The 72,089-nt window shown below is 46.2% G+C and overlaps 1 long non-coding RNA gene across 1 annotated transcript; it reads left to right on the top strand.

The window, feature by feature from the left end:
• Positions 1-34,078: 34,078 nt before the first annotated feature.
• On the top strand, positions 34,079-34,469 carry LOC143768929 (uncharacterized). Its single transcript, XR_013214126.1, has 3 exons — positions 34,079-34,099; positions 34,223-34,266; positions 34,416-34,469. It is a non-coding gene; the product is annotated as an uncharacterized LOC143768929 (long non-coding RNA).
• Positions 34,470-72,089: the final 37,620 nt, after the last annotated feature.

Genomic DNA, 72,089 nt, shown 5'->3' with positions numbered 1-72,089 from the left:
CTGCTTTAGGCTGTAAGATGAACTGCCCTAGCTTGAGGGGAGGAGTTGAGCCTGGACTGCGTGGGAGATAGGAAGTCTCCAGGGAGAAGAGAGAGAAGTTTCTAGAGGGAACTGTGTGAACTGTGTGAACTGTGTGCTGGCCTGTCTTCTGGCCTGTCTGCAAGGAAGAGCCGTAGGCTGCAAGGAAGATTTCACATCTTGAGACGAACTGCGTTTGGTAGAGAGACTTTCCCGGATACAGCAAAGGGTGGCTGTTCTGCGCTGGTTTGTGAAGCCACGAAGATACTTGGAAGGGGACTTACGGTTTCCAGGAGCAAGGAGAAGACCACGCTTAGCAGAGCTGATAGGAATCCGTGCGCACCACCGTTGTGGACTTTTGGGGCCCCCTGGGACTGGACCTGTGTCCCCAACATCACCGTGAGTCTGTTCCTGCCTGGTGCACCAGCTAGGGTCTAGTGCAGACTTCAGTAGCTAGAGCACGGTATCCGTGTGGCCTGAGTAGTAAAGGCCAGGGAGGCTATGTACAGTGTAGCATCGATATATGTTTCATTGTGTACAGTGGCTGGTGAGATAGATTCTGAGTTTGTAATTGTTGAAGTACCGTGCTGTTATACAGACAAGTTGACTCATGTGCATTATCTTTTGCTATTGTAAATTCCTGTTTGCATCTTCCATGTCCCCTCCATTCCCTGTCTCCCAATAAATCTATCCTTTGTTGATTGCACCTCGTCTTGTGTACAGTAGTCTCCTGCACCGTGGTGGTCCCTCGGGCCATCGCTTCAAGTGGCGCTGCGAGCAGGGTACTGTCACCAAGATGGAGGCAGCAGACAGCAATGGCGGGAATGCTAATGTTAATGGAGATGCTGTGGGCATTGGTGGAACCCCTGCAAGGACACTCCCTATGGGCACCATATTTAGTGTGCTCCCAAAATTTGACGGCAAGAATATGCCACTGTCCGACTGGGTGTCCCGGCTGCAATGCACCCTGAAGATTTATAACATAAGCCCAGTCCTTGAAGTGGACATTGCTTTAACTGCCCTAGAGGGGGAAGCCCGCAAAAACGTCTGCCTACAACCAGAACTCACCCGCAGTACCCTGAAGGAGCTAGTGAAGTTCCTGGAAGAGATCTACGGTGAGACCGCTAGCGCGGGACATCTTCGCGCCAAATTTTTCTCTAGGCTGCAGCGGGAAGAGGAAGGAATTTCTCAGTATGCAACGGTACTGCAGGAAGTGTTTGAAGAGGTGCAGAGAAAGGAGGCAGATGGACTTGGCGGCATGGGCTCTAAAGACCGGATACTCCGGGAGCAGTTCATTCTGGGACTACACAGCACATCCTTGAGGCAGGCACTGTCAGAACGGGTCCGGGCAGATCCAGCCCTTACGTTTCGTCAAGTCCTGGCAGAAACAGTGGCCCGAAGTAAAGAAGAAAGCTACGCGTCTGGAGTGATGCGTGTCCAGGACGCCAATTCCAGAGGGGAAACAGTGGCCCGAAGTAAAGAAGGAAGCTATGCGTCTGGAGTGATACGTGTCCAGGGCGCCAATTCCAGAGGGGACCCAAACCATCAAGATGTGCTGGTCCAGGTAGTGCAAGATTTGCAGCGGTCCCTTGTTAACGTGCAAGAGAAACTGACCCAGATGGAGCGGAGAGTGGGGGAACTACAAGGAACTGACCCACCATACTCATACAACCATTCTTCGGCCCGATCGACAAGGGATCAGTGGGAACAGGCCCCCTCCCGTCAGGTATCGGCGGCACGAGGACAGGCTCGAAGTACCCCTCGGCGAGGAGGAGGCATGCAATGCTGGGAGTGTGGAGGATGGTGGCACCTTGCCAGAGACTGTCGGAACTATACTCAAGGCCAGTGGAAGCCGCCGTTAAACTACCAACCCCCGCAGTAGTGCGGCACTCTGCGGGGGAGGCGAGAAGAGAGGCCGCTCCATATCATAATGAACACTTGATCGCTGGGAGCCCCATCCTACGTGCTGAATTTGAAGGAGTTCTGGTGGATTGCCTGGTAGATACCGGGTCACAAGTGACAATGATGTCAGAAGCGTGCTTCAAGCAGCATTTCCAGAACCTGGCCAAGCCAGAAAAGGAGACATTGATTCGCTTGTTTGCTGCCAACCAACAACCGATTCCGGTCACAGGGGTCGTGTGGATGAATATTCGAATCTGTGGACAAGTAGTTGGAAGAAAAGGGATCCTACTAGTCCCTGAGCCTGTCAAGAAAGATGTGCCTGTAGTACTGGGAATGAATATCCTACGTGAACTCGATCAGATTATGTTTACCAAACGGTGGATGGCTCGCCTGTCCAAGTTCGACTTTACCATCCGCTATCGCTCTGCTACTCAAAACGCAAATGCGGATGGGCTGTCAAGAGTGCCAGTGGAGACCCCAGTGGGGGTTCTTGATGAGCAACTCGAAGAGGAGGAGACCCCAGACTTCAATAAGTTCAAGACTCCAATGGTTGCGGCCCAGTCAAGAAGGGAGGCCTGCACATTACCTCGGTCCCTGGGGAGAACCAATGAAGAATGGGGGCACGTTCAGGATGAAGACGAAGGGCTGAGACTGATGAAGTGGTGGGTAACGCAAAAACAGAAGCCTGGCAAACAAGAGAGAGAAAATCTGGACTCTGAAACGAGGAGTGTGTTGCACCAGTGGGAAAGACTGGAAGTGCGAGAGTCAGTACTATATCGTAAGAGGCAACAGCCAAAGGATATGGAAGTAAGGTGGCAAGTGGTCATCCCAGGAAGAATGGCTCAAGAAGTAGCTAAAGAAGCCCATGAATTCGGAGCGCACTTCGGCCCCACAAAGACCTACCAATGGTTGCAGCGGTATGTGTATTGCCCCCGGTTGGAGCTTGTGGTGGAAGAGGTTTGCCGGCAGTGTCGAGTGTGTGACCTCATTAAGAGTACTGAACAGAGGGCACCCTTCCAGACCATACAAACTACGGAGCTGATGGAGCGAAATGTCACCTCATGGGTGAAAGAGCGTCGGCAACGTTTGCAAACGATACGGCGGTTGGCGGGTCAGCAACTGCAAGAAAAGGAACATGCGGCCCGCAAACCGACTCAAGAGTTACCGCTCCAACCTGGAGACCGAGTGTTGGTCAGAGAGAAACGCCCCAAGGGAAAACTAAGTGAGAGATGGGAAGTACAGCCGTACAAGGTTATCGAGAGAGTGTATGCTAACGGCCCTGTCTACAAGGTACAGATTGAGAATGGGGCATCCGCCCCTAGAGTACTTCACAGAAATATGCTGCAGCCTTGCCGGTCTGAGGTCTGTTCTACGCCATTGTCGCCTGAAGGCGCCACTCCACCTCCTGAATCTGTCATGCTTGATGGCCAAATCGATGAGGAGTGGTGGACCGTCCCTGACACAGTAAGGGGTCCTCAGCCGCCCAGAAACGGTAAGAGCTCACAATGTCCCCTGCAACAAGTGTTCCTCTGGAAGATAGTCAAGCCTTGCCTGACAGCCAAGAGCTTCGGAGATCCCAGAGGTCTAATGCAGGGGTTCCACCAGTCCGATATGTAGAACAGTGTGCTCTGTCTGTCTGTATACCCTTGTTGTCTCCTCAATTATACTTTTATCCTGAAGCTGTGATGGCCGAGGACGACCATCATTAAGAAGGGAGGCATGTAAGAGGGTGGTGCTGTTATGCACAGTAAGGAACACCCTGTCACTTTAAGAGACTGCACCCCCTTGTCTGGTGTGAGATGGATTGTTCTGCTTTTTCCCCTGCTTTAGGCTGTAAGATGAACTGCCCTAGCTTGAGGGGAGGAGTTGAGCCTGGACTGCGTGGGAGATAGGAAGTCTCCAGGGAGAAGAGAGAGAAGTTTCTAGAGGGAACTGTGTGAACTGTGTGAACTGTGTGCTGGCCTGTCTTCTGGCCTGTCTGCAAGGAAGAGCCGTAGGCTGCAAGGAAGATTTCACAGCTTGAGACGAACTGCGTTTGGTAGAGAGACTTTCCCGGATACAGCAAAGGGTGGCTGTTCTGCGCTGGTTTGTGAAGCCACGAAGATACTTGGAAGGGGACTTACGGTTTCCAGGAGCAAGGAGAAGACCACGCTTAGCAGAGCTGATAGGAATCCGTGCGCACCACCGTTGTGGACTTTTGGGGCCCCCTGGGACTGGACCTGTGTCCCCAACATCACCGTGAGTCTGTTCCTGCCTGGTGCACCAGCTAGGGTCTAGTGCAGACTTCAGTAGCTAGAGCACGGTATCCATGTGGCCTGAGTAGTAAAGGCCAGGGAGGCTATGTACAGTGTAGCATCGATATATGTTTCATTGTGTACAGTGGCTGGTGAGATAGATTCTGAGTTTGTAATTGTTGAAGTACCGTGCTGTTATACAGACAAGTTGACTCATGTGCATTATCTTTTGCTATTGTAAATTCCTGTTTGCATCTTCCATGTCCCCTCCATTCCCTGTCTCCCAATAAATCTATCCTTTGTTGATTGCACCTCGTCTTGTGTACAGTAGTCTCCTGCACCGTGGTGGTCCCTCGGGCCATCGCTTCATGAGAATCATGCTTCCTTAGTCTGCCCTCTCCCCCCAACCTCGTACAACAGAAATATGATCAAGGTCTCCCTCATCTGATGAGTCTTCCATGCCCAGCGCCAGTTCATCCTCCACTTCTTCCTCGCCTACTGCACCTTCCTCAACAGTTTGGCTGCTACCATGCGCCCTCGGTAATCCCTCTCCCCCAGCCTCCAATGCCATCCGCCTTGGTGCTGCCAACCTTCTTGACCTTGGAGATATGATCCCTTTTGCATACGACTCCTCCTGTCCCTCCTCCTCCTCCTCTTGTTCTACCACCTGACTCCGGACACTGTGTAAGGTGTGCTCCAGCATGTAAATCACCGGAATGGTCATGCTGATAATGGCATCGTCAGCACTAAACATGTTCGTTGCTATTTCAAAACTGTGCAGAAGGGTGCATAGGTCCCTGATCTGAGACCACTCCTGCAGCATGATTTGCCCCACCTCTTGATCTCGTTGGCCCAGGCTATACGTCATAACGTATTGCACCAGGGCTCGTCGGTGCTGCCACTGTCGCTGCAACATGTGCAGAGTTGAATTCCACCATGTGGGCACATCGCATTTCAGCCGATGAACTGGCAGGCCCACTGACTTGTGTAGAGATGCAAGTCGTCGAGCTGCGGGATGCGAATGGCGGAAGTGAGCAACCAGGTACAAAACATGAGCCATACAAGGCACGTGTGTGACATTGCCCCGGCAAAGGGCCGCACCCAGGTTTGCAGCATTGTCGCACACAGCCTTCCCTGACTGCAGGTTGAGTGGAGACAACCATTGATGGAACTCGGTCTCCAGAGCTGACCACAACTCCTCAGCTGTGTTACTCACATTTCCCAGACATTTCAATGTAAACACTGCCTGATGCCATTGAGCCCTGGTGACAGCATAGTGAGGAGGTGTGCAGGATTCCTTCTGCGCAGTTACAACGCGGGTGGCATTACCAGACAGGTTTTGGGTGCAGGTGGAGGACCGAGAGGAGGTTGAGGAGGCAGAAGCAGTGGAGGAACTTCTAGATGCAGAGGATCGACGAGCAAATCATGGGGATGGCAAGACTTGGACAGCAGCCCCTTCTCCTGATGTCGCCATAGTTACCCAGTGCCCAGTCACCGACATGTAACGCCCCTGTCCATGTCTACTCGTCCAAGTGTCTGTGGTGAAATGCACCCTGTCACACACAGAGTTTCTCAAGGAAGCGGTGATGTTGTGTGAGACATGCTGGTGTAGCGCAGGCACAGCTTTCTTTGAGAAGTAGTGGTAACTGGGCATCTGGTACTGGGGCACTGCGACGGACATAAGGTCTCAAAAATACCCTGTGTCTACCAGGTGGAAAGGCAGCATTTCTGTAGTCAACAGCTTGCAGATGGAGAAATTCAACCTTTTAGTTTTGTTATGGCTAGGAGGAAATGATCTTTTACTTGTCCACATCTGAGGGACGGAGGGCTGGCTGCCGTGCTTAGACTGAGTTGATAAGTAACCAGAAACACAACAAACAAAAACATAGCTCTGACGGGTCCTAATATAATAATAACCATAAGACTAATGAACCGACAGGGCTATGAATAGCCCTAAAAAAAGGGAAGGGACTATAACAGAGGACAAGTCGCTAATCAGAAGACCAGGGGAATATGGGTCACAGGGGACCCAAAGCAACAACGACCAATAAGTCCAAATACAATAATGCATATAAAAAGTATAAACTTTTATTTAGATCATAAATTCAATAATATGATACATAAATATACAAAATGTTTATAAAGAAAAAAAGAAGAAAAACGAAAAAGTGAGGTTCAGTGCTACAGAGTGCCAAGGCACCGCATGGGTTAAAAAGAACATATTAAGGGCGCATGGAACCTAGGACAAACCCACCCATATTGCTCAGTGTATATGCTGACCAAAAAGAAATAGATAAAGAACGTATGTTCATGACTGGATACCCATAATTGGACCTAGGAAGAGTCCATCTAATATAAACAAAGTCAAAAACATCCGATAGCAAATACTTATTAAGGGCATAGCAGATAAGTATGACGTATTTTACCTTTATAGTAGGAGACTGGGTGGGGTGTACACAGGATCCGTGCGCCCTCCCCGACGCACGTTTCGGATTATAACACCTTCCTCAGGGGGCATTAAAAGTAGGAATAAGTGTGATGTTATATAGCAGCGTATACCAGAAGTGACCGGGATTAACCCGGAACTGGCAGGCCATTACTATGGCAACCACTATGTGTTCCCCTTAGCGGTTAGTAGATAGCTAAAAGCCACATCATGCTGGTATAAGTCTCACACCACAGACTGCCATCCGCCGGACAATCACAGGGCCCTGTGAAGCCCAGCGGTGGACGCACATACGGAGCGAGCACAAACCGGAACAGGAAGCTAAACTGTGCATGCGCGGAATGTCCGCAAAACCGGAGCCGCCATCATAAAGAAGGGAGAAGAGTGCCCAAACCTTGGTAAGTATCAAAACAGAAAAAAATAGAAAACAAAAAGAAAATAGAAAATCTAAACATGGAGATGGGTGCCATCAATATTATATTATACACGGTAATACGGATTTTCACAAATATCACAAATATCCATTCATATAGAGTTCAATGGCTGGACAAGAGATGAAACTATTGAAAAGGAGCTTAGTAAACAGTCTCAAATCTTCATGGATAAAGATCAGGCTCCACAGGTCCTCAGCAAACGTCACCAAATTGTAATACGAATATCGATGATTACGGGATTTAATGCTTCATCTGGCCCCATGGACGTCATCAGCCAACCAAATAATGAGTGGCACCCACATCACTGTCCATAGAACTTGCAGAAAACACCAAGGGCAATAACAACACAACTTAACCTAAATATGAAAATACATATATTACTGACACAATAAAAACAACTTAAAAGCATAATAAAAGAGAATCAACAACAAAAAACCACAGCGGGTTGCCGCCAAGATGAAAAAAAATTATTATTATTATTCCTACTTTTCATGCCCCCTGAGGAAGGTGTTATAATCCGAAACGTGCGTCGGGGAGGGCGCACGGATCCTGTGTACACCCCACCCAGTCTCCTACTATAAAGGTAAAATACGTCATACTTATCTGCTATGCCCTTAGTAAGTATTTGCTATCGGATGTTTTTGACTTTGTTTATATTAGATGGACTCTTCCTAGGTCCAATTATGGGTATCCAGTCATGAACATACGTTCTTTATCTATTTCTTTTTGGTCGGCATATACACTGAGCAATATGGGTGGGTTTGTCCTAGGTTCCATGCGCCCTTAGTATGTTCTTTTTAACCCATGCGGTGCCTTGGCACTCTGTAGCACTGAACCTCACTTTTTCGTTTTTCTTCTTTTTTTCTTTATAAACATTTTGTATATTTATGTATCATATTATTGAATTTATGATCTAAATAAAAGTTTATACTTTTTATATACATTATTGTATTTGGACTTATTGGTCGTTGTTGCTTTGGGTCCCCTGTGACCCATATTCCCCTGTTAGACTGAGTTGAGTAGGGTGTCCCCGGCAAACTGCTGGTCTGTGAGGAAGGTGCAGGCGGAGATGTTATGTTGCCTTGATCAAAATGTGGTGTCGATGTCAGAGAGCGCTCAACACCAGCAGGTGTTTCCACTTGCAAATGTCCTGATGACCTGCCAATCACATTGGCTGTTGCGGGTAAAGAGGTGGAAGGTCTGCATCCAAAACCAAGTGCGACTGCTGTCCCCACAGTCACAGAGGATGAAGAGGACGCGGATGCACTTGATGGGGCAGATGGTGGTTGACCCGGCCCACTAGGCCGCATTGTAGCACAGTGAGCTTCCCACTGCAACTTATGCCTCATATCCATGTGACGGTTCGTGCATGAAGTACTCAAGCTAGTGATTTTTTGGCCTCTACTGAGATTTTGTTGACAAATCTTACAGACAACATGAGTTGGGTCATCCTTTGCGATGTCAAAAAATGCCCAGGCTATGCAAGGCTTAGAGCCGGTGCGACCTGAAGAGCCACCACGACTTCTGGTCTGAGACACAGTTGGGGTTGAGGATGCAGTTGCCGATGTGCTTCCAGTACTCCATCTCTGTCCAGGAAGGCGCACTGTTACCTCGTCGTCAGACTCATCACTAGCATCCTCCTCCACCTCCTCTGCTGACCTCATGGACTGGCGGACTGGGGGTTGACAGTAAGTGGGGTCTACAACCTCGTCATCATCATCCTGTGTGTTCTCACACCCATCGTCCTCAGAGCCAACCTCTTTTCCTGCCCCGACCGAAAAGTCAAGTTTTCGTTCCAATCAGGTATCTCAGTCTCATCATCATCTTCCTCATTGTCTCCACCAACAGGAGTTACAGTTTGGGAATGAGGGTCTACATTATGCTCAGAACCTTCTTCATCTGGGCCTGGATCCGACTCCAAAGATTCTGGGCATCAATGCAGATCATTTCGTCCTCTGGATTCACAGAAGCTCTGGACCTCTGATTCCCTGGCTATAGTATGCGTAAACAGCTCTACAGACTCAACCATGTGTGTTACCCCATGCTCAGATGGGCAGCTGGAGACTTGGGAGCTGTGAGGAAGCAAGTGCGATTGGGGTGACAACTCTGAGGACTGGAGTAGTTTTGATGTTGAAGTTGACATGGAGGAGAGTCCACTTGAATGAGCACTTGATATCCGTTCAAGCACCTGCTGTTTTTGTGCCTCATCTGGAATTTTTGGCGATGCTCGTAGCGATGGTCGTAAGAAAGGGATCATATCAGATTGTCCACGAAAAGAAGTAGACATCTTACTTTGGTTGGAAGATGGTCTTTCTTCTGCAGATGTTACTGTTGCTTTACCACCTACCCCACAAACACAACCTTTTTTTCCCTTTCCAACACGCCTATTCCCCTTTCCACAAGCAGCAGGCCTTTTGCCACTCATTTTGGTGCTTAATTAATTGGCAACTCTGTATCTGTAGTTGTTGGCACAAAAAACGAAGGATGAAAACGGAGCAGAGCTGAATGGCCAAACTGTGGTACTAGGCCCAAAAGGATTTACTGGGTTAGATACAGTAAAAATTTAAAAACACAGGCGGTGTAGTTAGCTTCACAGGCAGGCTACTCCGCTGACGTGCAGACACTGCTCCTAGGCCCAAAACAATTAACTGGATTAGATGCAGTAAAAATTGAGATACACAGGCGGTATAGTTTGTTTCACAGGCGGCCTACTCTGCTGACGTGCAGACACTGCTCCTAGGCCCAAAACCCCAAAACTATTAACTGGATTAGATGCAGTAAAAATTGAGATACACAGGCGGTATAGTTTGTTTCACAGGCGGGCTACTCTGCTGACGTGCAGACACTGTTCCTAGGCCCAAAACAATTAACTGGATTAGATGCAGTAAAAATTGAGATACACAGGCGGTATAGTTGGTTTCACAGGCGGGCTATTCTGCTGACGTGCAGACACTGCTCCTAGGCCCAAACCCCCAAAACTATTAACTGGATTAGATGCAGTAAAAATTGAGATACACAGGCGGTATAGTTTGTTTCACAGGCTGGCTAATCTTCTGACATGCAGACACTGCTCCTAGGCCCTAAACTATTAACTGGATTAGATGCAGTAAAAATTGAGATACACAGGCGGTATAGTTTGTTTCACAGGCGGGCTACTCTGCTGACATGCAGACACTGCTCCTAGGCCCAAAACCCCAAAACTATTAACTGGATTAGATGCAGAAAAACTAGAGATACACAGGCGGTATAGTTTGTTTTACATGCGGCCTACTCTGCTGACGTGCAGATACTGCTCCTAGGCCCAAACCCCCAAAACTATTAACTGGATTAGATGCAGTAAAAATTGAGATACACAGGCGGTATAGATAGTTTCACAGGCTGGCTACTCTGCTGATGTGCAGACACTGCTAATAGGCCCAAAACTATTAACTGGATTAGATGCAGTAAAAATTGAGATACACAGGCGGTGTAGCTAGCTTCACAGGCGGGCTACTCTGCTGATGTGCAGACACTGCTACTAAGCCCAAAACCCCAAATCGATTTACTGGGTTTTATTTGCAGTAAAAATTGAGATACACAGGCAGTGTAGCTAGCTTCACAGGCGGGCTACTCTGCTGACGTGCAGACACTGCTACTAAGCCCAAAACCCCAAAATGATTTACTGGGTTAGATGCAGTAAAAATTGAGATACACAGGCGGTGTAGCTAGCTTCACAGGCGGGCTACTTTGCTGACGTGCAGACACTGCTACTCAGCCCCAAACCCCAAAACGATTTACTGGATTAGATGCAGTAAAAATTGAGATACACAGGCGGTATAGTTAGTTTCACAAGCGGGCTACTCTGCTGACGTGCAGACACTGCTCTTAGGCCCAAAACTTTTAACTGGATTAGACGCAGTAAAAATTGAGATACACAGGCGGTATAGTTTGTTTCACAGGCGGGCTACTCTGCTGACGTGCAGACACTGCTACTAAGCCCAAAACCCCAAAATGATTTACTGGGTTAGCTGCAGTAAAAATTGAGATACACAGGAGGTGTAGCTAGCTTCACAGGTGGGCTACTCTGCTGACGTACCAAGAGCCTTTAAATCCCAAAACATAATAAAGCATAAGAAGAAATATATGACTAGTGTAAGGCCACCAAGTATAGAAAATATAACTTTATTAGTATATAAATATATAGGCCAGACACACAAGTACACTACATAAAAACAAGAAAACAAAACAAATTTGACAGGTCTACTGAAAGATGATGCAAACTGGCAGGGGCCGGTAATCCATAGCAAGAGAGGGCGCTCACAAATGTATAACAAACACACATACCTAATACATAATAAATTACCGACCAAGTGTCATATATAGTGTTGAGCATTCCGATACCGCAAGTATCGGGTATCGGCCGATACTTGCGGTATCGGAATTTCGATACCGAGATCCGATACTTTTGTGGTTTCGGGAATCGGAATCGGAAGTTCCCAGTGTATGGTTCCCAGGGTCTGAAGGAGAGGAAACTCTCCTTCAGGCCCTGGGATCCATATCCATGTAAAAAATAAAGAATTAAAATAAAAAATATTGATATACTCGCCTCTCCGGAGGCCCCTGGACATCACCACTGGTAACCGGCAGCCTGCTTTGCTTAAAATGAGCGCGTTCAGCACCTTCCATGACGTCACGGCTTCTGATTGGTCGCGTGCCACTCATGTGACCGCCACGCGACCAATCACAAGCCGTGACGTAATTCTCAGGTCCTAAATTCCTAGAATTCGGAATTTAGGACCTGAGAATGACGTCACGGCTTGTGATTGGTCGCGTGGCGGTCACATGAGCGGCACTCAACCAATCAGAAACCGTGACGTCATGGAATGCCCTAAACGCGCTCATTTTAAGCAAAGAAGGCTGCCGGTTGCCAGCGGTGATGTCCAGGGGCCTCCAGAGAGGTGAGTATATCAATATTTTTTATTTTAATTCTTTATTTTACACAGTAATATGGATCCCAGGGCCTGAAGGAGAGTTTCCTCTCCTTCAGACCCTGGGAACCATCAGGATACCTTCCGATACTTGGTGTCCCATTGACTTATATTGGTATCGGGTATCGGTATCGGCGATATCCAATACTTTTCGGGTATCGGCCGATACTATCCGATACCGATACTTTCAAGTATCAGACAGTATCGCTCAACACTAGTCATATAGCGTAGTATGTGTGAATAACAGAGCAGCCAGATAAAGGTGCCCTGAGTTAAACAGGGGTAAGATATACCATGTGTCACAACGAGTAACAAGCCAGAGATATAACTTATAACAAGCTAGCCATGTGCCCATAAGAACAGCAATGCAATGTCAAATATACATAAATGTAAAGTTACGGGTATATCTCACCTATGGACGCCGTAGCCCGCTGTGCACGTACCCCAACGCGCGTTTCGCTGCTGCTTTTTCAAGGGGCAGTGTGACATTGTGCCAAAAGCGAAGCTTTATATGGTCCCATGTGCAATCTCACAAACGAACACCTGTGTGGAGCCAGGAAGGCCTCCAACGCATCTGACGAGCGCATGTGGGCGGAGCCTGTGCCATCCAATCATCCAGGCTGACGTCAAGAAGCGGAGAGTGCTGGGAAGGATTCCCATGGTGACTGAACACTCACCGCATCATGGAGACGCCGCCATGGATGAGAGGGGGAGGAAGCACCAGGGCGCATGCGTTACCCGCGGCGGATAAAAGTACGAGAATGGTAACAGGGATTCCCCATATCACCATTGCGATATAAACTGCAACATACAACAGGAAAAGGTAAAGAAGAAGGGAACGAATGTGAATGGGGACCATATGCCTGGGAGGCCACAGCAAATGGTATCTGTACCGTATAAACAATGCACATTCGGCGTGTCCGAATATGGACCGGACTCGGCTTTTTTCTGACTCTAGTGGTGAAAAAATATTCGATATTAAAAAGACAATAAATTGCACAACACGTTGTGTTATTTATTATGCCACATGCCCGTGCGGCTTAATATATGTAGGATTACATCACGTCAGTTTAAGATCCGTATACGTGAGCATGTACGTGGAATCGAGGCGGTCGCGGATCCCACACTAGATACTGCAAAATTAAAAACACTTCCCAGACATTTCAGGGAACATCACGGATGTGATGCTAAATTAATTAGATTTAGGGGAATTGATAGCCTTGATATTGGCATTAGAGGTGGCAAAGTAACTACTAGGCTTGCACGCCTTGAAGCGAAATGGATTTGGACTTTACAGACAAACCATCCCCTTGGTCTTAACGAAAATTTAAGTTTCGTTCCCTTTTTGTGATCATCTGACTGCTGAGCTCTCTTTTTTGATAACATTCTCGCTCTCTATCTTTTTAATGCTTTTACCTGTTTTTTCTAGTTTTAGAGCATCTAGGATATATTAGGCTATATCCTTGAGATTCCTTTCATCTATGCCGTATACTTCCGTGAAGAATACCTATGAAGATGTTTGAAGAGAGAGATAGGAAGAGTTAAAAGAGAAAAAGACTTTGAATACCTGAAGAAAAGTCATCTCTCTACTACCATCTAGTGGTTATTCTCCGTATTACATGTAACATCAATAATGACTATTTGAGGGTTTTAACCTATTGTATTTATGTTTTGATATATGTATTCCTTATTAATTATTGAAGAGAAAATTAAGCATATTTGGCTATAATAGTAATATTTTATATAGCAATGCCGGTTCTTTTGTCATTATTATTATTTTTTGTATTGTTCTTATACGGTATGTCTTTTGATGTAAGGACTAATATGTAAAAGAGAAACTGTGAAAATTATGCTTAGTTCCATATAATTATATCTATTATAGACCGCCGTACCGTGCCTTCTCTTCTCTCCCTCATGTACTGTCCATGACGTTTGAGTTCCGCGCATGCGCCCGCCGGTGAATCGTCTGGTGAATGGCGATGCCTTGTTTGTTGTGGGCAGATCACGTGGGGCCCCACGTGTATCGGCTCACACAACCTGGATGACGCCATCTCCCTCTGTTGCACTGCGGGCTGCTAGGATACGCGCGGTTACTTCCGGTTCACGGCTCTTTCTACTTCCGGTTTCTGGCCTTTTTATCCTGCACATTTCTCATTCCTCACTATGCACCCCCTGACGAAGGTGTGCCGAAACGCGCGTTGGGGCGGACACCGGGACTCTACACCTGCTGAATACCTTAATTTCGGGTGATGTATTAATTTTTGTTATCGCTCTCTTTTGCTGCACTAAACTGCACTAAGTTGTACAAGGAGTATGGTACTATTTTCCATGGGACTTTGCACCTGCCGAACATTGTAATCACCATTTCTTCCTGCTGCAGTACATTTTGTTTAGCTATATGCAGTATTATATTACTATAAATGAGATAGAGCGATTCTTTGTATGAGATCTCTTCAGTTTGAATCCCCCTTTTTTGGTCTTATAATCTGTGACCCAGTACACTGATAGTTTTGATAAGGATATTCTGATATGGGTCCGCAGATGTATATCCCGGTGTTCTGTTTGCACTAGTTGTTTTTATATTCTTATTGGGCGTCTATGTTGTCATCATTGCCTGTTTGCCGTTCACCACTAATAAAGCAATTTTACTATAAAGACATAAGGTTATCTTTGAATTCATTTCCTCTCCCTCTGCTTGTATGTTGTTGAGATAACTGTCTTGATCCAAACGTTAGGGCGAAAATATTTCCATCTGTTAGGTATTGCAATTTGATAAATATAAAATCGGTCTTATCTGTCCAGATGGTATACTATATACACTTTTTGCCTTTGGTTACCCCTATCCTTTTACAAATATAAATCCCAAGAATATAAACCATAAAATACAAAATATATAGTGGCAAAAAATGTATATATATCAATAATCCATAATAGATACTATCCACACATCATGAAGAATTAATAGCAATGATCCAGTGTTCAAGGTGCGTTGCTGGCTCCGATAATACGTCATCAATAGGGAAGAGTCCAGGCCACCAGGTACATCCATCACGTATGAGACAGCACATGACATATAAAGCCTCAGGCATCCAGTATGATAGACACTAAAGAAATAAGTGAAAAAACACAAAACCACCCTAGATTAAAATCAGATTAAAACACGGACTCCAAGGGCAAATGGCCAAAACTGCCAAAAAGGGGAATTCCCAAAAAGACGCAAAAACTATGAAAATGATGATAAACTAGTGTTCTCATTCAACCCCAGAGGGGCCATAGTGTCCAGGGTAATAATCCACCGACATTCAAGCTGTGCCAGCCTGCGCTTATGATCGCCACCCCTGACTCCACAGTGTATGCGATCAATACCCTGGATTCGGAGTAAATCAGGGTTGCAGGCATGGCACAGTCTGAAGTGGCGGGGAATCGTTTTGAGGGACGCTACGTCAACAGCAGATAGAGCAGCCCTAATGTCCCTCACATGCTCCCTAGTTCTTATACGTAGTTCCCTAGACGTGAGGCCTACGTATATTAGGCCACATGGGCAACAAAATTACTACTGCAGGAGATGTATGCTCTGATTTTGAAATTCTTACTACCATCCGAGGAGCAGAAGTCAGACACCCTATCAATGTTACGGCAGGCCAAGCATGACCCACATGGAAAACAACCATGCCGTGGCCTCCCAGTATAAAAGGGAAGGGAAGGAGTTGACACATAGTGACTCCTAACCAGGAGGTCACTTAAATTATTACTCCTCCTCGCTGTCATCAGCGGTCTCTCGGGGAGCAGGCCACCAATAACCGGTTCGGTCTTTAAAATGGACCAATGTTTACTAAGGATGTTACGAATAGTATTCCACCTATTATTGTACGTGGAAATGAACCTAATTTGGTTAGAATCACCCCTATCCCTCCTCGAGCCCAACAAGAGCTGGCCACGAGCGGATGTCTTAGCTCTCCAATAGCCATTTTTAATACAGCATTTGCTATAACCACGTTCCAGGAAGCGATCGCGAAGGTCCAGCGCCTGCGCCTCAAAATGCTCGTTAGTAGAACACAAGCGCCTAATTCGCAGGAACTGACCTATCGGGATCACCCGTACCGTGAGCTGATGATGCGTGAAGAAGAGCATTAACCGAGGTTTCCTTCCGGAAAACATTGGTTTGAACCATACTATCCTTGTCAACAAGAATCTAGATATCTAAAAAATCAATTTGTCGTTTATGATATTTAAACGTAATGTTAATATTATATTCATTCTTGTTCAGAAAAGTGAAAAAATTAACTAAATCTACCTCAGAACGCTGCCAAATAATCAAAACGTCATCAATATAGCGGTACCAGCCAATGACTTGGGAGGCAGCGCATGCGCCGTCCCCGAAAAACCTCCCTCTCCCAAAATCCGAGAAAAAGGTTAGCATTAGATGGCGCACACGCCGCGCCCATGGCTGTACCGCGTTGCTGTAGAAAAAAACGATCCTTAAACGTAAAAAAATGGTGGGTCAAAACAAAATTTAATAGTTCTAAGATCAAAAGTTGTAATGTGTCATCCAGATTACTTGTGGCAAGGAAAAATTCCACAGCCCTCACTCCATGCTGGTGTGCAATGCAAGTATACAATGACTCAACATCCGCCGTGACCAGTAACATGTCAGGCTTGAGGGTAAGGCCGTCCAGTCTCCGCAGGACGTCATTAGTGTCTCTGATGTAGGAGGGAAGCGCCTCCACCAAAGGATGCATCAAAACCTTTTTGGTAATAACTCCCCGAGAGAGCGCAGACTCCAGAACCCGAAGGAGTTTATTTTGAAAGTTGGATACTGGATTATATGAGAGTGTAGAATACGCCTCCCTATCCCTAAGCTGCCTGAACGCCTCCCGTTCATACAATTTGGTAGGCCAGACCACCACGTTCCCTCCCTTGTCGGCGGGCTTAAATACTACATCACGTAGAGCCCGTAAGTCAGAAAGTGCCTGTCTCTGAGCATAAGTCAGGTTATCATTAACCCTACCGGTAGGAATAGTTCCTGCATCACCAATTTACAGAAAATTTCCACCTGGGGACACAGCGACACCGGAGGGAACGTGGTGGATCTGGGGAGGATGGATCTAGGAAAATTACCTGTAGAGACGTCAGAAATTTCTCCTGCTAGTTCCTCAAGGATGCGTAAAGCCTCCTGCTCAGACCTGGTGTCAAGATCCATGTTAGTTTGATTCTTGGAGTGTAACTTTTTCAAAATCAGTTTCCTTGTAAACAAAAAAAGGTCCTTCACTGTGGTGAAAAAATCATAATTATTGTTAGGGACAAACGTTAAACCCAGGCACAGGACCTCACATTGGGTATCAGATAGCTTATGAGAAGACAAATTGATTACCTCTAAATTATTTCCACTTTTTTATTGTCCTTTAATTGTGGAGGAGTAATCTTGCGCTTGTTTTTAAACCTATTGTGAGTCCCATTATTGGACCTACCAGACCTGAGTCTATCATTCCACTGTGAGTTACTTCCTGTGCCTGATAGGGGATCCTCTTCCACAGAAGAGACGGAGGAGAATGAGTTGGATCTAGTTTGAGAGGACAGCTTTCTCTGATTCATAGAACCGGATCTGTGCCATTTATAGACTCGATTGCTTTTATAATCGCCAAGATCCCTGTGATACTTTTTACTTTTTGTCTGGACAATGTCCTTCTCCCACTTGTGGAAATCAAGATCAAGATCCGCATTAAGTTTAGTCATGGCTTCTGCTGTCATCTGTTTAGCCAATGTGTCCTGAATATCACCGATCTCATCCTCCATCCCTTTGATCATGCCTTCATTTGATTTAATAAGAAGTTGCATGAAGCCCATGGAACAGGTGTTAGCAATCTCTTCCCATTCAAGCTTAAACTCCTCATTATCCATATTGAAAGAGGGGAATACCTGAACCCTCAATCCCCTAGGTATCAGGCCTTTACTGACATAGCGTTCCAAAAACGATTTATTCCACCACCATCGCGTGCGTCTATTAAGAAGATCCCTAAGCTTGGCAGTAAGCTCATAACTATCCCTGGAGTCCACATTAAAAGATGGAGATGCATCATCACCAAAGACCTGATCCAATTTAGTCAGCCATGTCTTATCCCGTGCCTGCAGGTCCTTCTGTCCCACAGGAAATGCTGTGAAAATACACAGTACACAAATTATAATGATATACCAGAACTGATATAATAATGTGACCATATTTGTTATGATCTGGTGGTCTAAGAGCAGCATGAGAAGGTGGAGCCTGTACTGACCACAGACCCTGAACTTAACACCGCAACTAGACGTAGCCGTGGAATGTACCTATCACTCCCTAGACATCTCGACACAGCTGGAGGACTAATCACCCTTAGAGATAGTAAAGGGAAAACTATCTTGCCTCAGAGAAAATTCCCAAAGGATAGCCAGCCCCCCACAAATATTGACTTGAGAGGAGAGGGAAAAAACATACACAGACTGAAATCAGAATTTAGCAAAGGAGGCCACTTCTAGCTAAATAGAAAGGATAGGACAGAGTACTATGTGGTCAGTATTATAACACTAGAAAATATCCACCACAGAAAATACTAAAATCTCCACAGCTAACTAAAGATATGGAGGGTATATCTGCATCTCCAGAGATACCAGCTTGGCTAAACAAATCCTTATACAGACCAAGCTGGACAAGAAAAAAAACATGGAAAAGAACTGAACAATAAGGCCACAGCATGTGGACAGCAAAAAATCAAGGCCAGAACTTATCTTTGATGAAAAGAACTGCAAAGCAGGAGAGACCAGGCAGAGATGTGAATCCTCCAGGAACAATGGACAACTGGCACTGACTAAAGGGTCAAGCAAGGCTAAATAGCCCAGTCAGGATTGCAAAAACTTGACACACCTGATGAATGCTGCGATCCAGAGACAGCAACACTACCACTTATAACCACCGGAGGGAGCCCAAGAGCAGAATTCACAACAGTACCCCCCCCTTGTGGAGGGGTCACCGAACCCTCACCAGAGCCCCCAGGCCGATCCAGACGAGCCAAATGAAAGGCACTAACCAAATCCTCAGCATGAACATCGGAGGCAACAACCCAAGAATTATCCTCCTGGCCATAACCCTTCCATTTGACAAGATACTGAAGTTTCCGCCTCGAAAACGAGAATCCAAAATCTTCTCAACCACATACTCCAACTCCCCATCAATCAACACCGGGGCAGGAGGATCAACAGAGGGAACAACGGGCACCACATATTTCCGCAACAAAGATCTATGAAAAACATTATGGATGGAAAAAGAGGCTGGAAGGGCCAAAAGAAAAGACACTGGATTGATGGATTGATAATCTCAGAAATCCTATAAGGGCCAATAAACTGAGGCTTAAACATAGGGGAAGAAACCTTCATAGGAACATGACAGGAAGACAACCAGACCAAATCCCCAACCTGAAGCCGGGAACCAACACACCGACGACGGTTAGCAAAACGCTGAACCCCCTCCTGAGACAACACCAAATTCTCAACAACATGAGCCCAAATTTGCTGCAACCTGTCAACCACAGAGTCCACCCCAGGACAATCAGAAGGCTCAACCTGCTCCGAAGAAAAACGAGGATGAAAACCAGAGTTAAAAAAGAAGGGTGAAACCAAGGTAGCAGAACTAGCCCGATTATTAAAGGCAAACTCGGCCAATGGCAAGAAAGCCTCCCAATCATCCTGATCAGCAGACACAAAACATCTCAAATAAGTTTCCAAAGTTTGATTAGTTTGCTCGGTTTGGCCATTTGTCTGAGGATGAAACGCGGAAGAAAAAAGACAAATCAATGCACAGCCTAGCACAAAAGGCCCGCCAAAACCTAGAACCAAACTGGGAACCTCTATCGGACACAATATTCTCCGGAATGCCATGCAAACGAACCACATGCTGAAAAAACAACGGAAACAAATCAGAAGAGGAAGGCAACTTAGGCAAAGGTACCAAATGAACCATCTTAGGACACCGGTCACAAACCACCCAGATAACCGACATCCTCTGGGAAACCGGAAGATCCGAAATAAAATCCATAGAAATATGCGTCCAAGGCCTCTCAGGGACCGGCAAAGGCAAAAGCAACCCACTAGCGCGGGAACAGCAAGGCTTGGCCCGTGCACAAGTCCCACAGGACTGCACAAAAGAACGCACATCCTGTGACAAAGAAGGCCACCAAAAGGACCTACCAACCAAATCTCTGGTACCAAAAATCCCAGGATGACCAGCCAACACAGAACAATGAACCTCCGAAATCACTTTACTAGTCCATCTGTCAGGAACAAACAGTTTCCCCACTGGACAGCGGTCCAGACCACAAAATCAAAACGGGAGAAAAACAGGGACCATCAGGCCTGTCTAGGATTCAGCCGTTTGGCAGACTCAAGGTAAATCAGATTCTTATGATTGGTCAAGACCACAATACGGTGCTTGGCCCCCTCAAGCCAATGTTGCCACTCCTCAAATGCCCACTTCATAGCCAACAACTCACGATTGCCGACATCATAATTGCGTTCCGCAGGCGAAAACTTTCGAGAAAAGAAGGCACACGGTTTCATCAAGGAACCTTCAGAATTCCTCTGAGACAAAACGGCCCCTGCCCCAATCTCATAAGCGTCAACCTCAACCTGAAAAGGAAGAGAAACATCTGGCTGACGCAACACAGGGGCAGAAGTAAATCGGCGTTTAAGCTCCTGAAAGGCAGAAACAGCCGCAGAGGGCCAATTCGTCACATCAGCGCCTTTCTTCGTCAAATCGGTCAGGGGTTTAACCACACTGGAGAAGTTGGTAATGAAACGGCGATAAAAATTAGCAAAGCCCAAAAATTTCTTAAGGCTCTTCACGGATGTGGGCTGGATCCAATCTTGAATGGCCTGAACCTTAACCGGATCCATTTCTATAGATGAGGGAGAAAAAATGAAGCCCAAAAAATAAATCTTCTGTACTCCAAAGAGGCACTTAGACCCCTTCACAAACAAGGCATTATCACGAAGGATCTGAAATACCATCCTAACTTGTTTCACATGAGACTTCCAATCATCTGAAAAAATAAAAATATCGTCCAAATATACAATCATGAATTTATCAAGATAATTCCGAAATATATCATGCATGAAGGACTGAAACACAGATGGAGCATTAGAGAGTCCGAATGGCATCACAAGGTATTCAAAATGACCTTCGGGCGTATTAAATGCAGTTTTCCATTCGTCACCCTGCTTAATACGAACAAGATTATATGCCCCTCGAAGGTCAATCTTAGTAAACCAACTAGCCCCCTTAATCCTAGCAAACAGATCAGAAAGCAAAGGAAAAGGGTATTGGAATTTGACCATGATCTTATTCAAGAGGCGATAATCAATACAGGGTCTCAAGGAGCCATCTTTTTTGGCAACAAAAAAACTACCTGCTCCCAATGGTGAAGAAGATGGCCGAATATGCCCCTTCTCCAAGGACTCCTTAACATAGCTCCGCATGGCGGTATGTTCTGGCACAGACAGGTTGAAAAGTCGGCCCTTAGGGAACTTACAGCCTGGAATCAAATCAATAGCACAATCACAGTCCCTATGCGGTGGAAGGGAACTGGACTTGGGCTCATTGAATACATCCTGGAAATCTGACAAAAACTCAGGAATTTCAGAAGAGGGGGAGGAGGCAATTGACATCAAAGGAACGTCACCATGAACCCCCTGACAACCCCAACTAGTCACAGACATAGATTTCCAATCTAACACGGATTATGCACCTGTAACCATGGGAAACCCAGCACAATAGCATCATGCAAATTATGCAACACCAGAAAACGACAATCTTCCTGAAGGGCTGGCGCCATACACATGGTCAGCTGTGTCCAAAACTGAGGTTTATTTTTAGCCAACGGTGTAGCATCAATGCCCCTCAAAGGAATAGGACTCTGCAAAGGCTGCAAGGGGAAACCACAACGTCTGGGAAATTCTAAGTCCATTAAGTTTAGAGCGGCGCCTGAATCCACAAATGCCATGACAGAAAATGACGATAACGAGCAGATCAGGGTCACAGATAACAGAAATTTAGGTTGTACAGTACTGATGGTAACAGAACTAGCGATTCTCTTGGTACGCTAAGGGCAATCAGAAATAACATGAGCAGAATCGCCGCAGTAAAAACACAAACTATTCTGACGTCTGAATCCTTGTCGTTCAGCTCTAGACAAAATCCTATCACACTGCATAGGCTCAGGACTCCGCTCGGAAGACAATGCCATAGTGTGCACAACTCTGCACTTGCGCAAGCGCCGATCAATCTGAATGGCTAGAGACATAGAATCACTCAGACCAGCAGGCGTGGGAACCCCACCATAACATCTTTAACGGATTCAGAAAGACCCTTTCTGAAAATTGCCGCCAAGGCATCCTCATTCCATTTAGTCAGTACAGACCATTTTCTAAATTTCTGGCAATATGATTCTGCCACTTCTTGACCCTGACACAGGGCCAACAAGGTCTTCTCAGCATGATCCACTGAATTAGGTTCATCATACAATAACCCAAGCGCCTGAAAAAAGGTGTCTACATTAAGCAACGCCGGATTCCCAGGTTCCAGGGCAAATGCCCAATCCTGGGGGTCCCCACACAGCAGAGATATAACAAATTTAACCTGCTGGATGGGATCACCAGAGGAACGGGGTTTCAGAGCAAAAAACAGTTTACAGTTATTTTTAAAGCTCAAAAATTTGGACCTGTCCCCAAGAAACAAATCAGGAGTTGGAATTCTAGGCTCTAAAACCAGAGTCTGAACAATATAATCGGAAATACCCTGTACTCTAGCAGCAAGTTGATCCACACGAGAAGCCAATCCCTGAACATCCATACCAGCGCCGAACTCCTGAGCCACCCAGAGGTAAAGAGGGAAAAAAAAAACACAACAGACTACAGAAAAAAAAATGGCCCAGCACTTTCCTTCCCTTCTTCTGAGATGCGGTTAACTTATTGTTGGCCAGTTGTACTGTTATGATCTGGTGGCCTAAGAGCAGCATGAGACGTACTCTGGAGAAGGTGGAACCTGTACTGACCGCAGACCCTGAACTTAACACCGCAACTAGAAGTAGCCGTGGAATGTACCTATCACTCCCTAGACATCTCGACACAGCCGGATGACTAATTACCTTTAGAGATAGAAAAGGGAAAACTATCTTGCCTCAGAGAAAATTCCCAAAGGATAGCCAGCCCCCCACACATATTGACTGTGAGAGGAGAGGGAAAAAACATACACAGACTGAAATCAGAATTTAGCAAAGGAGGCCACTTCTAGCTAAATAGAAAGGATAGGACAGAGTACTATGCGGTCAGTATTAAAACACTAGAAAATATCCACCACATAAAATACAAAAATCTCCACAGCTAACTAAAGATATGGAGGGTATATCTGCATCTCCAGAGATACCAGCTTGGCAAAACAAATCCTTATTCAGACCAAGCTGGACAAGACAAAAACATGGAAAAGAACTGAACAGTAAGGCCACAGCATGTGGACAGCAAAAATCAAGGTCAGAACTTATCTTTGTTGAAAGGAACAGCAAAGCAGGAGAGAGCAGGCAAGGATGTGAATCCTCCAGGAACAATGGACGACTGGCACTGACTAAAGGGTCAAGCAAGGCTAAATAGCCCAGTCAGGATTGCAAAAACTTGACACACCTGATGAATGCTGCGATGCAGAGACAGCAGCACTACCACTTATAACCACCGGAGGGAGCCCAAGAGCAGAATTCACAACACAAATTTAGAGGAAAGCTCTGCCAGAGCTATAGGAAAAACATAAAGAACCAAGAGCCTTTAAATCCCAAAACATAATAAAGCATAAGAAGAAATATATGACTAGTGTAAGGCCACCAACTACAGAAAATATAACTTTATTAGTATATAAATATATAGGCCAGACACACAAGTACACTACATAAAAACAAGAAAACAAAACAAACTGGACAGGTCTACTGAAAGATGATGCAAACTGGCAGGGGCCAGCAATCCATAGCAAGAGAGGGCGCTCACAAATGTATAACAAACACACATACCTAATACATAATAACTTACCGAACAAGTGCCATATAGCGTAGTATGTGTGAATAACAGAGCAGCCAGATAAAAGTGCCCTGAGATAAACAGGGGTAAGATATACCATGTGTCACAACGAGTAACAAGCCAGAGATATAACTTATAACAAGCTAGCCATGTGCCCATAAGAACAGCAATGCAATGTCAAATATACATAAATGTAAAGTTACGGGTATATCTCACCTATGGACGCCGTAGCCCGCTGCACAGGTACCCCAACGCGCGTTTCGCTGCTGCTTTTTCAAGGGGCAGTGTGACATTGTGCCAAAAGTGAAGCTTTATATGGTCCCATGTGCAATCTCACTAACGAACACCTGTGTGGAGCCAGGAAGGCCCCCGCCGCATCTGACGAGCGCATGCGGGCGGAGCCTGTGCCACCCAATCATCCAGGCTGACGTCAAGAAGCGGAGAGTGCTGGGAAGGATTCCCATGGTGACTGAACACTCACCGCATCATGGAGACGCCGCCATGGATGAGAGGGGGAGGAAGCACCAGCGCGCACGCGTTACACGCGGCGGATAAAAGTACGAAAATGGTAACAGGGATTCCCCATATCACCATTGCGATATAAACCGCAACGTACAACAGGAAAAGGTAAAGAAGAAGGGAACGAATGTGAATGGGGACCATATGCCTGGGAGGCCCGAGCAAATGGTATCTGTACCGTATAAACAATGCACAAATATAAATCCCAAGAATATAAACCATAAAATACAAAATATATAGCGGCAAAAAATGCATATATATCAATAATCCATAATAGATACTATCCACGCATCATGAAGAATTAATAGCAATGATCCAGTGTTCGAGGTGCGTTGCTGGCTCCGATGATACGTCATCAATAAGGAAGAGTCCAGGCCACCAGGTACATCCATCACATATGAGACAGCACATGACATATATAGCCTTAGGCATCCAGTATGATAGACACTAAAGAAATAAGTGAAAAAACACAAAACCACACTAGATTAAAATCAGATTAAAACACGGACTCCAAGGGCAAATGGCCAAAACTGCCAAAAAGGGGAATTCCCAAAAAGACGCAAAAACTATAACAATGACGAGAAGCTAATGTTCTCATTCAACCCCAGAGGGGCTATAGTGTCCAGGGTAATAATCCACCGACATTCAAGCTGTGCCAGCCTGCGCTTAAGATCGCCACCCCTGACTCCACAGTGTATGCGATCAATACCCCGGATTCGGAGTAAATCAGGTTTGCAGGCATGGCACAGTCTGAAGTGGCGGGGAATCGTTTTGAGGGACGCTACATCAACAGCAGATAGAGCAGCCCTAATGTCCCTCACATGCTCCCTAGTTCTTATACGTAATTCCCTAGACGTGAGGCCTACGTATATTAGGCCACATGGGCACGTGGCGTAATATACAACAAAATTACTACTGCAGGAGATGTATTCTCTGATTTTGAAATTCTTACTACCATCCAAGGAGCAGAAGTCAGACACCCTATCAATGTTACGGCAGGCCAAGCATGACCCACATGGAAAACAACCATCCATAGCTGGTTGTATTCAGTTCAGGGAGGGTGGTTCATTGCCTCATACTGTTCTTTTTTTTTTTCCAAGTAGTGTAGTCTGCTGCTAATTTTTTTTAAAAAATCCTATTAGTGTCTTTCCACCCGTCTCCAGCTAATTTGTGGAAAAACACTACATAGGATAACGTAGAGGAGGGTTTTTGGGCCTTGCAGCGCCGTTTACGGCTGTCTGCACGGTCTCAGTGTGACTGCAGCTCGCCCTGTAGTCTGTGAGCAGCCATAGCCTGGTTGTCTCCAGCTCAGGGTTCTTCACTGCGTCATACCGCAAAATCAATTTTCATTTTGTTTTAAGTAGTGCAGGCTGCTGCACATTTTTTCAAAAAATTCCTATTAGTGTCTTTCCACCCGTCTCCAGCTAACTTGTGGAAAAACACTACATAGGATAACGTAGAGGAGGGTTTTTGGGCCTTGCAGCGCCGTTTACGGCTGTCTGCACGGTCTCCGTGTGACTGCAGCTATATCTGTTGTCAGTTCAGCCCCCAAAAAATAAATAAATAATAAAGTTCACCAAACACACCAGTGACACCACTTTACATTTGTGTAGGCCACATTAGCTCATATTAAAGTCTAGTCCACACTTTAGAAAATTAGTGTTTCTTATACCTGTTAGGAGGAGTTGTTCAGGAATAAGCACACAAAGCCGTTAGTACTTTTCTGCTTATCTTTATCAGTCAACCAAGATGAAGAAGGCAGTGAGTAAGGCACGTGGGCGTGGGCATGGGCGCGGAGCAGGGAGGGGATGTGGGGATTCTGTGCCTGCTGCAGGCACCGGTGACTCATCAGCACCCACTTTCACCAGGGAAAAGTCATTCATGCGCAGCTTTGTCGCAGAGCGCCGTACACCGCTGCTGCGTGAAGAACAAATTGAAGCCGTTGTCGGATGGATGGCAGCTAATGCATCAACTTCAATTAGTGCCACATCCTCTCAGACACAGAGCACTGGAGAGCAGCCATCTGTCTCTTCACCACCTGCCAAATTGCCCAGGCAGACAGAGAGCCCAGGACAGGAGCCGTCTCTACTTCTGTTCTCTGAATCTCTTGGCTTGGAAACAGGGGGCCAGCCAAGCAGCATTGGAGAAATGGAAGAAGAGGCAGGGTGCAGTGATGCCCAACAGCTTTTTCTCTCTTCCTCTGAAGAGGCGGGTGGGCCAGTGGCTCCGTTCACCACATCGCAGGCCGCATCAGCTGATGATGACACTCAGGTGCCACTTACTGGTGCGTGCTCTGCTGCTGAGACTACCCAGGAGGAGCAGTTGGGGGCAGAGGGTAGTATAGATGATGAGGTCCTTGACCCATCTTGGCGTGAGGGACAGGAAGGTGGTGGGAGCAGCTCTGAGGAAGAGATTCCCCGTACGGCCCAAAGAGGGAGAGGGAGGGGGAAGACTACGGATCCTGCAGACTCCTTAGGAGCATGTCTCTTCCAAAAGCCAAAAAGGGCGCTCCCAAGACTTGCAGTGCCTGGTCCTTTTTTGACACAGTTGCAGATGACATTTGCTATGTCAAATGCAAGGTGTGTCATCAAAAAGTCAAAAGAGGGAAAAATGTCAGCAACCTCAATACCTCCAACATGTGGAAACATGTGCGCACCAGGCACGTGGCGGAGTTAGAAAAACACACTGAAGAGCTAGGCCAACCAACAGCGGCAGCTACCACCTCTTCAGCTCGTGTTGCCTCTTCCTCCAGCTCACACGCAGCTGGTTCGGCTTCCTCCCAGGATCGCCGTGGAAGAACCTCTGGCCCTGTTGTCCAGAGACCCGCTGTAATTCCACCCGCAGCACCACTTTCCCAGTCATCCACACACTCCCAGCCCAGTCTACAGCCATCGGTAGTACAGGCATGGGAGAAAAGGTGGCCTTTCTCGTCAAACCACCCACAAGCACAGGCTCTGACTGCAGGCATTGCCAAACTTCTGTCACTGGAAATGCTGTCATTCAGGCTGGTGGAGACTGACAGCTTCCGTGACTTGATGTCATTGGCAGTCCCACAGTACAATGTGCCCAGCCGCTTTTACTTCAGCAGGCAAGCCATCCCTGCCCTGCACAAGCATGTGGAGGGACACATAAAACACGCGCTACTGAACACCATCAGTAGCAAGGTCCACCTCACCACCGATGCGTGGACCAGTCAACATGGACAGGGGCGATACCTTTCCCTCACTGCCCATTGGGTTAATGTCGTTGAGCCGGGTACAGATCGTGCGAGTGGCGCAGGACGTGTCCTGCCCACTCCAAGGATTGCAGGAATCCATTCTGTACGCATTGACTCCTCCTCTTACACCAGTTCCTCAGAATCATCGCTGCAGGAGCCGTCACAGTCCACCTCCACATGGACCCGTGATGAACGTTTACCTGTTACGACCGACATGAGCACAGCCGTGGCCAAACGTCAACAGGCCGTCTTGAAATTAATTTATTTGGGGAATCGAAGCCACACAGCGCAGGAGCTCTGGAATGCCATCAAGCAGGAGAGCGATGTGTGGTTTGTGCCAGCGAATCTCCAGCCAGGCATGGTAGTGTGTGATAATGGCCGAAATCTGGTGGCAGCTCTGGGCCTCGGCAACCTCACTCACATCCCATGTCTGGCACATGTGCTCAATTTGGTCGTGCAGAGTTTTTTGAGGGACTATCCGGATCTTGATGCACTGCTGCACAAGGTCCGCCTAGAGTGTGCTCACTTGCGGCGTTCCAGCACGGCAAAAGCGCGCATTGCGGCTCTGCAGCGCCGACACCGCCTGCCGGAACATCGCATCATATGTGACCTACCTACCAGGTGGAATTCCACGTTACATATGTTGGAGCGGTGGTGTGAGCAGCAGCAAGCTGTAATGGAGTACCAGCTGCTTCAGGCGCAAAGAAGTCGCACTCAGTGCCGTACAGACTTCACAACCACAGAGTGGGCCACTATGAATGACATGTTTTGCGTCCCTTTGATTATTCCACGCGGATGGCGAGTGCAGATGATGCACTAGTCAGCATGACTGTCCCCCTTATCTGCCTGCTTGAAAAATCACTGCAAGCGCTAAGGGATGATGTTGTGGAAGAGGTGGAGGATGAGGATTCAGCATTTCCATCATCTTCTGGACAGTCAGCGCCACGTGGTTCCTCACAAATGCGTAGGCAGGGGACAGTTTGTGAGGAGGATGAGGAGGAGTCAATGGAGGAGAAAGACATCCGTCCAGAGGAGGGAGTTACACAATTGTCCAGTACTCAGTGTGTACAGCGAGGGTGGGGTGATGACGAGCGGGCAGAGATCACGCCTGCAGCAGGGGACAGCATTTCTTGGGCAGTTGGCAGTCTGCAGCACATGGTGGATTACATGCTGCAGTGCCTGAGAAACGACCGCTGCATCGCCCACATTCTCAACATGTCTGATTATTGGGTGTTCACCCTCCTCGATCCTCGCTACCGGGACAACGTAGAAAGCCTCATCACACCGTTGAACCGGGAGCGAAAAATGCGGGAGTACCAAGACACACTGGTGAATTCCATCATCTTCTCCATTCCAACTGAGAGAAGTGCTGCTAGTGCATTCCAAAGCAGCTCAGTGCGTCCAGGCAGTGGTGGAGGCTCTGCACAAAGAGGGAGCAGAAGCAGTGCCTCTGCCCAAGGCAAGACAAGTATGGCCCAACTGTGGCACAGTTTTCTGTGCCCGCCACAAAAGTCTACACCATCACAGACGGCTCCAGTCAGCAGGAGGCAACGGTTCCGTCAGATGGTGACAGACTACATGTCTTGCCCTCTTGCTGTACTCCCAGACGGCTCTTCACCTTTCAAGTTTTGGGTCTCAAAGCTGGATACATGGCCAGAGCTAAGCCAGTATGCATTGGAGGTGCTGTCTTGCCCTGCGGCCAGTGTATTATCGGAACGTGTCTTTAGTGCTGCAGGTGGTGTACTAACTGACCGTCGCATGCGACTATCCTCCGATAACGTTGACCGGCTTACTTTCCTGAAAATGAACAAGGCCTGGATCTCGCAGGAATTTGCCACTCCTTTTCCTGATTAAATAATTAGGTGACTGTCTACAGTATCCAGGTCTCCTGTTGTGTTCATCTTTCTACCACCTGAACTTTAATTCCTGGGCTCCAACACTGCCAGTTGAGGCTCAGAAGTGCCGTCTGCACAGTCAAAACATACGACCCAGTGTTATTGGGTTTCAGTAACGTCAGCTGATCCCCAGCTGTGTAGCCGGCAATGTGTCCTGCGACCGCCACGCTGACACAACAACTGAAATGTAAGGGAACCTGTCCCCCCCCCCAAGGCGTTTGTTACTGAAAGAGCCACCTTGTGCAGCAGTAATGCTGCACAAGGAAAAGGTAGCTATTTTTGTTTAGCTCCTTGCACACGCAGAACTTAACACTTATAAAATGTGTCCACTGATACCGTAAAACCGTCCCGGAGGTGGGACTTTCCTTCGTAATATGACGCAGCACAGCCGTCATTCCTACCCCCTTGGCGCCGTGCCCCGGCTCCTCAGTGTTGTTTGATTCCGTCCCGTAGCCTGCGCTGTTATGTTATCCCTTGGCCAGGCACACTTAACGCTGCCCATCTTCTGACATCATTTGGTGTCAGGCTGGCTGCGCCTGTGCGTCCGCGCTGGCCGAGAGCCCGCCTCGCAGTGTCTTCTGATTTAATCCCACTGGGGGCCTGAGATCCATGGACATGCGCAGTGCATATCTGAACCTCCGCCTCTCACTCATCTCCCTACGCCTTCTTCAGACTGTGCACCGTCAGCTGTTCCCTAATAGCATGCCACGGCCGTGACGCCGCACAGTCTGAAGAAGCTGTAGGGAGGGCAGTGAGAGGCGAGGATATGCACTGCGCATGGCCACGGATCCCAGGCCCGCGGTGGGATTACATTAGACGACACTGCGAGGCGGGCTCTCGGCCAGCGCGGCCGCACAGGCGCAGCCAGCCTGACACCAAATGATGTCAGAAGATGGGCAGCGCTAAGTGTGCCTGGCCAAGGGATAACATAACAGCGCATGCTCCGGGACGGAATCAAACAACGCTGAGGAGCCGGGGAACGGCGCCAAGGAGGTAGGAATGACAGCTGTGCTGCGTCATATTATGAAGGAAAGTCCCACCTCCGGGACGGTCTCACGGTTTCAGGGGACACATTTTATAAGTGTTTAGTTCTGTGTTTGCAAGGAGCATCATGAAAAGAGCCACCTTTTCCTTTTGCATCTTTTGTGCTGCACAAGCTGGCTCTTTCAGCTACAAACGCCTTGGGGGGGGGGTTAAAGGTTCCCTTTTGACTTTCTCCAATCAGGCTTCGGCCAACATTGTGTTCCTCTGCTTCTCCTGCTGTTCCTGGGCTCCAACACCGCTAGTTGTTGCCTGGTAATGCTGTACGCACAGTCCCAACAGTCGCTCCTCTGTTATTGGGGTTCAGTAACGTCAGATGTTCCCCTGCTCTGTGTGTGGCAATCCCTCCTATCTCCTCCACCTCCTCCTCCTCCTCCTGTCCCTGGGCTCCAACACCGCTAGTTGCCGTCCAGAAGTGCTGTCCGCACAGTCCCAACAGTCCCTCCTCTGTTATTGGGGTTCAGTAACGTCAGCTGTTCCCCTGCTGTGTGTGTGGCAATCCCTCCTATCTCCTCCACCTCCTCCTTCACCTGTCCCTGGGCTCCAACACCGCTAGTTGCCGTCCAGAAGTGCTGTACGCACAGTCCCTCCTCTGTTATTGGGGTTCAGTAACGTCAGCTGTTCCCCTGCTGTGTGTGTGGCAATCCCTCCTATCTCCTCCACCTCCTCCTCCTCCTCCTGTCCCTGGGCTCCAACACCGCTAGTTGCCGTCCAGAAGTGCTGTCCGCACAGTCCCAACAGTCCCTCCTCTGTTATTGGGGTTCAGTAATGTCAGCTGTTCCCCTGCTGTGTGTGTGGCAATCCCTCCTATCTCCTCCACCTCCTCCTCCACCTGTCCCTGGGCTCCAACACCGCTAGTTGCCGTCCAGAAGTGCTGTACGCACAGTCCCTCCTCTGTTATTGGGGTTCAGTAACGTCAGCTGTTCCCCTGCTGTGTGTGGCAATCCCTCCTATCTCCTCCACCTCCTCCTCCTCCTCCTGTCCCTGGGCTCCAACACCGCTAGTTGCCGTCCAGAAGTGCTGTCCGCACAGTCCCAACAGTCCCTCCTCTGTTATTGGGGTTCAGTAACGTCAGCTGTTCCCCTGCTGTGTGTGTGGCAATCCCTCCTATCTCCTCCACCTCCTCCTCCACCTGTCCCTGGGCTCCAACACCGCTAGTTGCCGTCCAGAAGTGCTGTACGCACAGTCCCTCCTCTGTTATTGGGGTTCAGTAATGTCAGCTGTTCCCCTGCTGTGTGTGTGGCAATCCCTCCTATCTCCTCCACCTCCTCCTACACCTGTCCCTGGGCTCCAACACCGCTAGTTGCCGTCCAGAAGTGCTGTACGCACAGTCCCTCCTCTGTAACCAAATAACCAAACAGAAAACTTAGCTTCTCTTGGAGAGACTGATAGCGAAGGAATTCAGGAGGATCAAGATAGCACTGAATACATTGACAGCAGGCAAACACTGAAAGTCCAGGTGAGCTAAATAGGAAACCAGCTAACAGATAACGAGACAGCTGATCCGCCTCAGACCTGCAGAAAGACACAAAGAGCCACCAGAGGGAGCCCAAAGACAGCACTCACACAGTACCACTTGTGACCACAAGAGGGAGCCCAAAAACAGAGTTCACAACACATAAGTATATTGCAGAAATTAATAGCCAATTGAGGGATGAAAAAGTATACCAAAAATTAGAGGGTGACCCTAAATTTAATATCATGGCTGAAATTAAAAAATGCTTAGAAGAAGCAGTAAAAAAGAACATTATTGATCAAGAACTTATGAACTATTTATATATAGAATTTCCAAGAACACCTGTATTATATACGACCCCAAAAATCCACAAATCATTGATAGACCCCCCTGGATGACCCATAGTGTCAGGGGTGGATTCAGTATTTAGTAGGATGGGAACATTTCTAGATAGAATCCTCAACCCAATCGCCAAGAAGAGTAAATCTTATATCCAAGATACAACAGATTTCTTGAACAAATTAGAAGATGTAAAATTAGAGGGAGAGGTGATTTTGGCATCATATGATGTCATCTCACTCTATACATCGATTGAACATCAATTTGGATTAAAAGCAATAGAAAAAAGTTAAATACGATCGAAGTGTCTGTGGAAGGTAAAGAATTTATAGTAAAACTATTGGAAATCATTTTGAGGCGGAGTTACTTTCTTTTTGGCGATACGTTTTTTTCACAACAACGCGGTACAGCAATGGGGGCCAGTATGGCCCCTGCATATGCTAATCTTGTAATGAGTGTCCTGGAGGAGGACCTCGTCTATGTGTCCCACCACTTCCGCCATGTGCTGGTGTGGTGGCGATACAGAGACGATGTCTTCCTCCTATGGACAGGGACAGACAAAGAACTTGAGAATTTTCACGAATATTTAAATAAGATAAATGAAACCATCAAGTTTACGCTAGTTTCGTCAAGATCTAGTATACAGTTCTTAGACGTTTTGGTAAAACAGGAGAATGGAGAACTCACAACAACGTTATTTGTCAAAAAAACTGACAAAAATAACCTTTTAACTTTTGATAGCCAACATCCCCGAAGCATGGTGAGGTCGATACCCCTGAGCCAAATGTTGAAAGTGCGTAGAATTGTGAAAGAGGACAATGAGAGTCACCGGTAAGCAGAACTTTCCTCCTTCTCTCTGTCCCCTTTACATGCTATAGATATGGCCCTCGGCTTCCTTGGTGTCCTGCCGCCTATTCTACCTGATCTTGTAGTGACCCATTTTCCATCTATTGTATCACTGGACAGATTTCTTATTTTGTTTTCTTGTTTCATTGCAGAGACATAAAGCCGGATAACATCATGTTGGATGCAGATGGCCACATCCGTATCATCGACCTTGGGCTTGCCCAAGATGGCGTCTCCTCCTCCAAAAACATCTCTGGAGTGACGGGCACTTTCCATTACATGGCCCCTGAGGTGCATCGTAGAAAATGCTACGGCGCAGCAGTGGACTGGTGGAGCCTGGGGATGGTGGTGTCCAGGATGGCAGCAGGACGAACCCCATTTTACAACGGCCCCGTCAAGCAAATGGCTTTCAAAGCCATCATCAACGAGAAGCCCAAATTTCCATCTTGGCTTGATGCTGACGTGAAACATCTCATCAAGAAGCTGCTGCGCAAAGACCCTCAGACACGCCTGGGTGTGAGCGGGAACATCCGAGAGCATCCATTCTTTACCACCATCGGCTGGGAGGATCTGGAGGAAAGGAGAGCAGAGCCACCCTTTACACAATTCAGGCCAGTTCTGGAGAACCACCATCTGCAGTGGCCGGAGCACACAGTCCTTCACCCCGTGGTCGGATTTACGTACGGGTCACCAAGCTGGGCCCGGTAAGTATCTCCTCCTCTGAGGATAACACTCATCAGATGCTGTTCTCATATTGAGGCAATCATCATCCATCTTGTCTTTTTTAATGTTTTCTAACAATGACTTTATGTCTCTCTTTTTCTTAGGTGGATGAAAAGATCTGGACTGTGAAAGAATCCACGACCATCTGGTGAGTGACCGCTGTACATAAAGGACACCTATATATCAGTACATTGTATCTGATGTTATATAGCGGAATGGTTCATTATAAAGACCATTCCCCTAATGTAACAGAAGATCCGGTAGATAGATTTCCTGTCTTCCTCTTATGTCTTGCAGGATGAGCCCGTGCCAACTGCTCAGAACTTCATGCCTCCTGACCCGTGCCTCATGTCTGCAGGTGTCCGCACCAGACGATGCCATAACAATCTTTCTGATTACTGCATGTTTGCTACTTTTCTTTTTTGCGTTTTCCCCCTTATTTGATGTGATGTTTGGGCAGATATGAATCTGAGTTTATAAAGCTTTTTAATAGTACAGTTTTGATTCTACGTTTAAAAATGCAACAGGGTTTTTTTTCATGCATTTTTTTCAGAAGAAGCTTATAGAGAAAAAATGCACCCAAACCACAGTATTCAACAACATCTTCAGACCACAGAGAGTGTAAATGCTCCGTATTTTCTGCTGCTGTTTTTGCACAAAAATTCTGCTGTGCTTAACCCCTTTCCCACCTGAGACGTATCTATACGTCCCTGCGACCTGGTATTTATTGACCTGGGACGTATGGCTACATCCTGATGATTTTGTGGCACTTTAACCCCCTAAATGCTGCGATCAAACTCGATCGATCACAGCAGGACGATGCAGAGGGAAGATAGCCCTCCTGCCCTTGGATTGAAGACCTCGTGAGGAAATCGCGGAGTCCAGGGTCGGACCGGCCCATCAGAGAACTGGTGGGGAGTGCGTTATATTCTATGGAGGACCATGGTGAAGGCATTATATTCCATGGAAGACCAAGAGGAGTGCGTTATATTCTATATTATTATATTTTATGGAGGACCTTGGGGAGTGCATTATATTGTATGGAGGACCATAGGGAGTGCATTATACTATATGGAGTGCAATGGGAAGTGCATTATATCATATGGAGGACCATGCGGACTGCATTATATTCTATGGAGGACCATGGGGAGTGCATTACATTTTATGGAGGACCATGGGGAGTGCATTTTATTCTATGGACAAATACACAACAATTGCTGTTCAGAAAACCAGCGTAGGGTAAAAACAACAATTACAATTTGTCAAAGGCAACTAAACATGTAGGGGAGGCCTATGAATTGCTTTTAGGAACTAGACAGTGGAGTGCGAATAAACTCCCAAGGAGAGTAGTGGTAGCGGCCGCATCAACTCTAGGGAAATCATAATAGATAGAATATTGGAGTAAAATCTTGAGGATTTGAAAATTCACATAATAATATACCAATATTGGACACCCACTGGTTTAGCAAATTTTAAATTTATTCTTTAATAGTTGAATTAAAAGTTTTGTTTTACCTTAACCTTTAGTTAGGGTCTAGTTGCCTTTGCAAATTGTAATTATTATATTCTATGGAGGGCCATGGGGAGAGCATTATATTCCATGGAGGACCATGGGAAGTGCATTATGTTCTATGGAGGACCATGGGGGGTGCATTATATTCTATGGTGGAATATGGGGAGAGCATTATATTCTGTAGAGGATCATGGTGAGTGCATAATACTATATAGTGACTATGGAGAGTGCATTATTCTATATGGAGGATTATGGGGGCGTATTACACTGTATTAAGGACTATATGGGGCCCATTATATTATATGGATGACTGTGGGAGTTGTGGATAACCTGGCAAAAAAATTCTTGGAGAGAGGATACCTGAAGGTATTACTTAACAGGATGAAAGAGAGTATTTTTTAAAAAAGTAGAAGGGAACTACTTAATAAAAATATAGAGAAATAAATGCTCAAAAGAATACCTTGTGTAATGACATACACGGAAGAGAGTGGGCCTATAGCAGAAATAATCAGGAAACATTGGGGTATGTTGGGAAAGTGCCTACCAAATATCAAAGAATTTGGGGAACCTCCACTCTTCTCATATCGGAGAAGCAAAAATCTTAGAGATCAGGTAGTTAAATCAGACATAGGTCCCTTAAAAAGTATAGGACAAACCACAATAACAGGCACCAAACAAAATGGCTGCTTTCCATGTCTATCATGTATAAACTGCAAACACATGATAAAGGGTCCTAGCTTCAATCATCCAGTTACAAACAAACAATACGTAATACAGGAATATTTTACTTGCAATTCTGATTGTGTTATATACCTTTTGGAATGCCCCTGTAAACTGTGGTATATTGGCGAAACGACATGTGAACTTAAAACTCGTATGAATAATCACTGTCTCTCAATAAGGAAGAAAAGACAAGATTTACCAGTCTGGAAACACTTTTCAGATTTCAAACACACAGAAAAAGATCTAAAATTCAGAATTATAGATAGAGTTCCTACTCAAAGGAGAGGGGAAGACAGAACATGCCTTCTAAAAAAAACTAGAACTTCGTTGGATCTATGAGTTGGACACCTTAAAACCGAAAGGCCTAAATGTAGAATTTAAAATTCATCCAAATATGGTCAGGTCTTGAGGGGATGCGTTCATTAGAATATGGTGTGTATTTACTCCAAGTAATGATATGGAACATGTAGGATATGGATTGTTCTATTGCTCCTTTTTTTAAATGTAATTTTTAATAATGTGTGTATTTTTTAGATATGTCTCCACCCCCAGCGAATTGGCACTTGCTCTGCCGTGTTACGGATTGGAATTCACAGAGGAGGACTGAACTGCCATTATAATTTGACATATAAAAAGTATAAAAAAAAAAATTTCTAAAAATGTATCCAGTGTTGGTTTGCTAGCCAGTAGAGACTCTGTTATAATAACCCAAATAAATATGATAATAGCAAGTACTTTTTCTTATTGAGTATCTTTATTAGTATCTATAGTAAGTTATAAGCATATAAATATGAAATTAATTTTTTTAAATAACCTTCTGATACCGGGCATAATATCAATATCTATACACTTATATGGGTCCTACTGCGGAGACCATGTGATCTGAAAAGGTTATGGGTCAAGGTAGTGGTCCATCAGCAGCGGGAGACAACCTGAATAAGGTGCCGTCCGGCTAGCTGGAAGTGTACTAAAAATAGCCCAATAGGTATCTAGTTAGGCAATAGCCCAATAGGTGTTAAGTTGGAAAAAAACACTATAAAGCAGTAATATATAGATGTTATAAATAAAAAGATACATCGATATAGTTATTAAGTACTTGGTTGCCATAATTAAAATGCGATATGGACCTGGCAGAGTATTTGTGCACAGGCACAAGTAATAGGCAAGTAATCTTACATTCTCACTGCCTGGCGTGCGAATATGTGGATATTTGATTCTTTGACATGCGCAGTGAGGTAGCCACAACCAAAATGGCGATATGGATCTGACGGAGTGTCTATGCGCAGGCGCAAGTAATAGGCAGGAAATCCTAGATTCTCACTGGCTGGCGTGCGAACATGTGGATATGTGACTCTTAGACATGCGCAGTGAGGTATAGGGAACGCCGTTGTCAGCGGTAATACAGTCCTCCATGTGTCTCCATATGTCCGGTGGGGTAAGCGCTATGAATCATCAATATTATAAATAAGAATAATTCTGTAGACAAGGGAATAAGGAATATGAAGTGAGAAGGTATATAAGATGATGATAATGGGAATGTGGAGCAAAAGAAATTTGTAATAGCACCTTTGCACAATGCACTTTAGATATTAAAGGGATACACATGGAGCACTTATAGAAATATGAGATAATTATATAATAATCACTGTAAACACAGATATGGCTACTGAGAGATGTAAAATGATTGTGGTCTGTATATAAGCACATGACTTGTTACCACCCACTGCTTGAGAAAGGCTCATTACGAGCCGAAACGTCGTATAGAGATGTGGGGCTGAAATAAACTTCACAAGTTTCCTTCACTTTTAAATATTGGAGTGCTGCCTTCATTTTTTACCTGGCATATTATTTGGGTGGATGAGTGGACCGTCTTGCCCAGGAGGCCTGGCACCCATTGGTGAGCATTTGTGCTGTTTCCATTTTTTTTTCTAATAATTAATCTGGGTATATCATTATAATATAATTCTTTTTGGATACTTGTCTATTAGGACCATTTTCTTCCCTTCATAGTCTTGTCTAGGGCTGAGTGACTTTTACTTTTTTAGGATCGAGTCGGGTTTCGCGAAACCCGACTTTGTCAAAAGTCGAGTCGAGTGAAATCGGCCGATTATCGTGCAAAGTCGGGGATCGACCAAAACACGAAACCCAATGTAAGTCAATGGGGAAGCAAAGTCGATAGTGAGTGGAGGACAGGAAAACACCTACAGTGCCCATTTTAATGTCAAAAACATCAATTTGTGTCACTTAAGCTTGTGAATCTTAATTTACCTTATAATAATAGTTAGGCATTGAAAATTGGGGGTCATTTGGCTAAAGTTGTGGGGGGGTAGGGCTGGCTCAAGGGCCCAGGATACGCGGACTACATCACGGCGGTGGAGCAGGGAGAGGTCAGTATTTCAACTTCAACAGGCACAGGGCCCCTCAAATTATAGCGTTGTGTTTGATGGCAGAGGCGCCTCCCACCGGCAGAGACACTTTTGCGTACTCTGAGGGGCCCTGTGACAGTGACGTCGTCAATGAGTATGCCCTCCCCACCTGATGAAGGAACCTGCACTTTCATCTGCGCCTTCATCTTTGTCCCCGTGTAAGGTGGTATATATAGTATGCGGGAAGGGGAACCTGACTTTTAGCAGAGTCAGATTCTGGCTGTGTAGAGTGCAAGGGGAATGTAGTGGTCTGGGTCACTGTACCAGCAGACTCATGTAGCACTGGCTGGGCAATGGGCAGGATGAGGAGGAAACACAGATATAGGCCCAAATAATAAAGTGGGCTAAATGCAGTTCAAAATTGGTAACAGGACTAACCAGGCGGCATTGCTTTGTTCAGTGGAGGACAACTATAATGAGAGGCAGACACAGTTAGTAGGCCCAAATAATAAAGTGGGCCAAATAAAGTTCAAAATTGGTAACAGGAGTAAACAGGCGGCACTGCTTTGTTCAGTGGAGGAGAACACCAAAGAGCGGCAGACACCGTTAGTAGGGCCCAACCAAACTAGTAGGCCAAATGCAGTTTAAAATTTGTAAATATAGGCCGAAAGCCTGAAGATTGAAGCTCAGCTTTGTTCAGTGGAGGAGAACACCAAGGAGCGGCAGACACCGTTAGTAGGGCCCAACCAAACTAGTAGGCCAAATGCAGTTTAAAATTTGTAAGTATAGGCCAAAAGCCTGAAGATTGAAGCTCAGCTTTATTCAGTGGAGGAGAACACCAAGGAGCGGCAGACACCGTTAGTAGGGCCCAACCAAACTAGTAGGCCAAATGTAGTTTAATATCTGATATAGGCCAAAAGCCTGAAGATTGAAGCTCAGCTTTTTTCCTTTGAGGACAACACCAGGGAGCGGCAGACACAATTAGTAGGGCCCAACCAAACTAGTAGCCTAAATGCAGTTTAATATTCTAAATACAGGCCGAAAGCCTGAAGATAGAAGCTCAGGATAAAAATCCAGGAGAACACCAAGGAGCGGCAGACACCGTTAGTAGGCCCAACCAAACTAGTAGCCCCAATGCAGTTTTCAAATTCCTATAGGCTGAAAACCTGACAATTGAAGCTCAGCTTTTTTCAGAGGAGGACAGCTGTATTGAGTGGCGCAGATAGACACAGGTAGTAGGCCTTAACCAAAAAAGTTGGCTCAATGCAGTTTAAAAAAGGTTACAGGGGTACAAAGGCAGCATTGGTGTGGTCAGCGGAGGACAATTGGAAGGAGTGGCGCAGACTAACTAGGCCTAAAATAAAAAAGTAGTCTCTATGCAGTTTTAAATAGGTTACAGGGGTACACAGGCAGCATTGGTTTGGTCAGCGGAGGATGATTGCAAGGAGGGACCGCAGACAGACTTACTAGGCCTAAAATAAAAAAGTAGGCTCTATGCAGTTTAAAATAGGTTTCAGGGGTACACAGGCAGCATTGGTTTGGTCAGCGGAGGATGATTGCAAGGAGAGACCGCAGACAGACTTACTAGGCCTAAAATAAAAAAGTAGGCTCTATGCAGTTTAAAATAGGTTACAGGGGTACACAGGCAGCATTGGTTTGGTCAGCGGAGGACGATTGCAAGGAGGGTCCGCAGACAGACTTACTAGGGCTAAAATAAAAAAGTTGGCTCTATGCAGTTTAAAATAGGTTACAGGGGTACACAGGCAACATTGGTGTGTTCAGCGGAGGATGATTGCAACGAGGGGCAGACACAGTTAGTAGGGCCAAAAAAGTAATAGGCAAAATGCAGTTAAAAATAGGTTACAGGAGTACGCAGGCGGCCTAGCTTTGTTCAGTGGAGGACAACTGTAAGGAGTGTCTGACACAGTTAGTAGGCCAAAATAATAAAGTGAGGTTTATGTCTGGCAAAAAAATTTTTTCACAAATAAACAGGTGGGATACCTAGGTACAGGGGTGGGCTCCCCTGCTTACTTGCAGACAGTGGTAGTTGGCGCAAAGTATTAACTGGTGTAAATGTAGGACAGGGCCCCTGAATATTTTTACTAGCATCAATCATGTCAACAAATTGGTATTGGCAGTGCCATTGAAGCATTTAACAGCACAGACTAAACAGTGGTGGAGCAGTGAGAGGTAATTTTGCAATTGGTAGAGCACTGTTTGAGCTGGGGGGGACACTCTCTCGTTGGCGGCGGTACTGGCCCAGGGACCCTCATGTTACGACAGTGTGTCTGACGTTGGGTGTGCACCACCACCGCCAGAGACACTTCATTGTACTATGAGGGACCCTGTGCCAGTGCCGTCGCCTAAAAGTGGGCACACTCACCTGTACAGCCAAACGGCACTCGCACAGGTGCTTTCGCCAAGTGGTGACTACGGCCCCGTGGGGGGAGTCAGCCCATTTAGGGAGGTGTAAAAATGGCCTATGGTAGACATACAGCAGCTGCAAATGGAGAAATTGGAGCAGTCAGTAGGACGAGTCCAAAAGTAAGACCTTTTTACAGGAAAGCTAGGTGTCAGCAGGGAAAGGTGGGGCAAAATAATTAGAAATCCATGATTGGTAGTGTTGAGCATTCCGATACTGCAAGTATCGGGTATCGGCCGATACTTGCTGTATCGGAATTCCGATACCGAGATCCGATATTTTTGTGGTATCGGGTATCGGTATCGAAACAACATTAATGTAAAAATGTGTGTAAAAATGTGTAAAAGAAAGAATTAAAATAAAAAATATCGCTATACTCACCTCTCCGACGCAGCCGGGACTTCAGCGAGGGAACCGGCAGCGTTGTTTGTTTAAAATTCGCGCTTTTACTTGGTTACGTGAAGTCCCGGCTTGTGATTGGTCAGGTCGGCCATGTTGCCGGGACGCGGACCAATCACAGCAAGCCGTGACGAAATTACGTCACGGCTTGCTGTGATTGGTCCGCGTCCCGGCAACATGGCCGCCATTAACCAATCACAAGCCGTGACGTCACGGGAGGCTGGACTTGCGCGCATTTAAAAAGCGCGCGTGTCCAGCCTCCAGTGACGTCCCGGCTTATGATTGGTCACGGCGCCATGTTGCCGGGACGCGGACCAATCACAGCAAGCCGTGACGAAATTACGTCACGGCTTGCTGTGATTGGTCCGCGTCCCGGCAACATGGCCGCCATTAACCAATCACAAGCCGTGACGTCACTGGAGGCTGGACACGCGCGCTTTTTAAAAGCGCGCAAGTCCAGCCTCCCGTGACGTCATGGCTTGTGATTGGTTAATGGCGGCCATGTTGCCGGGACGCGGACCAATCACAGCAAGCCGTGACGTAATTTCGTCACGGCTTGCTGTGATTGGTCCGCGTCCCGGCAACATGGCCGACCTGACCAATCACAAGCCGGGACTTCACGTAACCAAGTAAAAGCGCGAATTTTAAACAAACAACGCTGCCGGTTCCCTCGCTGAAGTCCCGGCTGCGTCGGAGAGGTGAGTATAGCGATATTTTTTATTTTAATTCTTTCTTTTACACATTTATATGGTTCCCAGGGCCTGAAGGAGAGTTTCCTCTCCTTCAGACCCTGGGAACCATCAGGGATACCGTCCGATTCATGAGTCCCATTGACTTGTATTGGTATCGGGTATCGGTATCGGATTGGATCCGATACTTTGCCGGTATCGGCCGATACTTTCCGATACCGATACTTTCAAGTATCGGACGGTATCGCTCAACACTAATGATTGGTTCATTTTAATGAAGGTTAGATCATCAACATTTTGGGTAGCCAGACGAGTCCTTTTTTCGGTCAGTATTGAACCATCAGCACTGAATACTCTTTCTGATAGCACACTAGCAGCTGGGCAAGCAAGCTCCTGTAATGCATATTCTGCCAATTCAGGCCAGGTGTCTATTTTGGATGCCCAGTAATCAAATGGGAATGACGTGTGAGGGAGAACATTGATCAGGGAGGAAAAATAGTTAGTAATCATACTGGACAAATGTTGTCTCCTGTCACTTTGAATTGATGCTACAGTACCTGTCGTGTCTGCGGTCATTGCGAAATCACTCCACAACCTGGTCATAAAAGCCCTCTGTCCAGCACCACTTCTGATTTGTGCACCTCTAACTAGTGTTGAGCGATTTCTTTCCGATATTCGAAAGTATCGGTATCGGATTGGATCGGCCGATACCGGCAAAATATCGGATCTTGCCGATACCGATACCCGATACCAATACAAGTCAATGGGACACAAATATCGGAAGGTATCCTGAATGGTTCCCAGGGCCTGAAGGAGAGTTTCCTCTCCTTCAGACCCTGGGAACCATCAGGGATACCGTCCGATTCATGAGTCCCATTGACTTGTATTGGTATCGGGTATCGGTATCGGATTGGATCCGATACTTTGCCGGTATCGGCCGATACTTTCCGATACCGATACTTTCAAGTATCGGACGGTATCGCTCAACACTAATGATTGGTTCATTTTAATGAAGGTTAGATCATCAACATTTTGGGTAGCCAGACGAGTCCTTTTTTCGGTCAGTATTGAACCATCAGCACTGAATACTCTTTCTGATAGCACACTAGCAGCTGGGCAAGCAAGCTCCTGTAATGCATATTCTGCCAATTCAGGCCAGGTGTCTATTTTGGATGCCCAGTAATCAAATGGGAATGACGTGTGAGGGAGAACATTGATCAGGGAGGAAAAATAGTTAGTAATCATACTGGACAAATGTTGTCTCCTGTCACTTTGAATTGATGCTACAGTACCTGTCGTGTCTGCGGTCATTGCGAAATCACTCCACAACCTGGTCATAAAAGCCCTCTGTCCAGCACCACTTCTGATTTGTGCACCTCTAACTAGTGTTGAGCGATTTCTTTCCGATATTCGAAAGTATCGGTATCGGATTGGATCGGCCGATACCGGCAAAATATCGGATCTTGCCGATACCGATACCCGATACCAATACAAGTCAATGGGACACAAATATCGGAAGGTATCCTGAATGGTTCCCAGGGTCTGAAGGAGAGGAAACTCTCCTTCAGGCCCTGGGATTCATATTCATGTAAAAATTAAAGAATAAAAATAAAAAATATGGATATACTCACCCCTCCGGCGGACCCTGGACCTTAGCGATGTAACCGGCAGCCTCCGTTCCTAAGAATGCAGAGTGAAGGACCTTCGATGACATCACGGCTTGTGATTGGTTGCGTGACCGCTCATGTGACTGCTCACGCGACCAATCACAAGCCGCGACGTCATCGCAGGTCCTACACTCACTGCATTCTTAGGAACTGCTTGTGCGTGGTTGAGGAGCACTTTCTGGCAAATCAACAACACTTGTCTCCCTCAAAAACCCTGTACCTGACCTTGCAACGCCACCAGTTTATATTGCCCCCTGAGAAGCTTCCTCCTCCCATAAATATTCATCCCCATCATCCTCCTCGTCCTCCTTCTCTTCGTCCGCCACCTCGTCCAGGAGACTTCCCTGAGCAGACAATGACTGACTGTCATCAAGGCTTCCCTCGTTCTCGGCTGCAGATGCCTGCTCCTTTATGTGCGTCAAACTTTGCATCAGCAGACGCATTAGGGGGATGCTCATGCTTATGATGGCGTCGTCTGCACTAACCAGGCATGTGCATTCCTCAAAACACTGAAGGACTTGACACAGGTCTTGTAGCTTCGACCACTGCACAGCTGACAACTCCATGTCTGCCATCCAACTGCCTGCCCATGTATGTGTATCCTCCCACAAATACATAACAGCACGCCTCTGTTCGCACAGCCTCTGAAGCATATGCAGTGTGGAGTTCCACCTTGTTGCAACGTCGATTATTAGGTGGTGCTGGGGAAGCTGCAAAGATCGCTGATGGTTCTGCATACGGCTGGAGTGTACGGGCGAATGGCAGATGTGCAAGCAAAGTCTAGGCACCTTCAGGAGCAGGGCGGGTAACCCCGGATAACTTTTCAGGAAGCACTGCACCACCAGGTTTAAGGTGTGAGCCAGGCAAGGAATGTGTTTCAGTTGTGAAAGGGCTATAGCAGCCATAAAATTCCTTCCGTTATGACTGACTACCTTGCCTGCCTCAAGATGTACACTGCCCAGCCATGACTGAGTTTCTTGCTGCAAGAACTCAGACAGAACTTCCGCGGTGTGTCTGTTGTCGCCCAAACACTTCATTTCCAACACAGCCTGCTGATGCTTACCACTAGCTGTTCCATAATGGGACACCTCGTGTGCAACACTGGCAGCTGCGGATGGAGTGGTCGTGCGACTGCGGTCTGGGGACGAGCCCTCGCTTCTGCTGGAGGATGAGGAGGAGGAGGAGGGGTGGTGAACGCCTACAGCCAACTGTTTCCTAGACCTTTCCTAGACCTGTTACAAACCCCCAAATATAACAGAAATCATGGAAAGTCTACTGCAACCCATAATGAGGTCCTGGTTATGGGGGACTTTAACTACCCAGATATTAACTGGGAAACAGAAACCTGTGAAACCCATAAAGGCAACAGGTTTCTGCTAATAACCAAGAAAAATTATCTTTCACAATTGGTGCAGAATCCAACCAGAGGAGCAGCACTTTTAGATCTAATACTATATAATAGACCTGACAGAATAACAAATCTGCAGGTGGTCGGGCATCTAGGAAATAGCGACCACAATATTGTACAGTTTCACCTGTCTTTCACTAGGGGGACTTGTCAGGGAGTCACAAAAACACTGAACTTTAGGACGGCAAAGTTTGACCAGCTTAGAGATGCCCTTAATCTGGTAGACTGGGACAATATCCTCAGAAATAAGAATACAGATAATAAATGGAAAATGTTTAAGAACATCCTAAATAGGCACTGTAAGCGGTTTATACCTTGTGGGAATAAAAGGACTAGAAATAGGAAAAACCCAATGTGGCTAAACAAAGAAGTAAGACAGGCAATTAACAGTAAAAAGAAAGCATTTGCACTACTAAAGCAGAATGGCACCATTGAAGCTCTAAAAAACTATAGGGAGAAAAATACTTTATCTAAAAAACTAATTAAAGCTGCCAAAAAGGAAACAGAGAAGCACATTGCTAAGGAGAGTAAAACTAATCCCAAACTGTTCTTCAACTATATCAATAGTAAAAGAATAAAAACTGAAAATGTAGGCCCCTTAAAAAATAGTGAGGAAAGAATGGTTGTAGATGACGAGGAAAAGGCTAACATATTAAACACCTTCTTCTCCACGGTATTCACGGTGGAAAATGAAATGCTAGGTGAAATCCCAAGAAAGAATGAAAACCCTATATTAAGGGTCACCAATCTAACCCAAGAAGAGGTGCGAAACCGGCTAAATAAGATTAAAATAGATAAATCTGCGGGTCCGGATGGCATACACCCACGAGTACTAAGAGAACTAAGTAATGTAATAGATAATCCATTATTTCTTATTTTTAGGGACTCTATAGCGACGGGGTCTCTTCTGCAGGACTGGCGCATAGCAAATGTGCTGCCTATATTCAAAAAGGGCTCTAAAAGTGAACCTGGAAATTATAGGCCAGTAAGTCTAACCTCTACTGTTGGTAAAATATTTGAAGGGTTTCTGAAGGATGTTATTCTGGATTATCTCAATGAGAATAACTGTTTAACCCCATATCAGCATGGGTTTATGAGAAATCGCTCCTGTCAAACCAATCTAATCAGTTTTTATGAAGAGGTAAGCTATAGGCTGGACCACGGTGAGTCATTGGACGTGGTATATCTCGATTTCTCCAAAGCGTTTGATACCGTGCCGCACAAGAGGTTGGTACACAAAATGAGAATGCTTGGTCTGGGGGAAAATGTGTGTAAATGGGTTAGTAACTGGCTTAGTGATAGAAAGCAGAGGGTGGTTATAACTGGTATAGTCTCTAACTGGGTCGCTGTGACCAGTGGGGTACCGCAGGGGTCGGTATTGGGACCTGTTCTCTTCAACATATTCATTAATGATCTGGTAGAAGGTTTACACAGTAAAATATTGATATTTGCAGATGATACAAAACTATGTAAAGCAGTTAATACAAGAGAAGATAGTATTCTGCTACAGATGGATCTAGATAAGTTGGCAACTTGGGCTGAAAGGTGGCAGATGAGGTTTAACAATGATAAATGTAAGGTTATACACATGGGAAGAAGGAATCAATATCACCATTACACACTGAACGGGAAACCACTGGGTAAATCTGACAGGGAGAAGGACTTGGGGATCCTAGTTAATGATAAACTTACCTGGAGCAGCCAGTGCCAGGCAGCAGCTGCCAAGGCAAACAGGATCATGGGGTGCATTAAAAGAGGTCTGGATAGACATGATGAGAGCATTATACTGCCTCTGTACAAATCACTAGTTAGACCGCACATGGAGTACTGTGTCCAGTTTTGGGCACCGGTGCTCAGGAAGGATATAATGGAACTAGAGAGAGTACAAAGGAGGGCAACAAAATTAATAAAGGGGATGGGAGAACTACAATACCCAGATAGATTAGCGAAATTAGGATTATTTAGTCTAGAAAAAAGACGACTGAGGGGCGATCTAATAACCATGTATAAGTATATAAGGGGACAATACAAATATCTCGCTGAGGATCTGTTTATACCAAGGAAGGTGACGGGCACAAGGGGGCATTCTTTGCGTCTGGAGGAGAGAAGGTTTTTCCACCAACATAGAAGAGGATTCTTTACTGTTAGGGCAGTGAGAATCTGGAATTGCTTGCCTGAGGAGGTGGTGATGGCGAACTCAGTCGAGGGGTTCAAGAGAGGCCTGGATGTCTTCCTGGAGCACAACAATATTGTATCATACACTTATTAGGTTCTGTAGAAGGACGTAGATCTGGGGATTTATTATGATGGAATATAGGCTGAACTGGATGGACAAATGTATTTTTTCGGCCTTACTAACTATGTTACTATGTTACTATGTAGACCGTAAGCTAGGCAGAACTGTCCCAATATGGCTGTCCCCTGTGGACCCTGCATCCACCACATTATCCCAGTGTGCCATGATGGACATGTAACGTCCCTGGCCATGCCTACTGGTCCATGCATCTGTTGTGAGGTGCACCTTTCTACTGAGAGATTGCATGAGTGCATGGACAATGCGGTCTTTGACATGCTGGTGGAGGGCTGGGATGGCTTTTCTCGCAAAGAAGAGTCGACTGGGTAGGTCATAGCATGGTACTGCGTAGGCCATCAGGGCTTTGAAAGCTTCGCTTTCAACCAACCGGTAGGGCATCATCTCTAATGATATTAGTCTAGCAATGTGGGCGTTCAAACCCTGTGTACGCAGATGAGAGGATGAGTACTTCCTTTTCCTAACGAGAGTCTCTTGTAGGGTGAGGTGGACTGGAGAGCTGCATATGGTGGAACTAGCCGGGGTGGTGGTGGACATGGCAGACTGAGAGAGGGTTGGTGATGGTATTCTTGCTGTTGGCCTACATACAGTGTTTCCTACCAAGAACCTGGTGATTCCCTGACTGCTTTGGCCTTGCGACGATACCTCCACATTTGCAGTAGGTGGTGTCGTAAACGGTGGCCTTACAGTGAGGGAAGGAATGTAGCTTTGCTGACTAGCTTCATTGTGAGCGGGTGCAACAACGTTATGGGACGTTTGGTAGTTAGTCCAGGCTTGCAAGTGCATGGTGGTTAAATGTCTACGCATGCAAGTTGTATTTCAATTTTTGACATTCTGACCTCTGCTAAAGGTCCTTGAGCATTTCTTACAGATCACTTTGCACTGATCATTCGGATCTTGGTTAAAAAATTGCCAGACTGCACTCTTCCTACTATCGAATACTTTTTCAGGCATTGCACACTGTGGTACTTTAACCGGATGGCCACGCTGTCCTACAACTGTTTTTGGTTTTGATACACGTTTTTGGCCAGATACAGGCCTGCCAGATGAAAGCTGTTGCGATGTTGATGCCTTTTGCGGCTCCTCCTCCACTTCAGAGCTACTGCCAGCGGCACCCTCTTCCCCCAATGGCTGCCAAAACGGGGTCAACAACTGGGTCATCTATCACCTCCTCTTCTATGTCCTGTGCACCTTCCTCTGTGTCACCGTGTAAGCCGGTGCTATAACGTTCGAGACGGGGCACCATAGTCTCATCAGGGTCAGATTCTGGCTCAGTACACAGCGAGGGCAATGTTGTGATCTGAGTCAATGGAACAGCATAATAATCTGGCTGTGACTGTGCATCTGTGCACTCCATGTCCGATTCATCTTGTAATTGTAGCGACCCCACTGTCGCAGGGCCGAGGGGTACCCGGTACCGGGCCTCTGAGTCTCTGTTCTGGGGTTGTCACGGTGGCTAGACCCGGTCCGTGACCCTGCTGAGGGGCGTACAATGAAGGTGGAGGGAATGGTGACGATGTTATGGTGCGGTGAAGTGCCAGTCGCAGTAAATAACGAGGACACCAGGTTGCAGTCTCTTTACCTCTTTACTGAAGGCTTCAGGGTCCTCAGTCCGGAATACGGTTAACCAGGCTGCGCAAGTCCGGCCGGTCCGATGGCATCTCCAGAGTTCCCTTTGCAGGTGGAAATCTGTGCCTACCTTCTAGCGCTTGTGTGTTGTGGTCCTCCCCTGCTGTGCTTACGGGATAGTACCCCACAACTGTTGTGTCTGTTTCTCGTGTTCCCTCACAACTCGATTCTGATGTTCTTCCACATCCCCCAGATCTTGTGGTTAGGACGTACCCGTATGACGGGGAGGCTCGGAGCTCTTCCGGGACTCTAGCGTCGCCCCACTCCTGTTGTTACCTCCCCTGTGTCTTCCTGGGTCAATTGGATGAGACAGCCCGCCTATAACTGACTGTCCTGCCGTAGGTTTGAAGTTTGGCCTGGAGCTCTATACTTCCTCGGCGTTCCGGCCACCAGTTATGTGCCTCAATAGGAAGTTGCCTCGTCTTACAGCACGACTCCTACTGGTATTCTCCTTGTTGCGTTGATCTCGTTTCTCACTCAGCACAATGAACCTCGCTTCTTATCCTTTCTTGGGGTACCGCCGCTATATCGTGCAGGCGTGGTCCCGTAACGTTCTCTCTGGTTGCTAGGCCTCTGTCAGGATCCCACCCCTGACAGGGACCCCTCTGAATCTTCCCCCTACAACACCCTCTGCCACAAGGTGTTGCCTGGTTCCAACCCAGTCAGCTTCTTCCTAACTTTCTGCCTAACCCCCAGTTTTACCAGATTGTGAGGAGTGGCCTAATACATAGAACCCTTAGCTCCCCCTGGAGGCCAGACTGTGAAGTGTATTGGTGACTGTGATACCTGGTCAGAAGAACTCCTTCAGTGCCATCAGACGTACCATAGCCCCCCTTAGCGGCGGAGCTCCAGTACTGCAACGACCAGGACTCTGGGGCGCTGCATAATGGCAATGGCCTGTTAACAATTTCCCTTTCTAACCCAGGCACGGTATGTGTAAAGAGCTCCACGGAGAAACCTGTTGTGTCGCCTGACGCATCCTTCACTGTTGTTCTGGGTGAAGGACACAAGGAAGCGACTTGTTCCTGACCGGGAGCCTCCACTGACAATGAGCTGCTTTTAAATTTTGCACTTTCCGAAGAGGAGGCGAAAGAGCTAGACTCAGAGTCAGCAAGGAAAGCCAAAACTTTTTCCTGCTGCTCTGGCTTTAAAAGCGGTTTTCCTACTCCCAGAAAAGGGAGCGTTCGAGGCCTTGTGTAGCCAGACGATGACGCTGGCTCAACAACTCGAGACTTAGGTGCTACTTTGCTTTTCCCACAACCACCTGATGCTCCACCACCACTACCATCATTACCAGCTGGCAATGACCGCCCACGGCCATGACCTATTCCACCAGACTTCCTCATTATTGGAAAAATGTAACCAAACTAACAACCATTATATGGTACTGTAAAACCAGGTAGAAGGTGTACGTAAACTTGTTGTGAATTTAAATCTCCCTTTATAGGTGTGGGAGACTGCTGGGAAAATCATGCCCACTGTATTACACTACAAAGTTTCAGTGTCAGAAAGTGGCTGTCCGATATGCCACAAACAGGACTGACACAGATTCACTCAGTGGCAATATAAATCTCCCTTTTTATGTGTGGGAGACAGGAGAAAAATCAGGCCCACTGTATTACACTACACAGTTTGAGTGGCAGAAAGTGGCTGGCAGATATGCCACAAACAGTACTGACGCAGATGCACTCAGTGGCAATATAAATCTCCCTTTTTATGTGTGGGAGACAGCAGAAAGAAATCAGGCCCACTGTATTACACTACACAGTTTCAGTGGCAGAAAGTGGCTGGCAGATATGCCACAAACAGGACTGATGCAGATGCACTTAGTGGCAATAGAAATTTCCCTTTATAGGTGTGAAAGACTGCTGGGAAAATCAGGCCCACTGTATTACACTACACAGTTTCAGTGTCAGAAAGTGGCTGACAGATATGCCACAAACAGGACTGATGCAGATGCCCCTAGTGGCAATAGAAATTTCCCTTTATAGGTGTGGGTGGGAGACTGCTGGGAAAATTAGGCCCACTGTATTACACTACACAGATTGAGTGGCAGAAAGTGGCTGGCAGATAAGCCACAAACAGGACTGAAGCAGATGCACTCAGTGGCAATATAAATCTCCCTTTTTATGTGTGGGAGAATGCAGAAAGAAATCAGGCCCACTGTATTACACTGCACAGTTTGAATGGCAGAAAGTGGCTGTCAGATATGCCACAAACAGGACTGACGCAGATGCACTTAGTGGCAATAGAAATTTCCCTTTATAGGTGTGGGAGACTGCTGGGAAAATCAGGACCACTGTATTACACTACACAGTTTCAGAGTCAGAGAGTGGCTGACAGATATGTCACAAACAGGACTGATGCAGATGCCCCTAGTGGCAATAGAATATTTCCTTTATAGGTGTGGGTGGGAGACTGCTGGGAAAATCAGGCCCACTGTATTACACGACACAGATTGAGTGGCAAAAAGTGGCTGTCAGATATGCCACAAACAGGACTGACACAGATGCACTCAGTGGCAATATAAATCTCCCTTTTTATGTGTGGTAGACAGCAGAAAAATCAGGCCCACTGTATTACACTACACAGTTTGAGTGGCAGAAAGTGGCTGGTAGATATGCCACAAACAGGACTGACGCAGATGCACTCAGTGGCAATATAAATCTCCCTTTTTATGTGTGGGAGACAGCAGAAAAATCAGGCCCACTGTATTACACTACACAGTTTGAGTGGCAGAAAGTGGCTGGCAGATATGCCACAAACAGGACTGACGCAGATGCACTCAGTGGCAATATAAATCACCCTTTTTATATGTGGAAGACAGCAGAAAAATCAGGCCCACTGTATTACACTACACAGTTTGAGTGGCAGAAAGTGGCTGGCAGATATGCCACAAACAGGACTGTCACAGATGCACTCAGTGGCATTATTAATCTCCCTTTTTATGTGTGGGAGACACCAGAAAGAAATCAGGCCCACTGTGTCATGATCTCTGCAGGCAGAGATCATAGCAAGCCTATAGAGGGACAAGCTCTCGGAAGATGGAACTATACTGACCATGAACTAAGCCTGCCGCGCAACTAGAAATAGCCAGGTAGCATTTCCTATTTATCGCTAGATGCCCAGCTCTGGCCTAAGACCTAAATAGCTAGCAGAGGGAAATATAAGACCTGGCTCACCTCTAGAGAAATATTCCAAAGAAGACAGTAGCCCCCCACATATAATGACGGTGAGTTCAGATGAAACAACAAACGCAGCAGGAAAATAGTCTCAGCAAATTTGAGGTCCGCTTACTAGATAGCAGAAGACAGATAGTATACTTTCATGGTCAGCAGAAAAACACTAACAAAACACCATCCAGAGATCACCTTAAACTCTGGCATTAACTCATAACGCCAGAGTAGCAATCCCTGATCAACGAGAGCTTTCCAGACACAGTAACAAAACTTCAGCTGTGAACTGGAACAAATAGGCAAAACAAAACATGGACAAAAGTCCAACTTATCTAGTAGTTGTCTAGAAGCAGGAACAAGCACTGAGAGGCATCAGATAACATTGTTGACCGGCAAGAAACCACCAGAGAAATGAGCTTAAATAGCGACACCCACTACTGATGGAACCAGGTGAAACAGGAAAGAGGATGACAAGTCCAATTCCACAAGCGGCCACCGGGGGAGCCCAGAATCCAAATTCACAACAGTACCCCCCCCTCAAGGAGGGGGCACCGAACCCTCACCAGATCCACCAGGGCGACCAGGATGAGCCCTATGGAAGGCACGAACAAGATCAGAAGCATGAACATCAGATGCATTGACCCAAGAATTATCCTCCTGGCCGTAACCCTTCCAGTTGACCAGATACTGGAGTTTCCGTCTGGAAACACGAGAGTCCAAAATTTTCTCCACAACGTACTCCAACTCACCCTCAACCAACACCGGAGCAGGAGGCTCAACTGAAGGTACAACAGGTACCTCATACCTGCGCAATAACGACCGATGAAAAACGTTATGAATGGAAAAGGACGCAGGGAGGTCCAAACGGAAAGAAACAGGATTAAGAATCTCCAATATTCTATAAGGGCCGATGAACCGAGGTTTAAACTTAGGAGAAGAGACCCTCATAGGGACAAAACGAGAAGACAACCACACTAAATCTCCAACACAAAGCCGAGAACCAACACGACGATGACGGTTGGCAAAACGCTGAGTCTTCTCCTGGGACAACTTCAAATTGTCCATAACCTGCCCCCAGATGTGATGCAATCTCTCCACCACCGCATCCACTCCAGGACAATCCGAGGATTCCACCTGACCGGAGGAAAATCGAGGGTGAAACCCCGAATTACAGAAAAACGGGGACACCAAGGTGGAAGAACTGGCCCGATTATTGAGGGCGAACTCTGCCAATGGCAAAAAAGCAACCCAATCATCCTGGTCAGCAGAGACAAAACACCTCAGATATGTCTCAAGGGTCTGATTAGTCCGCTCGGTCTGGCCATTAGTCTGAGGGTGAAAAGCAGATGAAAAAGACAAATCTATGCCCATCCTAGCACAGAATGCCCGCCAAAATCTAGACACAAATTGGGTACCTCTGTCAGAAACAATATTCTCAGGAATACCGTGCAATCGGACAACATTCTGAAAAAACAGAGGAACCAACTCAGAAGAAGAAGGCAACTTGGGCAGAGGAACCAAATGGACCATTTTAGAGAAACGGTCACAGACCACCCAGATGACAGACATCTTCTGGGAAACAGGCAGATCTGAAATAAAATCCATCGAGATGTGTGTCCAAGGCCTCTTAGGAATAGGCAAGGGCAACAGCAGTCCGCTAGCCCGAGAACTACAAGACTTGGCCCGAGCACAAACGTCACATGACTGCACAAAGACTCGCACATCTCGTGACAGGGAAGGCCACCAGAAGGATCTTGCCACCAAATCCCTGGTACCAAAAATTCCGGGATGACCTGCCAATGCAGAAGAATGTACCTCAGAGATGACTCTGCTGGTCCAATCATCCGGAACAAACAGTCTATCAGGCGGACAACGATCCGGTCTATCCGCCTGAAACTCTTGCAAGGACCGCCGCAAATCAGGAGAAACGGCCGACAAAATTACTCCCTCCCTAAGGATACCTGTGGGTTCAGAATTACCAGGAGAGTCCGGGTCAAAACTCCTAGAAAGGGCATCTGCCTTAACATTCTTAGAACCCGGTAGGTATGACACCACAAAATTAAAGCGAGAAAAAAATAAAGACCAGCGCGCCTGTCTAGGATTCAGGCGTCTGGCAGTCTCAAGATAAATCAAATTTTTGTGGTCAGTCAATACCACCACCTGATGCCTAGCCCCCTCGAGCCAATGGCGCCACTCCTCAAACGCCCACTTCATGGCCAAAAGCTCCCGATTCCCAACATCATAATTCCGCTCTGCGGGCGAAAATTTGCGAGAAAAGAAGGCACAAGGCCTAATGACGGAGCAGTCGGAACCTTTCTGCGACAACACTGCCCCAGCTCCGATCTCCGAAGCGTCAACCTCAACCTGAAAAGGCAGATTCACATCAGGCTGACGCAACACAGGGGCAGAGGCAAAACGGCGCTTAAGCTCCTGAAAGGCCTCTACAGCATGAGGGGACCAATTAGCAACATCAGCGCCTTGTCTGGTCAAATCAGTCAGTGGTTTAACGACATCCGAAAAACCAGCAATAAATCGGCGGTAAAAGTTGGCAAAGCCCAAAAATCTCTGAAGACCCTTAAGAGAGGAGGGCTGAGTCCAGTCACAAATAGCTTGCACCTTGACGGGATCCATCTCAATGGAAGAGGGAGAAAAAATATACCCCAAAAAGGAAATTTTCTGGACCCCAAAAACGCACTTAGACCCCTTCACACATAAAGAATTAGACCGCAGAACCTGAAAAACTCTCCTGACCTGCTGGACATGAGAGTCCCAGTCATCAGAAAAAATCAGAATATCATCCAGATATATTATCATAAATTTATCCAGAAAATCGCGGAAAATATCATGCATAAAAGACTGGAAAACTGAAGGGGCATTAGAAAGACCAAAAGGCATGACCAAATACTCAAAGTGGCCCTCGGGCGTATTAAATGCGGTCTTCCACTCATCCCCCTGCCTGATCCGCACCAAATTATACGCCCCACGAAGATCAATTTTAGAGAACCACTTAGCACCCTCTATACGAGCAAACAAATCAGTAAGCAATGGCAATGGGTATTGATACTTAACAGTGATCTTATTCAGAAGCCGATAATCAATACATGGTCTCAAAGAGCCGTCTTTTTTTGAGACAAAGAAAAACCCAGCTCCCAAGGGAGAAGAAGATGGACGAATATGTCCCTTTTCCAAAGACTCCTTTATATATTCCCGCATAGCAGCATGTTCCGGCACAGACAAATTAAACAAACGACCCTTTGGATATTTACAACCCGGTATCAAATCTATGGCACAATCGCACTCACGGTGCGGAGGTAACGACCCAAGCTTGGGTTCGTCAAAGACGTCTTGATAATCAGAGAGGAACTCAGGGACTTCAGAGGGAATGGACGACGAAATAGAAACCAAAGGTACGTCCCCATGAATACCCTTACATCCCCAGCTCAACACAGACATTGCTCTCCAGTCCAAGACTGGGTTGTGAGACTGCAACCATGGCAATCCCAGTACCAAATCGTCATGTAAATTATACAGCACCAGGAAACGAATAATCTCCTGGTGATCCGGATTGATACGCATGGTTACTTGTGTCCAGTATTGTGGTTTATTATTAGCCAATGGGGTGGAGTCAATCCCCTTCAGAGGAATAAGAGTCTCCAAAGGCTCTAAATCAAAACCACAACGATTGGCAAAGGACCAATCCATAAGACTCAGAGCGGCGCCAGAGTCAACATAGGCGTCCGTGGCAATGGATGACAAAGAGCAAATCAGGGTTACAGACAAAATAAACTTAGACTGAATGGTGCCAATGGAAACAGACTTATCAAGCTTCTTTGTACGCCTAGAGCATGCTGATATAACATGAGTAGAATCCCCACAATAGAAACACAATCCATTCTTCCGTCTAAAATTCTGTCGCTCGCTCCTGGACAGAATTCTATCACACTGCATACTTTCTGGCGTCTTTTCCATAGACACCGCCAGATGGTGCACCGGTTTGCGCTCCCGCAGACGCCTATCAATCTGAATAGCCATTGTCATGGACTCATTCAGACCTGCAGGCAAAGGGAACCCCACCATAACATCCTTAACGGCATCAGAGAGACCTTCTCTGAAAGTTGCCGCCAAGGCGCACTCATTCCACTGAGTAAGCACAGACCATTTACGGAATTTTTGGCAGAAAACTTCAGCTTCGTCTTGCCCCTGAGATAGTGCCATCAAAGTTTTTTCTGCCTGAAGTTCCAAATGAGGTTCCTCATAAAGCAAGCCCAAGGCCAGAAAAAACGCATCCACATCGCGTAACGCAGGATCCCCTGCTGGCAATGAGAAGGCCCAATCTTGAGGGTCACCCCTGAGCAAGGAAATCACAATCCTAACCTGCTGAGCAGGGTCTCCAGCTGAACGAGACTTCAGGGACAAATAAAGCTTACAATTATTTCGGAAATTCTGGAAGCTAGCTCTATTCCCTGTGAAGAACTCCGGCAAAGGAATTCTCGGCTCAGATACCGGAGCATGTACCACAAAATCTTGTAAATTTTGTACTTTCGTGATGAGATTATTCAAACCCGCAGTTACACTCTGGAGATCCATTATTGTCAGGTGCACACAGAGCATACAGAGATTAGGAGGAGAGAGAGAAAAAAGACTGCAGCAAGGCAGACTGGAGGAAAAAAAAAAAAAAAAAAAAAAAATTCCAGCAGACTTCTTATAACTCTCCTTTCTCAACCTGGGTCTTTAACACTTTAATGGCCGGTCAAACTGTCATGATCTCTGCAGGCAGAGATCATAGCAAGCCTATAGAGGGACAAGCTCTCGGAAGATGGAACTATACTGACCATGAACTAAGCCTGCCGCGCAACTAGAAATAGCCAGGTAGCATTTCCTATTTATCGCTAGATGCCCAGCTCTGGCCTAAGACCTAAATAGCTAGCAGAGGGAAATATAAGACCTGGCTCACCTCTAGAGAAATATTCCAAAGAAGACAGTAGCCCCCCACATATAATGACGGTGAGTTCAGATGAAACAACAAACGCAGCAGGAAAATAGTCTCAGCAAATTTGAGGTCCGCTTACTAGATAGCAGAAGACAGATAGTATACTTTCATGGTCAGCAGAAAAACACTAACAAAACACCATCCAGAGATCACCTTAAACTCTGGCATTAACTCATAACGCCAGAGTAGCAATCCCTGATCAACGAGAGCTTTCCAGACACAGTAACAAAACTTCAGCTGTGAACTGGAACAAATAGGCAAAACAAAACATGGACAAAAGTCCAACTTATCTAGTAGTTGTCTAGAAGCAGGAACAAGCACTGAGAGGCATCAGATAACATTGTTGACCGGCAAGAAACCACCAGAGAAATGAGCTTAAATAGCGACACCCACTACTGATGGAACCAGGTGAAACAGGAAAGAGGATGACAAGTCCAATTCCACAAGCGGCCACCGGGGGAGCCCAGAATCCAAATTCACAACACCACTGTATTACACTACACAGTTTGAGTGGCAGAAAGTGGCTGGCAGATATGCCACAAACAGGACTGAAGCAGATGCAATCAGTGGCAATATAAATCTCCCTTTTTATGTGTGGTAGACAGCAGAAAAATCAGGCCCACTGTATTACACTACACAGTTTGAGTGGCAGAAAGTGGCTGGCAGATATGCCACAAACAGGACTGACACAGATGCACTCAGTGGCAATATAAATCTCCCTTTTTATGTGTGGGAGACAGCAGAAAAATCAGGCCCACTGTATTACACTACACAGTTTGAGTGGCAGAAAGTGGCTGGCAGATATGCCACAAACAGGACTGAAGCAGATGCAATCAGTGGCAATATAAATCTCCCTTTTTATGTGTGGGAGAATGCAGAAAGAAATCAGGCCCACTGTATTACACTACACAGTTTGAGTGGCAGAAAGTGGCTGTCAGATATGCCACAAACAGGACTGACGCAGATGCACTTAGTGGCAATAGAAATTTCCCTTTATAGGTGTGGGAGACTGCTGGGAAAATCAGGTCCACGGTATTACACTACACAGTTTCAGTGTCAGAGAGTGGCTGACAGATATGCCACAAACAGGACTGACGCAGATGCCCCTAGTGGCAATAGAAATTTTCCTTTATAGGTGTGGGTGGGAGACTGCTGGGAAAATCAGGCCCACTGTATTACACGACACAGATTGAGTGGCAAAAAGTGGCTGGCAGATATGCCACAAACAGGACTGACACAGATGCACTCAGTGGCATAATAAATCTCCCTTTTTATGTGTGGTAGACAGCAGAAAAATCAGGCCCACTGTATTACACTACACAGTTTGAGTGGCAGAAAGTGGCTGGCAGATATGCCACAAACAGGACTGACGCAGATGCACTCAGTGGCAATATAAATCTCCCTTTTTATGTGTGGGAGACAGCAGAAAAATCAGGCCCATTGTATTACACTACACAGTTTGAGTGGCAGAAAGTGGCTGGCAGATATGCCACAAACAGGACTGACGCAGATGCACTCAGTGGCAATATTAATCTCCCTTTTTATGTGTGGGAGACAGCAGAAAGAAATCAGGCCCACTGTATTACACTACACAGTTTGAGTGGCAGAAAGTGGCTGGCAGATATGCCACAAACAGGACTGAAGCAGATGCAATCAGTGGCAATATAAATCTCCCTTTTTATGTGTGGTAGACAGCAGAAAAATCAGGCCCACTGTATTACACTACACAGTTTGAGTGGCAGAAATTGGCTGGCAGATATGCCACAAACAGGACTGACGCAGATGCACTCAGTGGCAATATAAATCTCCCTTTTTATGTGTGGGAGACAGCAGAAAAATCAGGCCCACTGTATTACACTACACAGTTTGAGTGGCAGAAAGTGGCTGGCAGATATGCCACAAACAGGACTAATGCAGATGCACTCGGTGGCAATATAAATCTCCCTTTTTATGTGTGGAAGACAGCAGAAAAATCAGGCCCACTGTATTACACTACACAGTTTGAGTGGCAGAAAGTGGCTGGCAGATATGCCACAAACAGGACTGACACAGATGCACTCAGTGGCAATATTAATCTCCCTTTTTATGTGTGGGAGACAGCAGAAAGAAATCAGGCCCACTGTATTACACTACACAGTTTGAGTGGCAGAAATTGGCTGGCAGATATGCCACAAACAGGACTGAAGCAGATGCAATCAGTGGCAATATAAATCTCCCTTTTTATGTGTGGGAGAATGCAGAAAGAAATCAGGCCCACTGTATTACACTACACAGTTTGAGTGGCAGAAAGTGGCTGGCAGATATGCCACAAACAGGACTGAAGCAGATGCAATCAGTGGCAATATAAATCTCCCTTTTTATGTGTGGGAGAATGCAGAAAGAAATCAGGCCCACTGTATTACACTACACAGTTTGAGTGGCAGAAAGTGGCTGTCAGATATGCCACAAACAGGACTGACGCAGATGCACTTAGTGGCAATAGAAATTTCCCTTTATAGGTGTGGGAGACTGCTGGGAAAATCAGGTCCACGGTATTACACTACACAGTTTCAGTGTCAGAGAGTGGCTGACAGATATGCCACAAACAGGACTGACGCAGATGCCCCTAGTGGCAATAGAAATTTTCCTTTATAGGTGTGGGTGGGAGACTGCTGGGAAAATCAGGCCCACTGTATTACACGACACAGATTGAGTGGCAAAAAGTGGCTGGCAGATATGCCACAAACAGGACTGACGCAGATGCACTCAGTGGCAATATAAATCTCCCTTTTTATGTGTGGGAGACTGCAGAAAAATCAGGCCCATTGTATTACACTACACAGTTTGAGTGGCAGAAAGTGGCTGGCAGATATGCCACAAACAGGACTGACGCAGATGCACTCAGTGGCAATATTAATCTCCCTTTTTATGTGTGGGAGACAGCAGAAAGAAATCAGGCCCACTGTATTACACTACACAGTTTGAGTTGTAGAAAGTGGCTGGCAGATATGCCACAAACAGGACTGAAGCAGATGCAATCAGTGGCAATATAAATCTCCCTTTTTATGTGTGGTAGACAGCAGAAAAATCAGGCCCACTGTATTACACTACACAGTTTGAGTGGCAGAAATTGGCTGGCAGATATGCCACAAACAGGACTGACGCAGATGCACTCAGTGGCAATATAAATCTCCCTTTTTATGTGTGGGAGACAGCAGAAAAATCAGGCCCACTGTATTACACTACACAGTTTGAGTGGCAGAAAGTGGCTGGCAGATATGCCACAAACAGGACTGATGCAGATGCACTCGGTGGCAATATAAATCTCCCTTTTTATGTGTGGAAGACAGCAGAAAAATCAGGCCCACTGTATTACACTACACAGATTGAGTGGCAGAAAGTGGCTGGCAGATATGCCACAAACAGGACTGACACAGATGCACTCAGTGGCAATATTAATCTCCCTTTTTATGTGTGGGAGACAGCAGAAAGAAATCAGGCCCACTGTATTACACTACACAGATTGAGTGGCAGAAAGTGGCTGGCAGATAAGCCACAAACAGGACTGAAGCAGATGCACTCAGTGGCAATATAAATCTCCCTTTTTATGTGTGGGAGAATGCAGAAAGAAATCAGGCCCACTGTATTACACTGCACAGTTTGAATGGCAGAAAGTGGCTGTCAGATATGCCACAAACAGGACTGACGCAGATGCACTTAGTGGCAATAGAAATTTCCCTTTATAGGTGTGGGAGACTGCTGGGAAAATCAGGACCACTGTATTACACTACACAGTTTCAGAGTCAGAGAGTGGCTGACAGATATGTCACAAACAGGACTGATGCAGATGCCCCTAGTGGCAATAGAATATTTCCTTTATAGGTGTGGGTGGGAGACTGCTGGGAAAATCAGGCCCACTGTATTACACGACACAGATTGAGTGGCAAAAAGTGGCTGTCAGATATGCCACAAACAGGACTGACACAGATGCACTCAGTGGCAATATAAATCTCCCTTTTTATGTGTGGTAGACAGCAGAAAAATCAGGCCCACTGTATTACACTACACAGTTTGAGTGGCAGAAAGTGGCTGGTAGATATGCCACAAACAGGACTGACGCAGATGCACTCAGTGGCAATATAAATCTCCCTTTTTATGTGTGGGAGACAGCAGAAAAATCAGGCCCACTGTATTACACTACACAGTTTGAGTGGCAGAAAGTGGCTGGCAGATATGCCACAAACAGGACTGACGCAGATGCACTCAGTGGCAATATAAATCACCCTTTTTATATGTGGAAGACAGCAGAAAAATCAGGCCCACTGTATTACACTACACAGTTTGAGTGGCAGAAAGTGGCTGGCAGATATGCCACAAACAGGACTGTCACAGATGCACTCAGTGGCATTATTAATCTCCCTTTTTATGTGTGGGAGACAGCAGAAAGAAATCAGGCCCACTGTATTACACTACACAGTTTGAGTGGCAGAAAGTGGCTGGCAGATATGCCACAAACAGGACTGAAGCAGATGCAATCAGTGGCAATATAAATCTCCCTTTTTATGTGTGGTAGACAGCAGAAAAATCAGGCCCACTGTATTACACTACACAGTTTGAGTGGCAGAAAGTGGCTGGCAGATATGCCACAAACAGGACTGACACAGATGCACTCAGTGGCAATATAAATCTCCCTTTTTATGTGTGGGAGACAGCAGAAAAATCAGGCCCACTGTATTACACTACACAGTTTGAGTGGCAGAAAGTGGCTGGCAGATATGCCACAAACAGGACTGAAGCAGATGCAATCAGTGGCAATATAAATCTCCCTTTTTATGTGTGGGAGAATGCAGAAAGAAATCAGGCCCACTGTATTACACTACACAGTTTGAGTGGCAGAAAGTGGCTGTCAGATATGCCACAAACAGGACTGACGCAGATGCACTTAGTGGCAATAGAAATTTCCCTTTATAGGTGTGGGAGACTGCTGGGAAAATCAGGTCCACGGTATTACACTACACAGTTTCAGTGTCAGAGAGTGGCTGACAGATATGCCACAAACAGGACTGACGCAGATGCCCCTAGTGGCAATAGAAATTTTCCTTTATAGGTGTGGGTGGGAGACTGCTGGGAAAATCAGGCCCACTGTATTACACGACACAGATTGAGTGGCAAAAAGTGGCTGGCAGATATGCCACAAACAGGACTGACACAGATGCACTCAGTGGCATAATAAATCTCCCTTTTTATGTGTGGTAGACAGCAGAAAAATCAGGCCCACTGTATTACACTACACAGTTTGAGTGGCAGAAAGTGGCTGGCAGATATGCCACAAACAGGACTGACGCAGATGCACTCAGTGGCAATATAAATCTCCCTTTTTATGTGTGGGAGACAGCAGAAAAATCAGGCCCATTGTATTACACTACACAGTTTGAGTGGCAGAAAGTGGCTGGCAGATATGCCACAAACAGGACTGACGCAGATGCACTCAGTGGCAATATTAATCTCCCTTTTTATGTGTGGGAGACAGCAGAAAGAAATCAGGCCCACTGTATTACACTACACAGTTTGAGTGGCAGAAAGTGGCTGGCAGATATGCCACAAACAGGACTGAAGCAGATGCAATCAGTGGCAATATAAATCTCCCTTTTTATGTGTGGTAGACAGCAGAAAAATCAGGCCCACTGTATTACACTACACAGTTTGAGTGGCAGAAATTGGCTGGCAGATATGCCACAAACAGGACTGACGCAGATGCACTCAGTGGCAATATAAATCTCCCTTTTTATGTGTGGGAGACAGCAGAAAAATCAGGCCCACTGTATTACACTACACAGTTTGAGTGGCAGAAAGTGGCTGGCAGATATGCCACAAACAGGACTAATGCAGATGCACTCGGTGGCAATATAAATCTCCCTTTTTATGTGTGGAAGACAGCAGAAAAATCAGGCCCACTGTATTACACTACACAGTTTGAGTGGCAGAAAGTGGCTGGCAGATATGCCACAAACAGGACTGACACAGATGCACTCAGTGGCAATATTAATCTCCCTTTTTATGTGTGGGAGACAGCAGAAAGAAATCAGGCCCACTGTATTACACTACACAGTTTGAGTGGCAGAAATTGGCTGGCAGATATGCCACAAACAGGACTGAAGCAGATGCAATCAGTGGCAATATAAATCTCCCTTTTTATGTGTGGGAGAATGCAGAAAGAAATCAGGCCCACTGTATTACACTACACAGTTTGAGTGGCAGAAAGTGGCTGGCAGATATGCCACAAACAGGACTGAAGCAGATGCAATCAGTGGCAATATAAATCTCCCTTTTTATGTGTGGGAGAATGCAGAAAGAAATCAGGCCCACTGTATTACACTACACAGTTTGAGTGGCAGAAAGTGGCTGTCAGATATGCCACAAACAGGACTGACGCAGATGCACTTAGTGGCAATAGAAATTTCCCTTTATAGGTGTGGGAGACTGCTGGGAAAATCAGGTCCACGGTATTACACTACACAGTTTCAGTGTCAGAGAGTGGCTGACAGATATGCCACAAACAGGACTGACGCAGATGCCCCTAGTGGCAATAGAAATTTTCCTTTATAGGTGTGGGTGGGAGACTGCTGGGAAAATCAGGCCCACTGTATTACACGACACAGATTGAGTGGCAAAAAGTGGCTGGCAGATATGCCACAAACAGGACTGACGCAGATGCACTCAGTGGCAATATAAATCTCCCTTTTTATGTGTGGGAGACAGCAGAAAAATCAGGCCCATTGTATTACACTACACAGTTTGAGTGGCAGAAAGTGGCTGGCAGATATGCCACAAACAGGACTGACGCAGATGCACTCAGTGGCAATATTAATCTCCCTTTTTATGTGTGGGAGACAGCAGAAAGAAATCAGGCCCACTGTATTACACTACACAGTTTGAGTTGTAGAAAGTGGCTGGCAGATATGCCACAAACAGGACTGAAGCAGATGCAATCAGTGGCAATATAAATCTCCCTTTTTATGTGTGGTAGACAGCAGAAAAATCAGGCCCACTGTATTACACTACACAGTTTGAGTGGCAGAAATTGGCTGGCAGATATGCCACAAACAGGACTGACGCAGATGCACTCAGTGGCAATATAAATCTCCCTTTTTATGTGTGGGAGACAGCAGAAAAATCAGGCCCACTGTATTACACTACACAGTTTGAGTGGCAGAAAGTGGCTGGCAGATATGCCACAAACAGGACTGATGCAGATGCACTCGGTGGCAATATAAATCTCCCTTTTTATGTGTGGAAGACAGCAGAAAAATCAGGCCCACTGTATTACACTACACAGATTGAGTGGCAGAAAGTGGCTGGCAGATATGCCACAAACAGGACTGACACAGATGCACTCAGTGGCAATATTAATCTCCCTTTTTATGTGTGGGAGACAGCAGAAAGAAATCAGGCCCACTGTATTACACTACACAGTTTGAGTGGCAGAAAGTGGCTGGCAGATATGCCACAAACAGGACTGAAGCAGATGCAATCAGTGGCAATATAAATCTCCCTTTTTATGTGTGGGAGAATGCAGAAAGAAATCAGGCCCACTGTATTACACTGCACAGTTTGAGTGGCAGAAAGTGGCTGTCAGATATGCCACAAACAGGACTGACGCAGCTGCACTTACTGGCAATAGAAATTTCCCTTTACAGGTGTGGGAGACTGCTGGGAAAATCAGGTCCACTGTATTACACTACACAGTTTCAGTGTCAGAGAGTGGCTGACAGATATGCCGCAAACAGGACTGACGCATATGCCCCTAGTGGCAATAGAAGTTTTCCTTTATAGGTGTGGGTGGGAGACTGCTGGGAAAATCAGGCCCACTGTATTACACGACACAGATTGAGTGGCAAAAAGTGGCTGGCAGATATGCCACAAACAGGACTGACGCAGATGCACTCAGTCGCAATATAAATCTCCCTTTTTATGTGTGGTAGACAGCAGAAAAATCAGGCCCACTGTATTACACTACACAGTTTGAGTGGCAGAAAGTGGCTGGCAGATATGCCACAAACAGGACTGACGCAGATGCACTCAGTGGCAATATAAATCTCCCTTTTTATGTGTGGGAGACAGCAGAAAAATCAGGCCCACTGTATTACACTACACAGTTTGACTGGCAGAAAGTGGCTGGCAGATATGCCACAAACAGGACTGACGCAGATGCACTCAGTGGCAATATAAATCTCCCTTTTTATATATGGAAGACAGCAGAAAAATCAGGCCCACTGTATTACACTACACAGTTTGAGTGGCAGAAAGTGGTTGGCAGATATGCCACAAACAGGACTGACACAGATGCAGTCAGTGGCAATATTAATCTCCCTTTTTATGTGTGGGAGACAGCAGAAAGAAATCAGGCCCACTGTATTACAGTACACAGTTTGAGTGGCAGAAAGTGGCTGGCAGATATGCCACAAACAGGAATGAAGCAGATGCAATCAGTGGCAATATAAATCTCCCTTTTTATGTGTGGTAGACAGCAGAAAAATCAGGCCCACTGTATTACACTACACAGTTTGATTGGCAGAAAGTGGCTGGCAGATATGCCACAAACAGGACTGACGCAGATGCACTCAGTGGCAATATAAATCTCCCTTTTTATGTGTGGGAGACAGCAGAAAAATCAGGCCCACTGTATTACACTACACAGTTTGAGTGGCAGAAAGTGGCTGGCAGATATGCCACAAACAGGACTGACGCAGATGCACTCAGTTGCAATATAAATCTCCCTTTTTATATGTGGAAGACAGCAGAAAAATCAGGCCCACTGTATTACACTACACAGTTTGAGTGGCAGAAAGTGGCTGGCAGATATGCCACAAACAGGACTGACACAGATGCACTCAGTGGCAATATTAATCTCCCTTTTTATGTGTGGGAGACAGCAGAAAGAAATCAGGCCCACTGTATTACACTACACAGTTTCAGTGTCAGACAGTGGCTGACAGATATGCCGCAAACAGGACTGACGCAGATGACCCTAGTGGCAATAGAAATTTCCCTTTATAGGTGTGGGTGGGAGACTGCTGGGAAAATCAGGCCCACTGTATTACACGACACAGATTGAGTGGCAAAAAGTGGCTGGCAGATATACCACAAACAGGACTGACGCAGATGCACTCAGTGGCAATATAAATCTCCCTTTTTATGTGTGGTAGACAGCAGAAAAATCAGGCCCACTGTATTACACTACACAGTTTGAGTGGTAGAAAGTGGCTGGCAGATATGCCACAAACAGGACTGATGCAGATGCACTCAGTGGCAATATAAATCTCCCTTTTTATGTGTGGGAGACAGCAGAAAAATCAGGCCAACTGCATTATACTACACAGTTTGAGTGGCAGAAAGTGGCTGGCAGATATGCCACAAACAGGACTGACACAGATGCACTCAGTGGCAATATAAATCTCCCTTTTTATGTGTGGGAGACAGCAGAAAAATCAGGCCTAATGTATTACACTACACAGTTTGAGTGACAGAACGTGGCTGGCAGATATGCCACAAACAGGACTGACGCAGATGCACTCAGTGGCAATATAAATCTCTCTTTTTATGTGTGGGAGACAGCAGAAAAATCAAGCCCACTGTATTACACTACACAGTTTGAGTGGCAGAAAGTGGCTGGCAGATATGCCACAAACAGGACTGACGCAGATGCACTCAGTGGCAATATAAATCTCCCTTTTTATATGTGGAAGACAGCAGAAAATCAGGCCCACTGTATTACACTACACAGTTTGAGTGGCAGAAAGTGGCTGGCAGATATGCCACAAACAGGACTGACACAGATGCACTCAGTGGCAATATTAATCTCCCTTTTTATGTGTGGGAGACAGCAGAAAGAAATCAGGCCCACTGTATTACACAACACAGTTTCAGTGTCAGAAAGTGGCAGACAGATATGCCACAAACAGGACTGAAGCAGATGCACTTAGTGGCAATAGAAATTTCCCTTTATAGGTGTGGGAGACTGCTGGGAAAATCAGGCCCACTGTATTACACTACACAGTTTCAGTGTCAGAAAGTGGCTGACAGATATGCCACAAACAGGACTGACGCAGATGCCCCTAATGGCATTAGAAATGTCACTTTATAGGTGTGGGTGGGAGACTACGGGGAAAATCAGGCCCACTGTATTACACTACAGAGATTGAGTGGCAGAAAGTGGCTGGCAGATATGCCACAAACAGGACTGACGCAGATGCACTTAGTGGCAATAGAAATTTCCCTTTATAGGTGTAGGAGACTGCTGGGAAAATCAGGTCCACTGTATTACACTACACAAATTGAGTAGCAGAAAGTGGCTGACAGATATGCCACAAACAGGACTGAAGCAGATGCAATCAGTGGCAATATAAATCTCCCTTTTTATGTGTGGTAGACAGCAGAAAAATCAGGCCCACTGTATTACACTACACAGTTTGAGTGGCAGAAAGTGGCTGGCAGATATGCCACAAACAGGACTGACGCAGATGCACTCAGTGGCAATATAAATCTCCCTTTTTATGTGTGGGAGACAGCAGAAAAATCAGGCCCACTGTATTACACTACACAGTTTGAGTGGCAGAAAGTGGCTGGCAGATATGCCACAAACAGGACTGACACAGATGCACTAAGTGGCAATATAAATCTCCCTTTTTATGTGTGGTAGACAGCAGAAAAATCAGGCCCACTGTATTACACTACACAGTTTGAGTAGTAGAAAGTGGCTGGCAGATATGCCACAAACAGGACTGACGCAGATGCACTCAGTGGCAATATAAATCTCCCTTTTTATGTGTGGGAGACAGCAGAAAAATCAGGCCCACTGTATTACACTACACAGTTTGAGTGGCAGAAAGTGGCTGGCAGATATGCCACAAACAGGACTGACACAGATGCACTCAGTGGCAATATTAATGTCCCTTTTTATGTGTGGGAGACAGCAGAAAGAAATCAGGCCCACTGTATTACACTACACAGTTTGAGTGGCAGAAAGTGGCTGGCAGGTATGCCACAAACAGGACTGAAGCAGATGCAATCAGTGGCAATATAAATCTCCCTTTTTATGTGTGGTAGACAGCAGAAAAATCAGGCCCACTGTATTACACTACACAGTTTGAGTGGCAGAAAGTGGCTGGAAGATATGCCACAAACAGGACTGACGCAGATGCAATCAGTGGCAATATAAATCTCCCTTTTTATGTGTGGGAGACAGCAGAAAAATCAGGCCAACTGTATTATACTACACAGTTTGAGTGGCAGAAAGTGGCTGGCAGATATGCCACAAACAGGACTGACACAGATGTACTCAGTGGCAATATAAATCTCCCTTTTTATGTGTGGGAGACAGCAGAAAAATCAGGCCTAATGTATTACACTACACAGTTTGAGAGACAGAAAGTGGCTGTCAGATATGCCACAAACAGGAGTGACGCAGATGCACTCAGTGGCAATATAAATCTCTCTTTTTATGTGTGGGAGACAGCAGAAAAATCAAGCCCACTGTATTACACTACACAGTTTGAGTGGCAGAAAGTGGCTGGCAGATATGCCACAAACAGGACTGACACAGATGCACTCAGTGGCACTATTAATCTCCCTTTTTATGTGTGGGAGACAGCAGAAAGAAATCAGGCCCACTGTATTACACTACACAGTTTGAGTGGCAGAAAGTGGCTGGCAGATATGCCACAAACAGGACTGAAGCAGATGCAATCAGTGGCAATATAAATCTCCCTTTTTATGTGTGGGAGAATGCAGAAAGAAATCAGGCCCACTGTATTACACTGCACAGTTTGAGTGGCAGAAAGTGGCTGTCAGATATGCCACAAACAGGACTGACGCAGCTGCATTTAGTGGCAATAGAAATTTCCCTTTATAGGTGTGGGAGACTGCTGGGAAAATCAGGTCCACTGAATTACACTACACAGTTTCAGTGGCAGAAAGTGGCTGTCAGATATGCCACAAACAGGACTGAAGCAGATGCAATCATTGGCAATATAAATCTCTCTTTTTATGTGTGGTAGACAGCAGAAAAATCAGGCCCACTGTATTACACTACACAGTTTGAGTGGCAGAAAGTGGCTGGCAGATATGCCACAAACAGGACTGACGCAGATGCACTCAGTGGCAATATAAATCTCCCTTTTTATATGTGGAAGACAGCAGAAAAATCAGGCCCACTGTATTACACTACACAGTTTGAGTGGCAGAAAGTGGCTGGCAGATATGCCACAAACAGGACTGACACAGATGCACTCAGTGGCAATATTAATCTCCCTTTTTATGTGTGGGAGACAGCAGAAAGAAATCAGGCCCACTGTATTACACTACACAGTTTCAGTGTCAGACAGTGGCTGACAGATATGCTGCAAACAGGACTGACGCAGATGACCCTAGTGGCAATAGAAATTTCCCTTTATAGGTGTGGGAGACTGCTGGGAAAATCAGGCCCACTGTATTACACTACACAGTTTCAGTGTCAGAAAGTGGCTGGCAGATATGCCACAAACAGGACTGACGCAGATGCACTCAGTGGCAATATAAATCTCCCTTTTTATATGTGGAAGACAGCAGAAAAATCAGGCCCACTGTATTACACTACACAGTTTGAGTGGCAGAAAGTGGCTGGCAGATATGCCACAAACAGGACTGACACAGATGCACTCAGTGGCAATATTAATCTCCCTTTTTATGTGTGGGAGACAGCAGAAAGAAATCAGGCCCACTGTATTACACAACACAGTTTCAGTGTCAGAAAGTGGCAGACAGACATGTCACAAACAGGACTGAAGTACATGCACTTAGTGGCAATAGAAATTTCCCTTTATAGGTGTGGGAGACTGCTGGGAAAATCAGGCCCACTGTATTACACTACACAGTTTCAGTGTCAGAAAGTGGCTGACAGATATGCCACAAACAGGACTGACGCAGATGCCCCTAATGGCATTAGAAATGTCACTTTATAGGTGTGGGTGGGAGACTACGGGGAAAATCAGGCCCACTGTATTACACTACAGAGATTGAGTGGCAGAAAGTGGCTGACAGATATGCCACAAACAGGACTGAAGCAGATGCAATCAGTGGCAATATAAATCTCCCTTTTTATGTGTGGAAAACAGCAGAAAAATCAGGCCCACTGTATTACACTACACAGTTTGAGTGGCAGAAAGTGGCTGGCAGATATGCCACAAACAGGACTGACGCAGATGCACTCAGTGGCAATATAAATCTCCCTTTTTATGTGTGGGAGACAGCAGAAAAATCAGGCCCACTGTATTACACTACACAGTGTGAGTGGCAGAAAGTGGCTGGCAGATATGCCACAAACAGGACTGACGCAGATGCACTCAGTGGCAATATAAATCTCCCTTTTTATGTGAGGGAGACAGCAGAAAAATCAGGCCCACTGTATTACACTACACAGTTTGAGTGGCAGAAAGTGGCTGGCAGATATGCCACAAACAGGACTTTCGCAGATGCACTCAGTGGCAATATAAATCTCCTTTTTTATATGTGGAAGACAGCAGAAAAATCAGGCCCACTGTATTACACTACACAGTTTGAGTGGCAGAAAGTGGCTGGCAGATATGCCACAAACAGGACTGACACAGATGCACTCAGTGGCAATATTAATCTCCCTTTTTATGTGTGGGAGACAGCAGAAAGAAATCAGGCCCACTGTATTACACTACACAGTTTGAGTGGCAGAGAGTGGCTGGCAGATATGCCACAAACAGGACTGAAGCAGATGCAATCAGTGGCAATATAAATCTCCCTTTTTATGTGTGGTAGACAGCAGAAAAATCAGGCCCACTGTATTACACTACACAGTTTGAGTGGCAGAAAGTGGCTGGCAGATATGCCACAAACAGGACTGACGCAGATGCAATCAGTGGCAATATAAATCTCACCTTTTATGTGTGGGAGACAGCAGAAAAATCAGGCCAACTGTATTACACTACACAGTTTGAGAGACAGAAAGTGGCTGGCAGATATGCCACAAACAGGACTGACGCAGATGCACTCAGTGGCAATATAAATCTCTCTTTTTATGTGTGGGAGACAGCAGAAAAATCAAGCCCACTGTATTACACTAAACAGTTTGAGTGGCAGAAAGTGGCTGGCAGATATGCCACAAACAGGACTGACGCAGATGCACTCAGTGGCAATATATATCTCTCTTTTTATATGTGGAAGACAGCAGAAAAATCAGGCCCACTGTATTACACTACACAGTTTGAGTGGCAGAAAGTGGCTGGCAGATATGCCACAAACAGGACTGACACAGATGCACTCAGTGGTAATATTAATCTCCCTTTTTATGTGTGGGAGACAGGAGAAAGAAATCAGGCCCACTGTATTACACTACACAGTATGAGTGGCAGAAAGTGGCTGGCCGATATGCCACAAACAGGACTGAAGCAGATGCAATCAGTGGCAATATAAATCTCCCTTTTTATGTGTGGGAGAATGCAGAAAAATCAGGCCCACTGTATTACACTACACAGTTTGAGTGGCAGAAAGTGGCTGGCAGATATGCCACAAACAGGACTGACACAGATGCACTCAGTGGCAATATTAATCTCCCTTTTTATGTGTGGGAGACAGCAGAAAGAAATCAGGCCCACTGTATTACACAACACAGTTTCAGTGTCAGAAAGTGGCAG

This window comes from Ranitomeya variabilis, chromosome 4 (genome assembly GCF_051348905.1).
Source record: "Ranitomeya variabilis isolate aRanVar5 chromosome 4, aRanVar5.hap1, whole genome shotgun sequence".
NCBI classification, from domain to species: Eukaryota; Metazoa; Chordata; class Amphibia; order Anura; family Dendrobatidae; genus Ranitomeya; species Ranitomeya variabilis.
Note: the sequence above shows the minus strand (reverse complement) of the source record. Positions and strands in the feature narration are given on the sequence as shown.